Source organism: Cinclus cinclus, chromosome 4 (genome assembly GCF_963662255.1).
Source record: "Cinclus cinclus chromosome 4, bCinCin1.1, whole genome shotgun sequence".
Classification (NCBI taxonomy): Eukaryota; Metazoa; Chordata; class Aves; order Passeriformes; family Cinclidae; genus Cinclus; species Cinclus cinclus.
Window position 1 is genome coordinate 26,771,927 of NC_085049.1, and position 64,248 is coordinate 26,836,174.

The window sequence follows — 64,248 nt, forward strand, 5'->3', positions numbered from 1 at the left end:
TTTTTGAAACAAAATTATCTTGTTTTCCCAAAACTGTGGAAAAATCTTATGTGATCTTCTCCATCCTTCAAAACCTATTTGCATCAGCATTGTGCTGATCAAATCCTCTGCAGAATCAAACCATTTTTAATATGGAGTTCCTGGTTCCGTTAGGGTATGGACCCAAAATTCCTTGTTTAAGGTTTGTTTTTTTCACTCCACTGAAATAATTTTATGAAAATTCTGATTCAACCAGTAAACCAAAATGGATCAATGATTCACACAGACTCAGCAAACAGAACACTGAAAGCAACCTTCCTGTGAAACAGAGTGGGATGATTTTTTTCTTCCCTCCCCATGTAACCTCAAGTTAGCAGTTTCCTTAGAATTTCTTTAGGAAAGTGATACTGAACTGCTAGAAAGACATTTGAAGTCACTGCTAAAGAAGACATAGCAAAGTGTCAACAGTAATAGTTACACAAATGATGCTATATGGAAAACAAAACAAACCCAAAAACACCCTACCAAAAAATAAAAACCCAAACACAACAGATATAAAGATTTTAAAGGCAGAAAAGAATGAAAGCAAAGTTAAAACAAGCCTGTTGTGTATGAACTCACATTAAGCATCCTTTCAAAAAGTCCAAGAAACCAGCATCATGGGTGTTCAGCACTGTGCTTAGATCCTTGGAGTCTGGGCATCTCTTTTTCCCCTTGCTGTTGGTTATGGATTTAGGAAAACCTTTGGAATCTTAAAAAAAAGAGACATCCTCAAAAAATTACATTAAAAACCATCACTAAACACTGTAAAAGGTTGCATAAACAGTATCCATGTCCATCCCACTAACTCCAGTTTTGCCCTGTTGAATTGATAATGTGCCAGAATTCTGGCAAGCAGGATTGGTTACATCCTAGAGACCACATCCCACACTTTGTTGGTTTATTTGCTTTGAGCAACTTCCAAACCCAAATTATACAAAGAGAAATGAACAATGTAAATAAGTTCCCAGAGCCCACTGCATTTCTTTCAGCAACAATATTTTTAAGGAGCAACCTCTCTATCATTTTGGCAATGTGAGGCCTATAAGATGTGAAGAGCAGAGCTCTAGGTTTGTTTATAGCCTTATTTTATCCTCTTGCTTTTTCTCCATACCTCTTCCTGGAGGTATTTTTATCAGCTAGGAATTAGCTGAAGATCTCCAACCCTACTCTGTATCAGTGATATTAATTAGTGATTAACTACCAGGGAGGAATCCAGCAAGGACAAATAATCAGAAGAAATTACCAAAGAATGTTCTTCTCCTTGACGCAGCCTGGATAAAATCAGCTGGTGGAAGGCCCAATACCTTCACAGAAAATGAATTCATAGAATTACTCCTCATTTCATAAAGATACACAACAACCATCAGGTGAGATGTAGCATTTTGTCCTCCTTATGAAAGGAAACCGAATGTTGCAATTTACTGTGAAATGTCTGCAAAATATTTCCTCTTATTGTGGAGGGAATTAAGGGGTTCCTTAGCGCTGCCTGTACATGTCTTCATATCAAAAACAGCATGACCAGCAGAACCAGGGCAGTGATTATCCCTCTCTCCACAGCACTGGTGAGGCCACAGCTCAAATCCTGCATCCAGCTCCATGCCTGTCACTTCAGGAAGGACATTGAGGTGCTGGAGCATGTTCAGAGAAGGAAATGGAGCTGGGCAAAGGGCTCAAGCACCAGTCTGATGAGGGGAAGCTGAGGGAGCTGGTGGGACTCAGCCTGGAGGAAAAGAGGCTCAGGGGGGCCCTTCTGGCTCAAAGAACCATTTGGCTGCATTAAACCTCCCTCTGAAAGGCCAGGGCATAGCCAATCATATTTCATTATTGCTTGAGGATTCTCTTTTGTTCCTGGTGGTGCAGTTTATCAAACGGGTATGCAAACCAATCCCAAAAGTTACCTCCATGATGCAGGCAAGTTGGTCAGCTTCATTTTCCCCTGGAAACAGTGGGTAGCCTGTGTAAAGCTCTGCTATAATGCAGCCTAAGCTCCACATATCAACAGCCATAGCATAAGGATGACCAAGAATCACCTCAGGGGAGCGATAAAAGCGGCTCTGAACATAGGTGTACACTGGATCAAAAATTAGACAAGAAGCAAAATATCACAGTTGGTACTGAAATGTCAATTGCAGATTTCACAGAAAAGTGGCATCTATTCAGGAATCATAAATCTGTCTAGCCACAGACTGCTCACATAGGCTCTGGAAACATTTCCTAATCCCATCCGAAAAGTAATGGGTGATACACCTTCCACTCTTCTATTTAGCAACTGCTCTTCAACAACTTTCACTGAAGGAAATTGTTCTACTAATGCTGTGATTCAGTTTATCCATGGTCATTTTCCTATTTGAAGGTGGTCCATTTGCATCAATCAACAGTTCCTAAATTAAAAGCACAGTTCCCATTTCCCTCCCTGTGGTATTCATATAAAATGTACCGATTATAACCATCTCACAAAGAAAGGCTCTCTGGACCTGACAAACTTCTTGATATGTGAAATATCTGGATTATCCTCTTAAATTTGTTCCAGCTAATCACTCCTGAAAGTGCAATTCTTATTTTAACAGGAGTAGAGGAACTGATCAGGCTTGGGACAAAGGAAAAAAAGGTAAGATCTTACTTGTCTCTACCAGTGGCTGAACAGTTCACCAGGTTCTAAGTAGGGGCATAGGTCAATATATTAGCCCAAACCAAGAAATAGTTTTTTTCCATATTATTCAAAATTAAGAAAGCTTATTAAGAAAATTACATCAACTTGACTTTTCTGCAAACCTCTTTGGTCTTCATAGCAGCTTGATCCAAAATCAATAACTTTGACTGAACCTTGCCCATTGTGGTATAATAGTATGTTCTCCTAAAAAAGAAAAAAAAATCACAGGGAAAAGAGGGGTTTAGCAACATATTAAGTTAGTGAACATTTGGAAAAAAACAGAGTGGAAATCACATTTACACTTCTCTGCATAATGAGAGCTTCAAAATTCGACCTATTTTGGAATGCATTTGCTAACATGAGGAGGCAGCCAATAATGTGCAATTGTGCAAAGCAGAAGGGAGATTTGAAAAGGTACCCAGGCTGCATGTGAGCCAGTGAGCTCCCCAAAACCCAGGGCTGCTTATCTGGTAAAAGCCAAACTGCACCTGGCTTTGTGCTGTGCTGAATTAACCAGAACCATCCTTTTGTAAGCACAGAAAGCCCCTGGCCCATGAAGGAGCCACACTTCACAGTTCTTCCCTGCACTGCTTGCTCCAGACTCGGTGTCACCTCACCCCTCCCCACCTCTGTGATGCACAGGTCTCAAGGGAGGGATAAATGGACAAAGCAGGGTCCTTTGGATTCTCAGCTGGGTGCAGGTCAGTACAGCACTGAGTTCCTGCAATTCCAGCTGGAGAAGTGATCCTTAAACAGCCAACTCAGGGATATATACACTGATGAGCAAACATAGCCTTCAGCTCTCTTCTGCAGAGCTGAGTTTTAGCCTCATTAAAAGTCTGTCTAAATGAAGGATTTCCCTCTCCACTCCTCAGCAGACAGATGGTTACCTTTATCAACCAGTTTTACAGTGATTATATGTCAGAGCTTTGGAGCACTGAACACTTCCCAGGTGGATGCCAAATAATGATGAAGTGGTTTCCTGGGTAATTAGCTCATAAGGAAATGCTTCATGTGCCAGGAAGGAAAAGCTGCTACTGGTGAAAGCCAAGGCAAGGACTGACATCCACAACCCGGGTCTGGTAAGAGAAGCAGCATCCCCTCTCTGCAGCTTGATATCCCTTTGCGCTCATGGTAGGACTCTGTCTCTGATACTGAATCCTTCCCAATGCAAGGGAACTGATCGAAGCTGGAGAACCAGGATCAACTGGAAAACCAGACTTTGGAGGCAGTGATTACCTAGCATAAAGGCCAGAGAAACTCCCATATTCTACCTTGTGTTGAGAAATATCATAGGAGGTAGATGGGATAACAGACGTGAGTTTCAGGCAACATAAATTTATGAAACTGTACAATTGTTGAATGAGAATAAAATTGTCTTTTAGTTAACTCACTACATTTTCACTAATATGTTGCTCTATTTAAATACAGGCTACACTAATTGATGCTGCCAACGTCATTCCTTGTCAGTGGCTGCCTGGAAACAGATTTCCCATTGGGCTAATTGTTTTTTATTCAGATATTTGGGTTATCTTGCAAGACTCTCTTCTCACTGCAAATTGGTCTGGCAAAGATATTGGCAAGACAAAGGGTACAGACAGTATGTGACTTCTCAGAATTCTAAAATCAAGATATGTTTAGCAAAATGAGAACAGAATTTTATCCCTAGCATTTTTACCTGAGAACTTACATATTTCTTTATTGGTTCATTTGCCCCTTTGAAAATGAAATGAAGAGAAACTTTCACCTGAAGTGAAAATAGAATTAAAATACTTCAGAAATCTCAGAAAACTACAAAAATTTAAATATGGGGCTTAAGGAGAATGGAATTGTTTCACCCAGCATGAATGCTTAGCAGCTACATCAGATGGAATTGGATGATAGATGTGCCTCCAGAAACAGATGAACACTAAATACTGTTCCACATAATTCCTTTGCTATTTACTAGGCTACTTTTAGACTTAAAAGGATAACCTGAAACAGGCTGCCTTGTGAATACTCCTCGCATTACAATGTTCCTCATCTTGAAATATTTAATTTTACAAGTACTTTACTTTTTCTCTAAGCAAAAAGTCATTACCTGAATTTCATTCATATTTGCATATGTTTAGGCAACCAAAATCTTATTTAATGCTTTGTTGAATGAGCTGAATCAATGGTAATAATCAGTTGCCTGCAGCATGAACATAATCTGAAATAAATTACAGCTTCTGTACAAACATCATAATCAATAAAGAATAGGATAAGATCATTTACACTGTACAGAATACCAGGTGATGAAATGATTGTACTTACAGGCTTCAGATCACAGTGAATGATTCTTTCCTGGTAGAGCACTTGTAAACACCTCAGCACACACCGTGTGAAGTGGCGAATCAAAGACAGGCTGAAGCCTTGGAAATTGTTCTTTTTGATCAGCTCATACAAATTTATTCTGTGGGGGAGGAAGAAGCAGCAGACAGAGAGCAGATAAGAGATTGGGGAGTTTCTTTTTAAAGGCATGATTAGTTTCCAGTGCATTAAGAGCTTGTCTTCCCACATGGAGGATTCACGTAGAGGAAAATGACAGGGAGGAAATTTTCCTCTCTGAGAATGCTGCTCTGCATGTGATATGCACAAACATCTCCCAGATGTAAAGCAGATGTAAAACCAGTGAACTTGCTTGCTAAACTCTCTGCCGTTAAGCAGATGTGCTGATTTTCACCAAGAACAATAATAATTCAGGAATCAAAATAAATTTTCTTCTGTCTCCTTTTGCTGTTATTTCTCTTTGCTTTGGCATCTTGAGTAAATAATTTCTGTCTAAAGCTTTTTAACCAGCAGTAAGTATTTCTAGATACACCCCCCCACCCCACCCCCCCATCAATTCAGGTCTCATTTGGTTTTTATATCCCTCCTATGATCATCACATCTTAGCAACTTTCATTAGCCTGCCCAGTAACCTGGAGAAGAGAAGACTCTGGAAGATCTCATTGCAGCTTTCCAGTGCCCTAAGGGGCTTATAAAAAGGAGGGAGAGAGGTTTGTGATAGTGATAGGACAAGGGGCAATGATTTCAAACTGAAAAAGGAGTAGGTTTAGATTGGATATTAGGAATTAATTCTTCCCTGTGAGAGGTGTCCTCAGCACTAGCACAAGTCTGCAAGAACACGACCAACTGGAGTTTTCTGCTTTCCCCACTGGAGTGTCCACTGGTGGCAGGCACAGCCCATTCTTTTGGCATTAAAGTTGCCAAGACTTAAAGGAAATCAAAGGCTTTTCACAGTATTTTAAATGCAATGAAAATTTTACCAGACAAACATTTTTCTATGACAACCAGTCTTCAACTCCTCTGTAGAGCACTAAAGATAGTGGCTATCCCATTTCCCTGTGTTTCCATAGCAGCTTTCAGAAAATACTGGTCTGTGTCTTCACTGAAGTCACCTCTTACTCTGTGTGCCTGTAAGTGACAGACTCACATGCAGCAACACCAGGGATTTAGGTTTCTTTGGAATCAAGCTGTCCATATGATGCTGAATCTTCAGCAGGGCCTGTAGCACATGCAGCAATGGGGATTTTACTCTAAGGGCTGGGGAAGTGTGGGTAGCCTGGATTATTCCAGTATGATTCCCTAACTACAAAGAGGCTGATGGATAAAATGATTTGATTTCTCCAAAATTCTTCCAGAATTCCTCCTAAGATACCCTGCAGCAAAGATTCATAAAAAGCAAAATCCAGTTTTATTTGTAAACAATTTTATATTATTCATATTTATATGCCCTGAAGTTTACCAGTATTGATTTTACTCTTTTCCTTACAGGTCTTTCAGGGAAGAAGACTTCAATACCCAGCACGGAAAATAAGGGTTGGACTATGTCATTGCCCATGTGAAGTCTGAACGTGGCCTTTTTCAGTTCACCTTGGGTGATCAAAGGCTCAGTTATGCAGTCTGTATTTAGACAGTGTTCCTTTCTAGCTGCCAATTCTTCTGAAGAAGACACAAAAATTAAATCTTGTAAGGCACAAGATCTACAATTCTACTCAAGGTGTGTGTAAAGGAAAATGTACTTTACCCCAGCAGTTCAAAGGAGATACAGAAGTGATTGCGAAAGTAGAAGTATTCCTTCATGTGGATGATATTGTGTGTATCATCTTTGTCTTTCTTCAGGAGAGCATCAAGGATCTTCACTTCTACCAAAGCCTGGCTGTGAAATCTGAAATATCACATGACATGGAAATGGTGACATCAACTCAGGGTAGCATTTGTATTTCTGCAAATGCTACAAACACCACGAGCTCACTGTAAGATCATCAGGTGGGACAATTATTAAAATGTTTCATTCAACTCTGTTAACCACTGTAATTTTGATTTCTTATGGTTGATTTCTAGTCTAAATACACCGGCCTTACATAACACTTCAGGGTACCTAATTTGACTTGTCTGTAAAAACCTTTAAATAAGCATGCTTCCAGTGAGCATCCAGACTAAAATCTTGGTGCTCTCAAGTCTATAGGAATGCTTCACTTTCCTTGAACAGGGCCATGTTTCACACCTACCATAGTCAGACAGTGGGTTTTGATAAGCATCTTTACACTTAGTGTTCACTGAGGGGGAAAATGGAACAGCTGAACATCTGTTCCACTGACTCTGCTTCAAACTCACAAATTTGTAGCCAACCACTTAACAGGAACAGGTTGCTTAGGTCCACAGTGTAGAATTTTTCATGTTCAAGCAAGTGATGGGTGCCTTCCAGCATATTCTTGTGGTTTTGGAGCCTTGTGGGGATGCTCCCTGCTATCAGTTCTGCATGGCTGGTTACCTGGCTGTGTATTCACTGTTCAACAGATAGAGAGACCTCTGTGAGCCTGCAGAAACTCTGCTTGTTTTCCTAGACTGTCTCTCCTCTGGGCCCAGGCCAGCTCCTGTCATTCTCTTTCCTCATTCTGCCTTGACTGTGTTTAATGAATGTACAGGAGGTTTGATTTTGATTTGTTCACATTGACATAGTTTGCCTTCATATAACAGGGATGATTGCACTGGTTTAAAGTCAGCAGATATCTCACCTTTTCTTATTCCTTATTATTTTCAATGCCACTAACTCATTGGTTTTATGATCCAGGCATTTGGCCACCTGCCCAAATGACCCTTTCCCAATGACCTCCAAGACTTCATAGCGGTAAGCAATGTGGTCATGTAAAACCTTCAAAAGAACACAAAGAGTTCAGATCCAAAGAGTACAACAAAGACCAGGCTTCCTAGTTGCTCGTGTGTGTAAGTCTGCTGTCCATGACAGATGATGGGTTAGCTGCAGGTGAAGCCTACATCAAATAAGGGTAACCAGGAAAATCCCAAGTGATGCTTCCATAGCCCACCTACCTTGCATCAGCCCTGCATGACATGCAAAGTGAATTCTCCCCTGAGCTTTAAAAGGAATGTCTTCAGTATGTGAATATTTATCTTCTAGAAACAACATTTATCTCACAGACAACACTTAAGAGTTGGCATAAAACCACTACAAACGTACTGAGCTCAAAACGAATACCACAATTTTTCCACTTACCTTTAAGTAGGAACCATGCTCATCATCATAACAATTATTATTCTGGGTTTCAGGCAATCCTTCAATCTTTTTAGCTTCCAGGCCAAGAAACCAGAGCTCTGTATAATTGAAAATTTCTTTTTGCTCATAGACTGTTAACTGGTTTCTAAAATTTTTCAAGGCTTCTAAATCAGAAAACAAGAACATAAAACCAAACATCAATAAAATGTCAGAAACCTGATGGCAAAGTGATTCACAATGGAACACTTCACAGTAGAGCACACCACTTTGACCAGAATACTGAGAAAAGCCTTTAGAGTTCCCTTCCAACTAAGATTTCTCTGCTTCTACAATTTCATACAAATTTCTATGTATTTTTTTTCTGGCTTGCAGTATTAAGTTCAATAAAGCATTAATCAGCTGTCAGCAAGACTCTTAAGAGAGCTTAGGTAAAAATTGATTAATTGTGAGGGAAGTTATGTATATAGATGCTTTTGAAAATCCCATTTGTTGTCCATCTGCTTCCTCAGACTCCATAACTTACATGAGAAGTTACATTTTTATTGGTTTGATTGCCATATTTATAAAATGTCAGTAATGTCTAGTTAACCAAAGCTTTCAAGTACTCATTTTTCTGATAAAAATCATCAACCTCAGATACCTGAGGTTAGGAATTAAATGGAGCCCAAATCTGCTTTTCTCCTAGTTCTGATTCTTTTTGCATAGAATTTCAGCTGCTCTAACACCTCCACTCCCATCATTTAAATGTGGATATATATTCAGACAGGAGCATTATAAATCAATGTGTTGCATGCATGTGTGGGTGTTCTGTTAAACAGTGGCAGATCTTCATCCAGCAATGCAGGGATGGTATATAATTTCAAAGCAAAAGGCCACTACTTTTTTTTTCTTCCCTAGACTCCTTCTAGAAATAGATTAATCTGAAAGAAACTTTCTAGATCTGAGAACTCCCAAAGTGAAATTTTGCCCACATCAATAAAATGGGACACAGCCACAAGGAAGTGGGAAAGGGTTTTATCCCTTTAATGGAATATTGCAGTTACCTACCCCACCTAAGTCTTAGACAAATAGACATTGTTTTTAATACTGCATGTTTCTCTTCTATATTTGTGTTAGTCAAATCATTCTCCTATTAGGTACCTCCCCAAGCTGGCTAATTAGAAATCACTGAGTCCCATCCATATTGCTGTGCTCTGAATTGTTAGATATTTCAGCAGCCATTCAGCATGGCTCCTCTGGTCCCTGAGTGCTCTGAGTGTACACACTCCTCATCTGTGCGGGCAGCCTCCAGTCCTCCAGTCACTCCAGTCCTTTCAGTTTATCCAGGGATATTCTACCTGAAGCTGTCATAGGCAGTTTGACCCCGATGCTGGTGCTCTCCAGTTCAGATGGTTTTGTAGAGACTCTGGTATCACTCTCAGGAACACTGTCTGGAAGGTTAAATTGGGGAAAATTGCCTTGAGTTCCATTTTCCTGCCAAGCAGAAAAAAATAATTAATTAAAAACTGCTATATTCACAGAGAAAAAGCTGCAATATATTTATTTTGGATTAGTTGAGTAATCCCTATGTCAATTTTGTGCTGAGAGAGAACAAGCAAGCTTGGGCACTAGAATACCCTGCTCATTTAGACAGTAAATTCTCCCAAAAGAGCTAAAGACTGTTGGACCATGGAAACAAAAATCTCTGTAAATGAGAGATGGAAGTTAATCTTCCAGATTCATTCAGTATATGGACTCTCTAGAAATGCTATCTATACCAATGCTGGTCAACCTTGGAGGGCTGTGGAACAATTCCTCTTGGAAACCATACCAAACCAAGTGAAAAAAAGCAGGAAGTTTATTTTGAATAACCAGTATGGATATGCCAACAACTGGTGTCTGAATGACTTGGTTGTCTTCTCTGATGAAGTGATTGGCTTGGCCAGTGGGAGAAAAACAGTGAGTATCATGGACTTTGCCTTGAGCAGGGACTGTGACACTGGAGCCCAGTGAGTGGGAGATGGATTTGATAAATGGATCATAATATGAGCAGCCTGCTCCAAGTCTGCTCTGCTTGTAGTGAGAGGTTGGGCCAGATGTCCTTCAGAGGTCTCTTCCAACCTAAATGATTCCTTAATTTATTTATTTCTCATCCTTTGAGAAAGTCTTTGTAGAAGTGGGGCTGGATGGAGACAAAAGAAAGTTCAGTGTCTGTTAGTGTCAGAAGGGTACCAAAGCCATATTCCAAAACCAGCACATGGTTGCCAAGACAAGGACAACTCTGGTGATGGGATATGGACTAACAAGTGGGCAAGCTTGGTCCACCACGTCCCTGAAAGAATTCCTGTCTGACACCACTTCAGTACAAGTATCTTGGTGCTTGTGGGGTTTGAGTTAAGGATTTGTGCAAGTAAAAATGGGTTCTTTTCAAAATGAAACATCTTTCCTTACTTGTCTCCAATTCTGACACTTTTTCTCTCTTCCCCCACACTTACACATTTGTGACACTTTGCCACTAACACTCTCTGTAGTAGAGAGAGGCTGGTTCACCAGGCAAACAAGATGTCCAGGAGATTTATAACTCACCTGAAGAGAGGGGAGGACACTCTTCAAGCTCTTATTTGCTATTTGAGGCAGGCTGCTCTCAAAGGGGGGAGGGTTTGCAGTGTCTGCAGCCAGACCATGCTTCACTTGACCTTCCAGATGTGGGAGGGAAAGGACACCACGACTGACTCTCTAAATAGAAAGCAAAAGGAAATGTCACATAACAACCTAACAAGCAGTTCTGTGCAACACCTACGAACACTAGAGGGACTTAAATACTTGGAAAATGTGTGTGGTTCGCTTCTGACACCTAAAGGCAAAGGGGAAATGAGCAGATGCTAAGGCAGCTCCAGCTGTATTAACGGGCAGCAGGAGATTGTCTGGGCAATCCAGCACCATTAGGGAATGAGATTCCTCACAAGAACACTTCCATCCAGCATCAGAGCAACAACTGCTTCAGCTGCAAAGGGTGGCTGTGTTTGGAAAACCAGCAGCCATTCCAGGCAGCAGGACTCCTACAAGTGGGAAAATAAAGCCCACACAGGGTAATAAGTAGGCATGAAGTGTCCATGGTGGAAAATATCATCAGCTATTCCCAGTGGCAGAAGACAAACTGGGACTGGACTGCTGCCAAACACCAGGGGTGGACACCGGGGGAAGTCTTCCCTGCACTGGTTTCTCCATATTTCCTTCCGCCTCATTTCCTATGGAGATCAATTTGACTGGGCCTCTTTTCTGCACTCCTTATTAGTGAGGAAAAGGCAAGCTTTCATCAAAGTTTGCTTAAAAATAAATGCATATGTTAATTTAAATAATCCAGGATTACTAGCCCTTCCTAACTTCTCGCATTTATTATTTGAAAAACACTTACATCATTCATTAATTACAGTCAAGTAATTTAAGGGCATAGTTTTGTCAATGTCTTGTATGTCTTTTATCAATGTCTTCAATATCTCAGGTCAGACATGTCACACTCTTAACAGCAAAAACTCTTTCATGTAGGCTATTTCTTTGGTAAATAATAATATTAAAAACATCCTTGAAACAGATCAACTATGAACTGTGAAATGCAGAATAAGGTCCAGAGAGCTAAAGCTACAACGCACATAAACCTGTGAATTTTTTTCTCCTCAGGCAAGCTTTTGGCAACAAAGGTGAGGTTTGATATTTTCTCAGAAAGCAAAGGAGCAATGCTCTCAAGCCAATCAACTTCAATGAGTACATTTTTTTATTCCAATTCTGTGGAATAGCCTTTAAAACCTTAAAACTGGGATTCCAGTGGACTTTTCCCAAAAGCTTCAAGAAACAAAAGTGGTTTGGTAGAAAAAATGCCTCAAATGCTACTGAACACAGCAAAAACAAAATACTTGCAGGCATTTGGGACAGTCATACAGCCACAGGGGAAATGGAAGAGGACAGTGAATAGAGGACTTACCTCTGCCCATATTCATTTATTATAAGAGATCACTTAAGAAACAAGCATTCAGGTCTTTTTGAAACCAGCTGAAGAGTCACATACCTGATGGAAGACTCTGTTAGAGCCCAGATGATCCCTCTCTTGAACAGTCAGCTGAGACTGAGAAAAAGCATCCACATGGGAAGACTGCAAACATGAAGCTAGGCTTTAATAAAAATTATTCTGGAGAAAAAAAAAATTATAGAATCCCTGCATGGTTTCTGTGCTTCCCTTCTTTGTGGCAACATCTGTGCCAATATAGGATGTGAGAAAGGGCCACAAAAGCTGGTGAAAACACATTACACTCTGGCAATGCCTGTCTCAGTTGAGCAGTTGTTTTGTAGGCTGGGGCAGAGACAGTTTATTTTGTTATTATGCATCTCAGATGCCTGGTGTGCCCCTGTACTCAGCTAAGGAGAAGGGGGCCCTCTGCCATCCCTAAATATGTACTTGAAATCTGGTAATGAGTCTGCTTGGAAGGAGAGTTTTAAACTGCCTAACAAGGTAGATTGTGAGCCATACATTGCTAAAAGCAGCATGATTCAGCTTGTGGTAGATTTTATAAAAACAAAATCAGGATTTAAGTTTACTGAAATATAGAAAAATACCCATTGGCACCAATGGCAGATAGTATCAGCAATAAACAAAACAACAACAAAAATAAAAAAAACATGGGGAAAGTGCTAAGCAGCTCACCATTTTAAAGACTTTGCTGGTGCTTGCAGCAGTTTTTAAATTAACATGCTAAGTAGCATTGTACATTTCTGCCCAATAACAAACTGCAATGAAATGAAGAAATCTTTAGGATAATTTGGACCATGAAAATTTCTGTGGCTAAAGCAGATTGGAGCTCTGCTCTATAGGCTGGAGTGAACCACACTGGGTTTGGTCAGAAGGGCTCCTGAAAGAATCTGTCTGAGCCTGGAAGAAGCAGGGACAACTCAGATGAGATGCTGTGCCAATACACTGCAGATATCGATATACAGACATAGATATAGACAAAAAATATATATATAATAAATAGACAAATATATATATATATATATATAAATAAACATATACATATACATAAGCTGTAGTGGGTGAGGGATGCTTGCATGCAAACTGATCCACACATGCACTGTGACCTTGATATAGGCAGGGCACATTAGCATTGCTACAAACAGGGAGATCAAACTGAACATACCTTGACAGTGGCTCTGACACATCCTGCCCTGAACAGAATCACAAACTGATTTGGGTTGGAAGGGGCCTTAAAAACAAAGCAGTTCCAACCCCTGCCACGGGCAGGGACATCTTCCACTAGACCAGGGTGCTCAGAACCCCAGGCATCCACAGTCTCTCTTGGACAACCTGTGCCAGGGTCTCCCCACCCTCACAGGGAACAATTTCTTCCCAATATCCAATCTAACCCTGCTCTCTGTCAGTGTGAAGCCATTCCCCCTTGTCCAGTCACTCCAGGCCCTTGTCAAGAGTCTCTCTCCATCTTTCCTGCGGGCTCCCTTCAGGCACTGGAAGGCCACAATGAGGTCACCCCAAAGCCTTCTCTTCCCTTCCCAGGCTGAACAACTCCCTCAGCCTTTCCTCCCAGCAAAGCTGCTCCATCCCTCTGATCATCTTGACAGCCTCCTCTTGACTGACTCCACTCCAGAGGTTGTGGCATATCCATCCTTGCATATGCACTTAGATTAGAGACTCTAAAAGACTTTTCCAAACTAAATACAGAGATAAAACTCCGTGTACAGATCTACCTGACCACATGGAGGAAATGCTGCCCTTTGACACGTTCAACTGTCTCATCATCCAGGAAGACACAACTCAAGCTGGGCAGACCAGCTTGAGATAACTGTGCTCTGTGTGTGCTCTTCCTGTTCACAAAAGAACAAACAAACCCTTCTGCAAGGGCAAACTTCAGATTTAGGGCAAACTGAGAACAGCTGTGGCTTGAGATGAAGGGTCATGGGTGGCTGTGAAGCACAGCAGAATGGCTAGGAAAGGGTAAGTACTAAAACCTGTCTTTGCTGGACACAGTAATTCCAATCTTTGGAACTGGAGATCATGAAGCCAGGGTTAAGGGATGATATTCTGTAAATCCAAAGTATTCCCAGTACCAGCACAGCAAATGCCACAGAAAAGGGCGACTAGACTACTGCATCCTAAACAGGAGTGTCCTAGAGCACAACATACCCAGAGCACCAAATATCCTTGTATGAATGTCTTTAGATAATAATTCCATGGAAAACTCAGTGCCAGAGTATTTTTCCAGACAAACTACAGACAATCTTCTCATGTAATCTACATAGCTTGCATTTCAAGGGACAATCACATTTGTTATGAAGGTGAGTCTGGGATATATATTCAAAATGCTACTAATTATATCAGTCCAGTTCTTTACAACACTATTAATTTTAGTTCATGTTATACTTTTTCCTCACATTTCATCCATACTTCATTCCCAGAAAGCGATCATTTTCAGTTTCTGGAGCTGATGAAAATATTACATTTCATTTAAAGGCAGTTTCTTAACTGCTTCATGCTTTTCTAGCTACAAGTCAATACAAAACCAGGATTTATAGAGAAAAAGCTATCACTGAAAACCAAAGAAACAATGACTTCACGTACCTGTTCAGACTGCAGAATCTTCACTCCAAAGAGTGAGGCATTTTACTTCTTAACAATACTTTTCAAAAGGTAGGCAGTTATGCCTGTATTACTAAATATTTTTAAAGCAGATTTACCAACAGAGCATGAAAAAGTCATAAAACGTCTTTAAAACTGAGCAAGAGCTAAGGAAGAGGGAGAGTGAGCTCCAAGATGTGCTGCGGAATTTGCAATCCATTTAATTTCCATTCAGTCAGGAAAGATTAACAAGATTTTGAGGTTGACATTTCTCAGTGCAAAAGCAAAACCAGTCCATGCCTTTTATTAACCATGGAAATCTGTGATCCTCTTTGTCCCCCTTTCTCAAAACCTACTTACTAAGGCTTTAGTGCTCTTTAGACAATTTATTCAATAAAATGAGTAAGTGACCTTCTTAAAATTCCACCAAATGGGTAAATAACATACACTCTTATTTGCAGAAAAACTGATCTGTGCCTACACCAGTCCTGGTGGTGGCTGAATGGGGAACAGGTGGATTTACTGGACAATCCACACAGTGGCTTTATTTGATGATCTTGATCCAGATGACCCAGCAGAGATGCTCTAGCAACACCCTGCCCTATGAGCTCTGCAGCTGAGCTGTTGTGGCTGGGTTCATTCTGGCAGACACACTCCAAAAGAAAAACTGCAGCACCTGTTACTATTCCACTCCATTTCATTCCTGGTTTCCCTGCTCTTGTGGGACTCAGCCTTGTCCTAAAGCTCCAATGCTGCAATCCCAGACCATCATCTTCTGCTATTCCAGCCCTTCAAGTCCTGGATCACCTTGCTCATTCCAGTTACCACCAAAGAAAAAGAACAAGATTCTCATCCACCTCCCAACCCGCAGTCACAAAGTTTTAGGTTTACAGCATTCTGTAAAATCAGACCTCATGACACACTTCCCTAATTCTCAAAATATCAGAGTATTTTTTCAGTACCATGTTAACCATAGAAATCAGAAATGCATTAAAATTTTGGAAACTTTAAAATACACAGCTACATAAAATAAAGACCCCATTGTCTCCTCATTCACACAGGCATTCTCTTCTCCCTGTTCTAAAAACTGAATGAAGTCTGTAGAATACACGGAGAGAATACAACACAGATCCTAAATCACACAACACATTAAAAAGCCACAGCAAATACACTCTCTCACTCAAAATACTGTAGGAACACAAACATTTTCCCCACCTTGTCAACTATTTCTGTCAGCATTACTGCGAGAGATGTTAAGTGCAGGATAGGAGCTGTTTATTCCATTCAGAGAAGGCATTTCAGGAAGCCCACCTTCATCTAGTCAGAGCATAGCAGGAGCAGTTCCATGCACAGTGCCCTGAGCAGAAAAAAATGGATAATGCTTCTGCTTGGCTTCAGATTTAAATTTTTCTCCCGGAAATATGCCAGTGACTATTAGCTGCTCTAGTATTCTTTTGGTGGCCATCTGTTCCCTTTCTCAGCCTCCTTCTAGCCAAATATAATTTTCCATATTTATCATGGCAAGTCAGTAATAAGAAAGACAAATATAACAGGATTGGATGTTCTCCTTGTCATCCCAGTCTGTTCTTTCTCACTGAGCTCATGTGCTTGCGAAATAAAAAAAAAAACACTTTAACTTGGATTTTGTCAAAATTTGTCATAGAGACCTTGCTATACAGTGAACAAAATCTCTTCAACAAGACTGACAGACTGGAAAATGAAAATTAATTAATTCCTCAAGGCTTGGTTTCTCGTTGGGCATTACATATCAATTAATGAGGACCAAACTGTGGCACCTTGGTCTATGGCTCTTGAGGGCACTGGTGCAGAGGTTCTCTGCTCTGTGGGATAATGAGTGTGTGAATTATTTTGGTGTGGATAATGAGACAGAGCTTAGCTGGCCTCCTGTCTTTCCTCTTCCTCCTTGGGATGCTGTGCATGTGTGATGGGGCACTGATGGAGGCATCCCTACTCCCCAGATGTCTTAGGGGAATATCTAAAGCAAAAATACAGTGTTGTCTCCTCCTTCATACAGCCAAGGAATGGCATGTTCCCTGCTGGTCTGAAATCTGTCATCAACCCAGATGAGTTTGCCTTTCACTCAGAAACCAGGGTTTTCAAGGAGGAAATACATGCTCACCCACTGAAGGCTGCTGCTTTTAGAGATGCTGCTGGATTGGTCAAAGGACAAACCTTTGCACCCATGGTAGTCTCTACAAAACCTTTCCTGATATAATGCTGGGCTGAACCTTCCTAAAAAGCACATTGCTCCCACTTCCATCACTCCCACTTTTCCATTCATTCAAGCTTGGCAACTCTCTAAGCAACAAATCCTTCCCAGTATTATAAATCTCATGTGCAAGAGAAACTTCTCATTTTCTCACCAAATAACCACTCAGGCTGTCATGCCAGCAGGGGAGGCATGCAGATCATAGAATCCTAGATGGCTATGGCTGGAAGGGGACCTTAAATATCATCTCTTTCCAATGGGCAGGGACACCTTCCACTATTACAGGGTGCTCCAAGCCTTGTCCAGCCTGGCCCTGGACTCTAGCAGGGGTGGGGCAGTCACAGCTTCTCTGCACAACCTGCGCCAGGGCCTCAGCACCCTCACAAGACAAGAATTTCTTCCTCATATCCCTTCTAAACCCTCAGTGGGAATCCATTTCCCCCCTGTCCTGTCACTCCAGGCCCTTGTCAATAGTCTCTCCATTACCAGTCCCAGGTTAACCTCCACAGAAAGGAGTGAAATACAGATCTGCCCATGCACATGTTTTCACCTGCAAACTGGCAGAAACAGGTGGTACTCTTTCTTGAAGGGAAGTTCTTGCAAAGCTTTCAGGGCTTGGCAAGCAAGACAAAAATCCTTTTCCATCATGATCATGATCTTACCAGGTCCAGTGTCACAGGTGGGGCCAGCAATGGGATCCTCCCGCTCTTCTCTGGGCCAGATTGGCTTCACCTGGAATATTGCGTGTGGTTTTTGGGTGCCACAATGTAAGAAAGATCTAAAGCTGTTAGAGAGCATCTGAAGGAGGGACATGGAGATGCCAAAGAGTCTGGAGGTGAAGCCACATGAGGAGCAGCTGAAGACACTTGGTCTGTTCAGCTGGAGAAGAGCAGACTGAGGTCAGAGCTCACAGCAGTTCTGCAGCTTCCTCACGAGGGGAAGAGGAGGGGCAGGCTCTGATCTCTGCTCTGTGTGACCAGGGACAGGACCCAGGGAATGGCTGGAGATGGGTCAGGGCAGACATCAGGAAAAAGGTTCTTCCTCCAGAGGGTACTGAAGCACTGAACAGGCTTCCCAGGGAATGATCACAGCCCCAAGGCTGCCAGAGCTCCAAGAGTGTTTGGACAGTGCGCTCAGGGATGCACAGAGTGGGATTGTTGGGGTATCTGTGCAGAGTCAGGAGTTGGACTGGATGATCCTTGTGGGTCCCTTCCAACTCAGGATATTCTGTGATTCTATGATATATTTGCCTGTCAAATCTGTTGGGCTTTTTTTGTTTGACTTTTCAACATATCTAGACCTACGTTTCATCTGTGCACCTTATTCAATTTAAACCAGCTTATCTGGTTCACATCCAATTCCTGCTTCTCATGTGATTCCTCTTCAGTTTGTGAGTCCAGGAATAACCGTATTTTCTGTTCTTGGAATAGTCCTGAGAACAGATTGATGCATTAGAAAAATCAGTTGGAGCACTGATTTCTGGGCTGTCATTTCTTTGCCCAGTCTGTTTTCTAGAAACAATGATGTCGCTGAGGTCCTTTTGGTTTTATACAATCAAGAGAGCTGTTTGGAGAACCCACACGTCCCCAAATTCTACTTGAATTCAGTCAAGGACACTTACTCAGATGTTAGGAATTATCTCAAAACATTCTGGCAGTCATATCCTTAGCAACACAGTGCCTTAATGCCCTCCTATGTAAAATTGCATTCATGATCCTTATCCAGCTTTTGAGCACATTTAGAACAGCCTGTGTCATCCCTGTGCTGCCTGGAAGTGGAAGCTGGAGGTCAATCCAGGAGAACCAAAGCCTCTCAGTCCTTGTGTAGCTCATAATCACAGTTACTAAATACCTCCCCAAATCCTACTGACATTACACGTTCACCTGTGCATTCAGATACACTTCTTAAATAATGCCCTCTGAGGAGGAAAAGCAGGGAAAGCATTTCCCAGCTTCATCCCTTCAGAGGGGTTACACTGTATGAAATCAGTACCACAGCAACGAGTTAACCTCTCATAGTGATATTTCTCCAGAAAGTCACTTTAAACAAAAGCATCAAATGTCAGTTTTAAACTTAGAAACATACTTTTTTTATAATGTAGGACTTAGATTCCAGAATAATGCAGTTCACTGTATGTCTATAGAGCATATTTTTCCCTCTATAAAACCAGACCAGCTCTCTACAATATACATATATTTTTAATATAAAACAAAGTCTTTCACTTAAACCTAAAGGTCAAGCTGAAATCTTTTGCAGAACCCTAGGTACTCTAAGATTCTATAAATTAATTATTTGCTTACTACTTATGCAGAAACCTGTAAGATACCCCTGCAATTTAAAAATGTTAATGTCTTATCTTTGCTGCCAATAGTAATGATACTGCTTTCATTAAAAATTGCCATCATAAAATCATAGACTCAGAGTATCCCAAGCTTGAAGGGACCCACAAGGATCACTGAAGCTCCACACAGGACAGTCTCAAGAATCACACACCTTTATTCTGCTTCTCCAAAGAAAATTAAATTAAATAATAAAAAAATCATATGGAATTGATGGCAGATGGTACAATGCACAGAACTATCTTCTCTCTGTTTATTTTCAGTTCCTCACAACAAGTATGTCACAATATAATACAAACATCTGTATATTAAACAGTAACAAAAATGCCAACCATTATTACCTTAGGCTGGACTCTTTTATTTCTTCTCACTTGTAAACAAGAATTACTGAAGAAGCTGAAATCACAGCAGCTCTCACTGCTCCTTTCTTGCTTTTCCCATAATGACAAAGCTCCGTGTTTTGAATCTGTCTCCATTAAATTGTTCTCTTTGTGATTTAAACCTGACACTGCAGTTAATCTGATCCAACCTGTGCCCCTCTGTGAGTAAAAGCTTGAGCTGACTGATGATTTTTAGGGTGAGCTGGCTGGAATCAAGCCCCAGCTTGTTTTACCATGTTCCCCAGCAATGACACAAACCAAACTGAGCTGAACTGGAAAGCTGATGCTCTGTGAAATCTTTGAGGACTTTACACCAGCACAACATCTTTGTCAATTAGGCTCAGCAGCATTGCAAACCCATCCCTTGGGGTACCTCATTTGCTTTGCTTTCCTTCCTTCTATTTTTTAATTCTTTTTCAAAGACACGGGTGCAGCTTCAGCTCAACTGCTCTGAACATGAACTGTCTAATGAGGGTAAATCCAAGGGAATTCCCAGTGTTATTGAGAATCCCAGCAGTGTCCCTGAGCACCACATTCACAGCTCCCTCTCAGCACTCAGAACTCTTGACAACCTTGGAATGAGCGTTTCTAGGGAGTCCTGTCTCTGTTTACACCCTAATCCTCTATGGACTCCTTAGATATTCCATCAGCAAAATGCCTGCAGCTGGAACAGCCTCAGCTTGGGATATTAAAGGAATCCATCTTGGCTGTCTTTTATTCAAGTATTCCTGACAGACTCCATGGGGAAACATCTAATGCTTAGTCTCAATTTCTTATATTCCTTACTTTTCTTATGAGAATGAAAAAAGCAACTCATATTTTAAAAAACACAGACAATTTTAATAAAGTGAAAGAAATTTTCTTTTTAATAGAGGAGCCAATGCCAGCCTTAAAACAGTAAAGCCACTGTGGGTTTAGAATAAAAAAAACCCATAAAAGAAATCTTTAAATCAGATTTTTTTTCTTTTTTAATCATGATATCATAGATTCACCTGGGTTGGAAGGGACCTTAAACATCATCCAGTTCCAACCCCTCCACCATGGGCAGGGACACCTTCCACTATCCCAGGTTGCTCCAAGACCAATCCAGCCTGGCCTTGGACACTGCCAGGGACAGGGCAGCCACAGCTTCTCTGGGAAACCTGTGCCAGGGCCTCACCACCCTCACAGGGAACAATTTTTGCCTAACAGTCAATCTAAACCCGCTCCCTGTCAGTGTGAAGCCACTGCCCCTTGTCCTGTCACTCCAGGCCCTTATCAAGAGTCCCTCTTCATCTTTCCTGTTAGCTCCCTTCAGGTACTAGAAGGCCACAATGAGATCACCCCAAAGCTTTCTCCCCTCCCAGGTGAACAATGCCAATTCCCTCAGCTTTTTTCCACAGAAAGAAAACCAGTTTGACATGAAAGTGCCAGTAAACCATTTAATAGAAAAGGCATATGACAAATCAGAAGTGGATAAATACAGGAATGAACTTCAACTCTGTAAGTGAACTGCCTAATTGTTACCAGAAAAAGGAAAAAAAAAATCAACAACATAAACAATAACCAAAAAAAAAAAAGTTGTGGCTTTCCAACATTTTGAATTAGGTTCATGAACAAAATGACCTCTCTCCCCAAATGTTACTTTACTCATACCCTCAGTCATCACAGCAGCAATTACATGTTGCATAATTATGTTGAGATGGACTGGCATCATCACCAGTCCTTTATTAGAAAACTTTTCATGCCTTCTTCCAATGTACTTCTGACAACTCTGACTCCTTCCCTTATAGGCAGCCCCACACAGCACAGACTCCTTTTCTTACAGGCAGCTCCACACAGCTCTGACTCCTTCTCCCCTCTCTGCCTGACTCACTAAACCCCAGCCTGTCCCTTTCCCAGCCCCTAACCCTGTCTGTCCCTTGCACAGCCAGCAGATCACATCCCAAAAACAGGTCTTAAGCCCTAACTCAAACCCAAAGCAGTGGCCCGCTGACACACACTTTTCTAACACCCAATCTCATTGGGCAGGCACAGATGTTTCCACTCCTCAGCAATCAGTAACAGCCCTAATTCATCAGGAGAGATTGCCTTCTGCACTATCCTTTCAACTTCCCACAATTACATGGCTCCTACTAAAAAAAAAAAAAAATTAAGGACAGTTCTACCCATAGGTTTTTGAACAGAATTAAAAGCAGATCTATTGATTACACGGACATATGCAAAGACAGGATGCAACTCCCAGGCACATCCCTGTGCCTACATTTTCCTCTAGACCAGCTCTGAGTGTTCTGGATGGTTCTGTCTTCTTGCAAGGGTTGTATGTGAAGCCCAGGGATTTTGTTTAGGGAGGCTGGACGCCTTCTGCTGGAATCTACTTTTAGCCCTTGCAAGATGCCTACATTTAGCTGCACAGGCCAAAAGCCAGTTTTCAGGAATGCCGTAGGCACTTGGGCATATCAGGAATCCAGGTGCAGTGGCTCGCTGCTGTCCACTTCTTCCCACCCCCAACCAGGGGAGAAACCCCTGGGATTTAGGCTGCTGTCTGCATTTCACATGATGTGTACTCAGATTTGTCCTTAATAATGTGCTTGGCCTCCTTTTCTCCAGGCTAAACACCCCCAGCCACTCCTCACAGGACTCACTCTTTCTCAGTATCTACACATGCTAAATTTTAATACAATAATCTCAATATATTGACAATAAATGGGCCAAAAAGTCCATGCCTGGCACATGTGTATGGCTGTCATTAATTAAATGGTAGATTACAAGTATGTATTTTGCCTCACTTTGTCTTTGGGGAGGAGGAATTTGTCAGAAGCCATCCCCCAGTGGTGTTCAGGAAAAATATCTATTTATTAAAAGAGTCTTCCTATTACTTGTAGAAAATATTTTAATAGTACTCTGCTAATGTGCATTACAAATTCTCAGAATATTAGGGAGATTTCAAAGGAGAACTGTTTCATACACATTACTGTACAAAGAAAAACTAGAGTTAAAGTAGAGGATCTCAGGGAGTGGCTTGAAGTCCAAACAATTCTGTGATAGTGATATTGGAATCCCTCTCACCACACCAGCCCCGTATTTTCAGCTGTGTTACCACAGCCTTCTCTCACTCTTTGCACAACAACACTCACTTTACACCCTGTCTAAGACCTCCCTGCATGTTCAGCTAGAGTGCAAACTAATGTCATCATCAGGACAGTAATAAATCAGATCACATGTAAACAAATGCAGAATTTGCTCATAAATCCATTTTTTCCTTTGCACAGAAGAAATGAAACAGTATACAGTGGAGTTACTGCAGTATGTGCTGGATGCGTCTCAGGAATTATACGGATGAAAATTTGGGAGGTAGGCAGTGTTCCCACTTAGGAACAGGCTGTGATGTGTGGAGAACAGAATGCTTCCCATCAACTTCAATAACACATTTCCCCACTCTTTTGGGAGCAGCTGGAAAAATCTGCCTCCAAATTTCTTTGGCAAGGAAGATGAATCAAAGCAAATGAGGAACGGGAAAGGAGGAGCTGATCTCAGACAAGCTCTAAAGGGGACACAGCTCAGCATGGAATGTGTTCTCCCTTATCACTCGTTATTGTAACCTCACTGGGGCTAATGAAGGTACAGGGCACAAAGGTGATGGATGAGAAGAATGAGACTTTATTCCATACAGAACCCCCCGCCCAAATCAGAGGTGGAAAACACATCTCCTACTGGCCATGATTCTTCTTAAAATGATCACTTCCAAACTATTCAGTGCTACATTTCTCTCTTGCTGGTTTGAATGTTCCCAGGATCTTTGGCAGCCCTCCACATTTGCAGTTCCTCTGCAGGTAGCCTAACTGCAGCCAACTCTAGGTAAATATATCTCATCTGCCTTTGATTTATGGGCAAGATTCAGCCTTCCTAGAACAGGCTTTGTACAGGTGGAAGTAGAGGTGGAATGGGTGGGAGCACCAGAACCCATCCATGTGGCAGGAAAATGAGCTTAAAAGATTTTCACTTAATGATCTTACAAGCAAAACAGCTGGCCTGCCTTCCCAAAACCTGGCAGCAATTTCATGGTTACATCTCCACAGCCATGTGAACATGGCCAAAGGGAACATTTTTTACAAGGGAATTGAGCTTTACCTAAAATCACTCCAGGACTTTGAGATGTTATCAGAGATTATTTATGAGGGCATAGAGTGACAGGACAAGGGGGAAAAGGCTTAAAATTGAAAGCAGGTTCATCAAAATACTCAAAGAATCATGGAATGGTTTGGGTTGGAAGGGTCCTCAAAGCCCATCCAGTTCCACTTCCCTCCCATGGGCAAGGACACCTTCCACTGTCCCAGGTTCCTCCAAGCCTGGTCCAACCTGGCTTTGGACACTTCCAGGGATGGGGTAGCCATAGCTTCTCTGAGAAACCTGTGCCAGGGCCTTACCACTCTCACAGGGACAGTGATTCCACAACATTCCTGTGTAGCCCATTCCAATGTCCAATCATCCTTCCTGTGAAAAAATTCTTCCTGAAAACTGGCCAATTGCTGCCTATTTTCAATACAGGGAAGCACCATAGCATTCTATGTTCCTGGGGAGTTCAATTTATGCCTCCATATTCTTGGGTCTATGCAGCTCTCCTAACTTTGTTGTCCTGAATGCATCCCTTTTCCTGTCTTAGATATGCTGGGGAAGATCATGGAATCCCAGAAAAAAAGGTTAGGCTGGAAGGGACCACAGAGGGTCATCTTGCTCCGGCAAGGCCATGCCAGAGCACAGAACTCTGTCCAGACAATTCTGGAATATCACCAGTGAGAAGACCCCACACCCTCTCTGGACAATCTGTTCAGTCCTTGGTCACTGTGCAGGACAGAAGTTCTGCCTCCTGTCCAGGTGGAGCCCCCTGGGCTCAGTCCCTGCCTGTGGCTCTGGTGCCCTCAGCCTTTCCCTGTCACAGATGTTCCAGGCCCTAAATCATCCCTGCAGCCTCTGCTGGCCCCAGTCCAGGAGCTCCCTGTCCCTCCAGTGCTGATGATCCCAGGGCTGGACACAGCTCTCCAGATACACCAGTCAGGGCTGAGTAAGATTTGCCCATTCTTACATTTTTGACTTACAGGCAACTCTGTTCCTATGAAATTGTGACAAAGACTCTGAAGCAGATGAACCCCACTCACAAATTGCATCAACATGACTTTTACCCAGGGAGGGGGTAACTTATGCTAGAGAAAAATTATAGCAAACATCTGGAAAAGAACTGTATGTTAAAGCTTATAATTGAATTAGATAATGCAAGAAATACCTACTAACATTATAAGTCACTGATCTGTGAAAATGTATTAGAGCAAGGCTGTGTTGTTGGTAATACTTCAAAAAAGTTAAGATACTTAAGGCTTATTAAATTACATTTTGTTTTCCTGTTCTTAGTATTTTGCTCACACTTGTCATCTGACCCTTTGATATGCAAACACTTGGCAAATACAAGTGATAGCCACATAGTTCTACTGCACTGGAATGATAACTTGATGTTATTATGCCCTCTAATGTTGACTTTCCTACACAGTTACAAACTTTCAACATTCCAAAGAACATGCACCTATTTACTAACCTTTATGCTGGGATGGGATACACAAGGTATTTCTGAAAGAACTGCCTGATTATAACTTTTTAGAATCTTCAGCTTAATGAACCCTGCAAAGATAATAAAATTAAAGCAAGATTTACACAGATTTGCTGGAAATAAAAAAAAAAAGTGTAACACCCAAGTAAATCTCTCATCTGTTCAAGGAGGCAAATAGAATCTGTCATCTTTGGTTCCACGAGATGGTCTAACACCAAGCTGATAAATATCATCTGGATTTCAATCAATTCTATTTCTCATGATTTCTTTGTATACTGGAGTATTTTAAGTTTCCCCAAGGGCTGTCAGCATGAAAAAGAATTTGGTGAAGGAATTGAGATCCCTGAGAATTAAATAGAGATTTAATACACTAATAACCATGTAGATTCTTTTACACTCAGTTAAATCCTTCCATACTCTTATTCAGTTGAGGCCAGGAAAAAAATAATCTTTAACTTTTGAGTTACATTCAAAAACAATTAAAAAAAAAGAGGGGGAAAATACAAAATACAAGAGAAAGAAATTCCAGTTTTTTAATATCCAGAATGTACAAGAATAACTCGTGCTCCAAGCCCTCATTTAAATGTACAGAAGTGTTGTAAATATTGGCGGTGTGAGAACAGATTGAGCAGAGCAGAAACAGCTTTGACCCAAAAAAATAAAACTAAAAAATAAAAAATAAAATAATTTAAAAAAATAAAAATCTCTTTCTTTTTTCTTCACAGCTTTTTGTCTTCCTCACAAGAGAACAATGTCATACCTGAGTGGAAACAGACCAATAATTCTTCGTGAGCAGCAGGACAAAGTCTTTTAAATACAAAGAGCAGGGTTTTGTACAGAGGGTCACCAGAAGTGGTAGCATCCTACTTTCATCTTTGTGGTTTGCACTGACACCCTTTGAGTCTGTTGGGTTAACGAAAGTTGTGACAACGAAAGTGATCTGACCTGAAAGGCAGAATAAATTTATCTGCTTCAAACAAATTACACCCAACCCCTCTGTAGACAATTAAAGAGCAACTTATGGAATTCCTGATGCAACTGATCTCATGAAATGGCATTTGTGTTTCCATTAGATAACTAATGGGAAAATACTTGTTTCTGTTAATAAATCCCATGTCTCCGAATAAGCCTTAACATACATTTTTATTATTTAGCAACTTTAAAGATACAGATTTTAATATTAACAGAATATCTGAGAATAACCAATACAGACTTGGGAAATGAAGGTTTTAAACCTTTGGAATTACAGAAGGAAATAATCACACACTTAAAAGAGTTTCTGAATCAAAACTAAATGCTGTTTTCTTCAGAAATAATGAACAATGATTTTTGCCTTATGATAACCTGATTGATAATGCATCAAGAGCAAACAACCAATCTAAGAAATCAGTGAAACCATTAGCACAAGGCTTTGCAAAGGCAAAGATTACAATTGATGGACGAGATATCATTCAGAGGGACCTGGACAGACTCCAGAAATGGCCCACGGGAATCTCATGGGGTTTAAAAAGACCATGTGCTGGTGTTGCACCTGGTTTAGGACAACCCCCGGGATCAATCCAGGCTGGGGATGAGCAGAAGGAGCAGCCCTGGCAGAAGGACTTGGGGGTGCTGTGGGTGAGAGCTGGCCCTGCCCCAGCCCAGAATCCCCCTGTTCTGGGCTGCACCCAAAGCCCCAGGGCAGCAGGGGAGGGGGGATTCTGCCCCTCTGCCCCTCTCTGCTGAAACCCCCATGCAGGGCTGCATCCAGCTCTGGGATCCCAGCACAGGAAGGACAGGGAGCTGCTGGAGCCAGCCCAGAGCAGGGACACCAAGGGATCAGAGGGATGGAGCAGCTCTGCTGGGAGGAAAGGCTGAGGGAATTGGGATTGTTCAGCCTGGACAGGAGAAGGCTTTGGGGTGACCTCACTGTGACTTTCCAGTGCCTGAAGGGAGCCCACAGGAAAGATGGAGAGAGACTCTTGATAAGGACCTGGAGTGACAGGACAAGGGGGAATGGCTTTATATTGACAGAGAGGAGGTTTAGATTGGATACTGGGAAGAAATTGTTCCCTGTGAGGGTCGTAAAGTCCTGGCACAGGGTGCCCAGAGAAGCTGTGGCTGCCCCATCCCTGGAAGAGTCCCAGGCCAGGCTGGATGGGGCTCTGAGCAGCCTGGGATAATGGAAGGTGTCCCTGCCCATGGTGGGGGGTTGGAACTGGATGATCTTTAAGATCCCTTCCAATCCAGCTATTCCATGATTCCATGATATTCCTTTGTTAATGCAACTCCCTGTGACATGAGTAATATGGGGAGTAATGGATCTACTGCCATCCATTGTAATCAACAGGCTTAGATAGGACATTACTGACACTGTGGATTAGTAAAAGCTCAGTTTCATTAATCAGTAATAATCACTTCACTGCTTTATGAAACTCTCTACCTTAGCATGGTATCATGATCCTCAATGAAGCCCCAGGAGCTCCAAGGAAATTCCTCATTATCTGACCCTGACTAATGCTGCTGACTTCCAGTAAGAGCATACACAGGCAAAAATATCTGCCAGACTGAAACCAACTCTTAAAGTGACCTTCAAAATTAAGAAATTTGAGGAATACAGTTAGATAATATAAAGTATTTTATTTTAGGGGTTTTTTTTAAATATAACATTCTAAAAAACATTTTCCTATCATCCATACTGCCATAGTGCTGTCTAGACTATGTTAATGCCAAGAGTTTAGGTACTAAAGAATTAAAATTATCACAAACCAATATCTCTGAATATAATACATCAAAAAGCTTGTGGCTCAGATGTCACTTTGATTAAATCATGTTATTATTCAGTAGCACTTAAAGATGCCTAGCTATTTGCAGAATAAAAACTCATCCTAACATCAGACACATCCGTAACAAGAGTCCTCCAAAATGGGTGATTCCAGGATGCTGCCCACCCTCTCTTTATCAGCAAAACCCATTCCACAGTCTTTTCCTGTATGGCTTTTTGTCACTGACCATTTAACTGCTGGTGGCACTGGGATGGAGAGGTTTGACTCTTGCCAGTCTGGAGAGGCCGAGTCTAAGGCAGTGAGTAGGTGACTTAACAGGAACACATTTCACAGAGGCTTTACTGCTTCCTGATGGAGCTGGAGATGATTTTAAAAGAAGGTATTAGAAGTTTACAGGGGGAAAAATATCATATGACAGTTGCCTTCTAATAGTTTTCCTAGCAGATCAAACGAAGCAATTTGAAGAGAGTGGAAAAAGGTCCAAACCAGAGGCATGTGAAAATCAATCACCAGGGATTCCCCTCTCTGGGAGCCAGTGCAGCAGGAATGGTGCACAGGTTAATTACCCAGCCACACACTGCAGCAACACTGGGCAACTGTTCCCAGGGTCCTGGGCATTTTCAGGAATTCTACAGAGAAACACTTAATGCAACTCCAACGGGGAAACAAGGACTTGAGAGAAAGAAGCCAATAAGAAAGAACCATGTACACATAAGAGTAAATATGAAGAAAAATCAAAGAATCTGGATCAGCAGCAGCATGCTCAAACATCTTGAGAAAATAAAGCTTTTAAGCATTTACTTTCTAAGAGTAGCTAAAATACTCGAGGATTTTGTTAATATTCTTTGTTTAGAATAGGTAATAATTTAGCACATACCAGAAATAAAGAAAGCTCTAACTAAGAGAGAAATAGACATGAAAGGATATTTTCATTAAGGTATGATCCACAGTTTGGAAAACATTTGATAAGCCCCATGCAGATAAAGGAGTTAAGGATAATGCTGTAGAAGGAGAATAGATACAGCTTTTCTTCCTTTCTCACTTGTTTTAAATGTCCATATAAAATCTTTACAAAATGTATATAAAGGGCAGGCATTTTCCTGGAATAGTTTATTTTTTGTTTGCTTTTAGGAGAGATTGCTAAAAGCTTAAGTCAACTCATACGTTTCTATAGCTGCAGCCTCACCCATACCTGGTGGTGTCCATTTAGGCTTTTTGTCTGTGACAGGACTTGATGCATGCAGAGGCCTCCCAGCTGCTTCTGAGGGACTGGACATCACCTTCTGCCTTGGTTCAGAGTTGTGTTCTGCTATCCAGGAAGGAGAAACTCTAGGTGATGCTAGGATAGAAAAAAAAATAATTTAGAAAGATGTTCCCTAGCAGAAGAAATCATCACTTCAGATGACAGACCACTACATAGCAGAAATAAAGAGGATTATGCTAGACTGTCCCATCTTGAAGCAGTAAACATTTACACAGACACATTGCCTGTTAGGGAATGACAGAGACATGGATGCAGCTTGCTCTTTCAAAAGATGACAGTCACAGGAAGGAAAGAAGGGAGGCTACTTGCTTTTTAAAATTAGCTTAAACAAAGCAAATGATGAAAGCTCCAACACCTGATACTACTCCAGAGTCACTGTTTTGACACAAACCCCAGAAAACAACTGGGAAAATGAACAGAGGATCTTTGAAGAGATGAAACTTTCCCAGAGAAGGAGGCAGAAGGAATTTCTCCTGACATACAAATGCAGAGAAGCAGTGACAATTTGCTGTTTTGGGAGTGAATAAGCTCCAGTGTGTGAATTTAGTGTGAAAGTGCAAATGAGATATCTCAAGTATGAGGGGATAATGCTTCAGTAAGGGAGGAGTAAGGAAAAATGCAGTCAAAGCAGCACGAATTCCACTAAAAATCCAAACTAAATGTAAAGCATCACATCCATAGCACATCGAAGGAAAGGGTTTTGGTGGAGAAGAACTTACTGGGGACAGACTCTGGCTCAGAATCAGGAGCCTGGGCTCTGTCATCACTGTCAGCTACCACTGACTTGTGATGTGCTGGAGCTTTGGTTGCTGCTGGCATTTGCCTCCCATCACCATTAGGTGCATCATCATTCATAACCTGATTAAGACCTACAAAACACAAAGTGGTTCAATCAGCATAAATTCACAGTAAATCTATTATCTTCCTCTAAAGTAATTTGGTATTTGAGTTCACAGAATTCATTTTGGTGATATGAAGTTATAATATTCAGAAATACATCACATTTGTTTTCATGTGCTTCTCATTTTATTTTCTTATTGTCAAATTTATCAACATTTATATGTAATCAGGCTAACAAAAAGAAGACCAAAAATCCACCAATCCACAGGTTTGATCATTTTAAGACTGGGACCAAATTTTTCATGAAAGGATAGACACATCCTTCAACCTTTATTTAAGATAAAGACACTTTTTTCCACACCAACAACAACAAAACAAACGAACAAAAAAAAAATCCAATGGAAACAAAGAAGAGATAAACTACTTAAATGCTTTTTGTGAAAATACTGTGAGAGCTACTTACCTAAACGTTCACTGCCTACGCTGCAGTTGGAAAAAGGGGATCTCCTCTGTGTATTTTCTGATTCAATATTCTTACCTGTTTTAAGATCCAGGGGAAAAAAATTAAATATTATTATAATATTAATATTATAAATATTAAAAACACATTATAAAAAGTAAAAATATTAAGAAAATAAAACAGATTAAGTTTTTACCTGTCTCTAGACCTAGTACATATTTGGAAGATGATATAGAAGAGTTACTTCTCTCACAGAAAATAAACCCAAGAACATAAGAAAACAGGCAACACCTAGAAACTCCCTTGTCATGACATCTTGAAATTCAATATTATTTTCAATCTACCAGAGTGTAAAACAAATTGCCAGGTTTAAATTCACACCATATAAATGAAAAGTACTGCATGGAACTGTAAAGTAACCTTGTTCTTCTGAATTTTGCACCTCTTGGGGATTTTCAGATTTTTCTTTGACAGATAAGGCTAAGGCAACTTCCAAATCTCTTTTATAAAGTTTGTCATCCAAGGATAACCTGGGGAGAAAATGCCAACGTGTTAAATAAAACAACCACAAGAGTGTTACAGAAAATACTTCTGGCACAATGAACTCTAAAATACTTGTGAAGAGATAATGTTCCCATAAGTATTTATAGCATATTGTGTCAAACATATTAAATTTTGAACTCATTTAGACAAAACATACATATTTTTAAAGCACAATGTACTTTAAAGCATTATGACTGCAAAACAGTGTATATGTACATACATATATATATATATGAACTATGAACTGGCATTACTACAGGGAAAAAAATGATTGCCTTTGCTTGAAATGCCACACCAAAATGTAATATTTAAACACAATTCTAACTAACTAATAAAAATTATATCTCTTTTTCATTTACATTGACTTTGTATCTTCCCTTAAATACATTTTTCTGGAAAATATCAAACTCACCTTTATATTTCTCTGGTTTCAGAGTCCCTAAGAAACTTCAAATTTTTAGAGCTATTTAAAGGTGCATCAATAAGGCTCAAAATCTTTATTACAGTCATGTATTAGTTGTTTGTTCTCAGCTGCTTAAAACTCTAGGGGAAAAGAAACCATACCCAAATATTCTTGTTGAAATCCAGTTTTACACAGAGCTGACCACATTTCTTACCTCTTACTTAATGTCTGTGTCTGTGATGGAGATGCTTCTTTGGGCCTTTTTGTTTTCTCTTTTTTCTCCTTCTTTACTTCCTTGAGCTGTGTTCTGGATTTTTTGCTTGAAGGTGCAAAGTCTTCATCTGTTGGAAAACAGCAACAAGCTTTCATGAGTTCTCCTATATTCTGAAATTTCATTGCACACTGAAAATACATCAAGATAACCTTTTCTGGAAATTAATCCTATTTTAAAAGAACACAACAACTGTAACTACAATATCTTCAAATGTATTTAAAATGAAAATTTATCAGACCCCCTTTTACATATGCAAGGCAAGGATTTCAAATTCTTGATGTACAAGAACATCCCACTTACCATCATCTTCCAAATCCCCAAACTGAGAATAATCAACAACTTTTTTGTTCCTGTGGGGAAAAAAAATAAACTATTAATTCTTTCTGACTGCATATCTTGATTTGGTAACACTTTGGGATAAATCATGTTTTACAAGGAAAAAAAACAGCAACTGTTCAGGTGGACAGAATCATGGATTATCCATGAGTTGGAAGGGCCCCACAAGGATCATCCAGTCCAGCTCCTGGCCCTGCACAGGACACCCCAACAGCCCTAACCTGTGCATCCCTCAGTGTGCTGTACCAACAGGACCTCTGGCAGCCTTGAGGCCATGACCATTCCCTGTTCCAGTGCTCCACTATCCTCTGGGGGAAGAACCTTTTTGTGGGAAGATAGGTTCTAAGGATAGTGCAGAAGGCAATCTTTCCTAAAGAATTACAGCTGTACTGATTACCGAGGTGTGGAAAAAGCCTTGCCTGCCCAGTAGGGATGGGTGATATGAAAGTGTGGGCTAGCTGGCTATTAGTTATAGCTAGAGACTGGGAGTCTGCTGGCTGTGAAGTGGTAAGGGACACATGGTTGTGCAAGGGACAGACAAGGTAAGATGTTGTGTGAGAGACAGAAGGGGTTTTGTGGCTGGGTAAGGAACAGGCTGGGGTTTAGCCAGTCATGCAGAAGGAAACTTGCAGAGAGGAGAAAAGGAGTCAGTACTGCGTGGAGCTGCCTATGAGGGGAGGAGTCAGCCTGAGAGAAGGCATGTAGAGCTTTTAATAAAGGACTGATGATGGTGTCAGTCCAGTTCATCTTGACATAATTTCTACATCTTTTCCTGATATCCAACTTAATTGTCCCCTGGCAAAGCTCCAGCCATTCCTTAGGTCCCATCCCTGGACAGAGAGAACAGAGTTAAACCTACAAGCATTGCAACTGTATGCAATGGCTTATTAGGAATAGCTTGTAGAGTTTTACAAAGACTTCACTCTCTGGACAATCTGTTCAGTCCTTGGTTACTGCACAGGACAGAAGTTCTGCCTCCTGTCCAGGTGGAACCCCCTGGGCTCAGTCCCTGCCCGTGGCTCTGGTGCCATTGCTGGGCCCCCCGGAGCAGAGCCTGGGCCCTGCTCGGAGCCCTCCCTGCACACAGGGACACCCAGGGATGAGGGTCCCTCTCAGCTGGGGCTCCTCTCCAGGCTGGACAGCCCCAGCTCCCTCAGCCTTTCCCTGTCACAGATGCTCCAGGCCCTAAATCATCCCTGCAGCTTCTGCTGGCCCCAGTCCAGGAGCTCCCTGTCCTTCCTGTCCTGAGGAGCCCAGGACTGGAAACAGCTCTCCAGATGTTCTTCCCAGGGCTGGGCAGAGGAGCAGGATCATTCCCTGACCTGCAGGCACTGCTCTCCCCAGTGCACCCCAGGATTCCATTTGCCTTCTTGTCCCTCAGGGCCCTGCTGGCTCATGGAGAGCCTGTTATCCACCAGGACCCCCACGTTCTTCTCAGCAGAGTTGCTGGCCAGCAGCTGCATGGAGCTATTCCTCCTCAGGTGCAGAATACTGCATTTGCCTTTGTTGAATTTTAGACACTCCACCCCTGGCCATGTTTGCAACATGTTCAGGTCCCTCTGAATGGCTGCATAGTGCTATGGGGCATCAGCCACTCCTCCCGGCTTTGTCATCTGTGAACTGCTGAGGAGAGGTAGACTCCCTCGTCCAAACCACGGATGAGCAATTTAAACAACACTGGGCCCAGTATCATATCCCCTGCAGGGCTGCATCCAGCTCTGGGATCCCAGCACAGGAAGGACAGGGAGCTGCTGGAGCCAGCCCAGAGCAGGGACACCATGGGATCAGAGGGATGGAGCAGCTCTGCTGGGAGGAAAGGCTGAGGGAATTGGGATTGTTAAGCCTGGACAGGAGAAGGCTTTGGGGTGACCTCACTGTGACTTTCCAGTGCCTGAAGGGAGCCCACAGGAAAGATGGAGAGAGACTCTTGATAAGGACCTGGAGTGACAGGACAAGGGGGAATGGCTTTATATTGACAGAAAGGAGGTTCAGATTGGATATTGGGAAGAAATTGTTCCCTGTGAGGGTGGTGAGGCCGTGTCACAGATTTCCCAGAGAAACTGTGGCTGCCTGTGGATCCCTGGCAGTGTCCAAGGCCAGGCTGGATGGGGCTCAGAGCAACCTGGGATCATGGCAGGTGTCTCTGCTCATAGCAGGGGGCTGGAACTGGAGGGCTTTTAAGGTCCCTTCCAACCTAAACCAGTCTCCGACAGAACCCCGGGGGACACCACTAATGCCAGGCCTCCAACACGGCCCCGCGCCACTGACCGCGACCGCTCGCCCGAAAGGGAAAGGGGCCACCCTGGAATCCCCCGGAGGCCCCGAGGGGATCGGGGGATTCCCTCGTCCCGCAGCCCCGGCACACGCACCTCCTGGCCGGCCGCGCCATCCCCGCCGCCGCTCGGCGCGCTCGCCGCAGGAGCAGCGCCGAATGTGCCGCTGCGGACGCGCAGCTGCGATGACGGGACGGGGAAGGCGGGACATCCCGGCTCCCCGTTCCCAGCGGCCCGGTTAACCCGCGGCTGCCCGCCCGGAGCCAGGTGAGCCGAGCCGGGACGGGACGGGTACAGCAGGGAGGTTCCCGGTGCCCGCGGGCGCTGCCGCTTCCAGCGGAGGGAGTGCGGACACCGGGAGCTCCGCGGCGGGGAGGGCGGACGGGGCCCCGCAGGCCGTGTCCTGCCGGCTTTGAGCCTGCGATTGCGGGAGCGGGAGGTCCTCTCCGGAACAGAGGGCTTGTCCCCCGCTCCCTCTCCATCAGCTTCCTCCCCACCTCCTCGCTCCATCGGGGAGCAGAAAGAGCGTGGTCGGGCTTGTGTTTCCCAGGCTTTCCCTTTGAATCCCACTCCCGGAGAGGCCGTGACATCGCCTCCCATTGATATTGGTTGTCCTGAGATGTTTGTTTTTGAAGCGGGCTTGTTTCGTCCGTGTCTAACACGTATGTTTGTTCACAGAAAAAAACTCACCCAAAAAGAATCCCCCTAAACCCGTGAATTATGCTGTAGATTTTCTTTATTGTTTTTTCTTCTCCTCGGGGTGTGGTTTTTAGCACTGTGGAAGGCTAAAGCGATGCGTCCAGTTTTGCAGGTGCAAAACAGAGGGATGTGAATGAACAGAGGAATCCTGTGGAGGGCAAAAATACCAGCACAACTGTGCCAACCTGTATTTTCACTCTGTACACAGCCCCCTTGCATCTCTTTTGGTTTATTTTTGATGCAGGTTACAGAAAGACAAAATCAGCTCTTTCTAAAAATCGTTTCACACATCTGCTCCCCCACTCACCAGGGCTTGCACCTGCAGAAAGGAGGAAATAAAATCTCTACGCACTCTGCAGGGTTTCAGCTTTTGAGGCATCCGTGAAGGAAGTCAGGGTGTTTCAGTCAGTTTCTCTATTTATCAGGATTCCCATCTGCCCCAGATCTGCTTTTAAGTCAGGAGATTTACACTGTAAGTTTTAAGAGTGATTACCCAAATTTATATATTGACACACTCAAATACATTTTAGAAGCATTTGATATTTTGGAAACTGGTATTTATGCTTCAGTTCCAGATGCATGTATTTGGAAGTCAGAACTGAGCGTCTATGAAAATGTGAAGGTTGAGTATTTTTGGCTGTTAATTCTTAGCAAAGCCATGGCTTTTCATTATAATTTTTGACTTCTAAGTTTACAAAAATGTAATTCTTGTAACTTTCATTTCTATTGCAGGAAACAAACTCAAGAGGATGAAGCCTAATAAAGGAAAGACTTTAACTAGAGAGAGAGACTATGTGTACAAATTCAGGGCTGGAAATGAAGATTTGGTGCTTACTGTGCCTCTCAAATTCCCTGTGCAAGAGAATATCAGTCATTTGCATGGACGTCTCATGGTTCTGCACAACCTGCCATGCTTTATAGAAAATGGTATGAATTGATTTATTAAACGAATCTCATGTGTCCTTGTCACATTGTCTCAAGTGTCTTACAGCTTGCCCTAAGAAACCAAAAGAAAGGTGTTTTACTGGAACAGTGTTTACAAAATTGGTTTTTGAACAGCAAAGCATCAGAAAATTGCTGTCAGTGCTAGCAAGGAAAAGGTTTTCAGGTGAAAAGCTTTACTTACAGGTTTCCTGGGTGATTACTGATGTGTTCTGTTGATGGACCATTTTCTTTTTGTCGTAATAGACCTGAAGCAATCTCTTAGTGAATTTGTAGAAGAGGAAACTATAAAAGATTATGACAGAGAAGCTGAAGTGGCTCTGGAAGCAGTGAAATCAGGAAAAGTAGATATCAACCACCTAGCAGATACTTGGGCTAAAGCTTATAAAGAGGTAAGATTAAGCCTGGAAAGTTAACATTCAAGGCTTGCTTTGTGAGAGTACGTGTGTGTGTGTGCAATCACAGTTGTGATGATGAAGTATTGCACTAAAATTTACTGCAATTCTTGGAGGTTTTTATTTTTATCTGACAGTGAGCATCAAGTCTTCATCCTACAAGTTCTTAGTCAGGTTTTTCTTGAATTGAATAGAGTGAAATGATAGAAAATGGAAATGCAAATGGTTTGTTCATTTAACAGTTGATACTCAAAACAAAAATTAGGTATAAGGCTTATAGTGCCTTAGAATTAAAGCAAGAGGTAATGAAGTGACACTCCCACCCTAAATCTCAGTATCATCAATTAAGGCTAGAAGAAAGTGTACAGCTGAGAGAGACTTTTTTTGTTCATTTTTTGAGTTCATATGACTAGTTCACATTTTTTAGAAAGGATGAGGTTTTAGCTGGAATAATGTCTCCAGTTTCACATGAAATCTTAATAGTGGAGTGCAAAAGAACTGGAGGAGTCCTATTAAAGAGAAAAAGAATGACAAACCTGCATTATTTGAGGACGTTTATAGGAATTGAATTTGCTTCTCATAAAATATAGAAAAATGTGAAAATTTACATAAAAAGCTTGCAAAACTGGCTTTCTTGGGCCACTCTTTGTTCAATAAAAATAGCTTTTCTTAAATCAGTGTTGCTGTTCAAATTCTTAGTGACATTAGAGGTTAGTTATCCTTACTAGCAAAGCATTTCTGTTTGCACAGCTGGTGTTTTGGACATTATCTGAAATTAATCAGGTACAAGTATTATTCTGGCTATTGCTATTGCTATTCTTTCCAAGCTGGTGTTGTGTGAAAATTCTACTCGCTGTCGTCTAATCCTTAATGATTCTGACTTTGGTTGCTTTGAAAGAGAAAGAATGGGAGAGAAGAAAATTGAAAGCTAAAGTAGAATGCAGAAATCTTAAATTAGGGAATATAATTTATGTATGGTAAAGGCTGTTTGTGGGCCCCCATGGTTTTGCCTCACAATTATAAGGGATCATTCTATGTCCTAAGAGGTATCTTATCCTTTAAAATCTTACATTTTCTTTAGACAACATTAGAACATGCCAAACCTGAAGAAACCAGCTGGGATGAAGATTTTGCAGATGTTTATCATGATCTGATCCATTCTCCAGCTTCTGAAATGCTGTTAAACCTGGAACACAATTATTTTGTTAGCATTTCAGAATTAATAAGTGAAAGGGATGTGGAACTGAAAAAACTACGTGAAAGGTATTACTTTTTTTTATTATTTAGATTTTCTTTTCTTATTAAATAGGGGTGCCTGCCACTGGGTGTGTAATCTCCTAGGATAAGGTGTGTAGCTTGTATTTGTCTGTGTAAACCCAAAGTCATACGACACTTGGCTGGCACAAGAGTATGTAGCAAGGGGGAATGGCTTCAAACTGAAAAGAGTGGAAATTCAGATTGTATATTAGGAAAAAAAATATTTGCTCAGGGTGTGTTGAGACCCTGGCACAGGTTTCCCAGACAAACTGTGGCTGCCTCATCCCTGGAAGTGTCCAAGGCCAGGCTGGTTGGGGCTCTGAGCAACCTGGTCTGGTGGAAGGTGTCCCTGCTCATGGCAGGGGTTGGAATGAAATGAACATTCATGTCCTTTCCAGCCCAACCCATTCCATGATTCTATGATGTCATTAGGATCAGCTACCTTATATTACTTTGGCCTTCTATTATTTTCAGTGACTTAGGAGAACATAAGTTCTGATTTTCAGAAATTGTTGAGTTTTGAGTTCTGGAATAATTTTGCATAGCTGCTGGTGACTCCTGTATCTGCAAGAGGGAACATGTTGAACGTGGATTTTTCTTTTTGTGCCAGAGTAATTTCAGTAGGTCTGGTTTAGCATTCTGATGGCAATATTCCTCTGTAGCTGTGTGTGTTTAAACCCACATTAGACAGTGCATAATCAGTTCATACTATGGTTTCCTCTGGACTGAATTGTACATATTTCTAGTTTGGGGGTCAATGTTGCCAGTAAGATGTTAGCAAATATTTTTGCTGCTCATTGCCTCTTCTCAAGCCTGCATACAGAAGAAAGAACAGTGTTGTTGTAGAGCTCAGGTGTGACATAGCTGTGTATTGACTCTGCTGGAATTTATATTTCTGTTGGAATTTCACATCCCTATGTTGGGGGCAGCTGAGACCCTCCCAGATGAGGGTAAGTGGTGTTCTGTTTACACAGAAGCTGACTTGAATCTCTGATCTTTAACTCCAGTTTGTTTTGTGGATTTTCATTGCTACATCTGTGACTGTTAATTCTGTCAGTAACAAGCAATCAAATTTGTTGTTGTGTCACAGCAAAGGGTGTTCTGCTACCAGTCTTCTGAAATCTGTGTTTGCTTCTCTTTCAGGCAAGGAGCTGAAATGGATAAGGTGATGCAGGAGCTTGGGAAGTCACTGACTGACCAGGATGTGAATTCCTTAGCAGCTCAGCATTTTGAGTCTCAGCAGGTAACTAGAATATATCATGCACATAATCACCTTAAAAAGAACACCAACACCACTTAAATTATCACTGCTCTCCTGTCAGGATTTGGAGAACAAATGGACCAATGAATTAAAACAGACTACTGCTATCCAGAAGCAGGAATATCAGGAGTGGGTGATAAAGCTTCATCAGGACCTAAAGAATCCCAACAACAGCTCAGTCAGGTATTTAATTCCTCTGTGATGCTTAATTCCAGCTGAAGTAGTTCAAAGTATTTGCACTGACAAATCTTTTAAATAGGATACTACAGTCCTTTTTATTATGATATGATAATATCTATAAATAATTTACATAGGATAATCAAAGCACTTCAAAGGCAAATAGACCATAATAAATAAATATGTATAATTTCAGGAGTTTCTTCATTGTGTGATATTCCAACCTCTCTGTACCAGAAAGTGTTGTAATGCACTAAAGTACAACTTGACATGAGTAGAATTTCCTCCTATTTTGCCTTTTTTTTCCGATGTCTGTCTTTAACACTGTTTCACAAGACTTTCTGTTACCACCTAAGCATGTTCTGGAGAATAATGGTACCTTTTAAAAATGGCAACAATGGTTTGAATTAACAAGCTTCTCTTCTTTTTTCTATGTGTATGTCACTGGACAGCTAAAAAATTGAATTTTTTAGTGTGAATGCTTGTGGAGAGAATTTAATTATTAGCTTTCCTCTGAGGAAATGGCAGGGAAATCAGAATTTGTAAATTGGGTTGGGATCCTTATTCCTTATCATTAGTACATTGCTACTTGGCAGTTGAAATCAGTAGAATTGCTTCCAAGTTTATAAAAAGGTATTTGGAGGTGAGACACTCTGAAAACAAAGAAACTTCTCATTAATGCAGAAACAAATTGGAGAGATGCTGATGTTTTTTCATGTATTAGGAACAGTATTTGTTGTGTCACTACCAGACAGTTGAATTTAGGGAAAAAGTTAAAACTGATATCTGAAATGTTTCCTTGTAGTTTGAACACTGTGGAGCATTTGATAAGGTGTTTTTTAATCTCCCATTTTGTGTGGGAAGAAGAAAAGAAGTGCTTTATTTAAAAACTTCATAAATAAGGTTTTGGATGCTGTAAGTAGGCTGAGGAGGATTCTTTTTGTTTTCTTTGTATTCCTACATTCTTACTATGTTATAACTAGGTATTGTGACTTATTTTTATTTCTCAGTCTTGGAATGCTTTACAAATGGGCCAAGTAATGTAAATCTAACAGTGGAGTCTCCTCTTCCTGCTGCTAGGAAGGTAAAGGTGAAACCTCACAAGTGGAGCTCATGCTCATAGATTTGGTCTCCTGGTTTCCACACACCAGCTGATTTGGGATAACTTTCCCAAAGTTGTTGGTCTTGAAGAAAAATTAGGATGGACTTTTTCCTATGTTTCTCATTATTTTAGTGATGAAATTAAAGTTCAGCCCAGCCAGCTGAGGGAATCTGTGGAAGGAAATGGGAGAATCTATGAAGAGCAAAGGCTGCTAGAAGAAAGCTTTACTATTCACTTAGGTAAGTGGAGTAAACCAAATAACAGCTGGTAATAAATAATGTATCCAAGGCTATTTAACTCTCAAGGTGTTATAATCCATAGTTTGTAATTGTTTTGTTTGTTCTTTACATGTGTAAGAGAACAGCATAAACTGTATCAAGCAATGTCTGAAACAGGTGGATATCTTAATGGAAAACATTTTAGAAGCAAATATTCATCCATTTTGGTTGACTCATGTAAAGAAGCACAGCAACATCAAAGCATATTGCCTAAAAATGATGCTTTGACTTGTCTTACATTTGGTAGAAAAATGTGTTTATGAAATTCACTTCCCACGATCAGTTGACAGCAGAATAGATACTTGCAATTTGTATTTTTGTTTGTGCAGTAGAGTTTTCTTGTGCTGTTTTGACCATGTTGTGTTGTGCTAGAGTGGTTTAGATCACTTAAAAAATCACCATCAAAGGCATCAGCTAAAGCAGGTGCAATACAGATTTGCAAAAGAGTGAAAACGTTCAAAGGCAAGGTTCACTCTGTTACTAAATAGATAAAACACAGAGGAAAAATTTATTATAACTAGATCTGAAATTATTTAGGCAGAGGCGGGCAGCAACAATCCTCCCAGTATCACAAGCTCTGAGAGGCATCTCTGTCAGAGGGAGATATTGGTGCAACCTGCTGTGGTGCAGGAGAGCTCCTCAGGACCACTGTCCATAGGGTCATAATATGATTGCCTTGAATAATTTGGAAAATGTTCATCCTCAGGTTGAATTGTTGGAATTTCCAAAACTCCAGCAATGGTGCTGTTCCCCTTGGGCCATGGGTCAGGTAGGGGACGTTTCCAGGCTGTTAGGGGCTGACTGATGATCCCTTCCCCTCAATGCAGCTCCCACTTCAGCAATGTAGCCATTCCTGGGATGGCCAAGGGATGCCTCAGCCCCCCAGCTCATTGCACAAATGCTAAGGCCTAGCAGGAATTCCCGAGCTTGTTCCTGGTTCTGGGGAGAATGGTGAAGGATACACCACCACACATCAGTATTTCATCCCTAGCTCTGCAGTATTTCTCAGGAAGAATTTCTTTCACAGAAAGGGTTGGAAGGGGGCTGGACTGGGAAGTTGGGAATCCCCATCCCTGGAGGTGTCCAAGGAATGCCTTGACGAGGCACTCAGTGCTCTGGACTGGTGGCAAGGTGGGGATTGGTCACAGGTGAGACTTGATTTTGGAAGTCTTTTTCCAACCTTAATAATTTTGTTATTCTGCAGTGGGAACAGGCTAGTTTCAGGCATGGACAAGCATCACTTGGTGAAAACATTGTTTTTGTTGCTACTTTGAAAATTGCTGATGTGTCTGTAAAACTGGATGTGTGGCTAAGAACTTCGTCTGGGTGTTACTGGTTACAGCTCCCTTACAGATCTTTAGGAAAGCACTTTGTGCCCTTGCATTTCAATCCCAGTCTTCAATTTAGTCTTCCACTGGGATTAAGCCACATGTGCTCTGTGCAGGAGCTCAGTTGAAGACCATGCACAACCTGAGGCTGCTGAGAGCTGATATGTTGGATTTCTGCAAACACAAGCGCAATCACCGCAGTGGAGTCAAGCTGCACAGGCTTCAGACTGCAATGTCCCTCTACTCAACTTCCCTCTGTGGCCTGGTATTACTGGTGGATAACAGGATCAGCTCATACAGTGGAATCAAAAGAGGTGAGCCATCTCATGGGAGGTATCATGGCAGGGAAAATGAATAAAATAATAAATGAGGATAAAATCTTGCTGTCTTCTCTCACAGAAAAATATTCTGTGATACATAGGATGGGGGATAGTGTTGTGCTGTTATCTCTCTTCTCTACATTTTGTGTCTGAGCAAGAAGCAGTATTGAAGAAGACCCTTCAGTATTGATTTAGACAAATTTATTTTAGGAATTTCTAACTTTTTAATAGCAGATTATCACACTGAAACCGATTTGCAAAAATTAAAAATAAATATGCCCAGATTTTAAAGTGATAAGTAAATATATCAAAATACCGTGTACTTCTGATACTGTGAATTCCATTAAAAATTAACAATAGGAATATGATTTCCCTACTCCTGGAAGGCTTGATTAATAGCTGTTTTTAGGTCCCTGGGTAAGCACTATGATGGTGTTTTCTATCAAGGTTAACCAGTGAAACTTCTGTTTATTTCTCTCTGACTTTCCCACATCCATATTGAAGTTTAATAGCAAAATACTCACACTTGGAGTGTCTTTTTTTTTTTTTACTATTACTTGTCATGATTCCTGCATGCTGTAAGAAAAAATGCACTGTACTGGTTGGTATTTCCTGGAAACAGTTGGAACCAGGTTTGTAGCAAGGAGAGGGAAGTGTACCAGGAAAAACTGCAGTTGCATTTGTTGATGGTTTCCAAGTTGTTTAATTGTAACAGTATTATTTTGCACTTGTACTTATTTGCAGGTAGTTTAACCATTTAAATGATTAACAAAAGAAGAAGATCTGGTTTTGTGCTAAATTTTAGCTGATGAGAGAAGGCGGGCATTTAAATAATGCCATTAAACACAAAATTGCCTCTTCTAGCCCCAACTAGATCCTGCAGCCACAGTAGAGGGGAAAGTATGGGACCATGTCAGAATATGTCAAATATAATCCTCAATAAATTTGCAAGAGGAGTCCAGTAGAGCTTTATCTGCTTTTGGAGAGTTTGCCTTTATAGCTGTATTTACTTGATGAGTAGAGTAGAATTGCATAATGTTACTGAGCACAACCCCAGGATGTGCATTTCAATCTTATTTTTTTCCTAGATTTCGCAACCGTTTGCCAAGAATGCACGGATTTCCATTTTCCTGGAATCCAAGAACAACTTGAAATTGTCCAGAAGGTTGTACTTAAGGCCAGAGCACAGCGTAGCAGCAAGACAAAAAGACACCATGGTCAGTTACAACCAAAATTACCCTCCTTGAAATAGAACAGTGGTCAGCTGGATGTTTGTGGGTAGGGTAGAGTTGATGCCACTCTTCTGCAGTTATCTGTAAAATGGAGTGTTTGGGTTCATCAGGAAACTGCATGAAATTCACAGAGAGAATGTAATGGTTGGGTAGTCTTTGCTGCTCCTTTAAAATGAATCAACATATAAAAGTACTTCGCATGCTGTTAAAGTGTGACATCAGGCCATTCTCCTTTCCTAAACTGCCTGCAGCAGCACAAATTTAATCTGTCTTTTCGGTTTTATTGCCATTTACATTTAAATCTTTAAAGATTGCAGAAAACGAGTTTGCAACTTTTCCCCCTTCTTTTAAAGTGAATGCTGAAAACCAAATGACAAATTGCCTAAAGGTGTATTTAGCTTTTTAGTGCTGACCAAAGCGTTGGGAATGGTTTTCCTTGTTGTGTTTGCAAATGGCTGAGAAATGCTCTGACCACATAGTGTTTAGGCAGTGCGATTGTACATCATGGAACTTTGTTTTTGCTGCAGAGAGCTACTTAGGTGATTTAAATGCATCAGGAACATGAACAAATATAAGTACAAAGAAAAACAAGTTCCCTTGAGAACCTGCGTATTGCTGCATCTGAAGGGAAATGGTGAAGAGGCTGCTTTGATGCTGCTGATTTATGTAAATCTCTTAGGAACAAATTTGTTATAATTTATTACATTATTAAAAGGGTAGTAGCAAGATACTATATGGTTGTGTGGGCAATTTCCAAAGTTTCATTTTGTATTTGAAAATTTTGTGTTTGCTTTTGTCTAAATGAAGAAATGTCAAAGGGTGGTAAATAAGGGCAGTGATTTGAGGTAGGATTCAGTTTGGGGTGTGTTGAAGACAGCAGAAACAATTCTACCCATCCCCCTTGCATTTTGGAGACTTTGTAATAACTCCATGGTCAAAATTCAGGCCAGATATCAATACATGAACCTTTTCATGCCCAAGTGTAATTAATAGAGGATATGATTAATATTTGTTCCATGTGTTCATCCACAGAAAACAGAATCAATGGGAATGAAGATAAATTAAAGAATATTGAACGAAACCAGTCGAACATTTTGCCGGGTGAGTTGTGTGGCATTGACCCCCTCTTCCTGAAGCAAATTGTTTCATATGTCCACATTTTTAGCTCTAAACTCAGAGCATAAATTATAAACCAAACCCAACTGACCTCAATCAGAGGAGAAGGATGTTCCTGTGGCTGAGGCAGAGAACTGGGTGTCAGGACATCTGGTTTCTATTCCCAGCTTTGCCACTTCATCACATGGCATGGGGCAAATCACTTCTCTTCGCCTAAAATTTCCTTTTGGAATTTGAGGGTGAAAAAAAAATCTGAGCATCTTGGGGAAAAGGTGAAACTTCAATACTAGTAGCTAATTTTATTTTTGAAAATGGCTATATGTATATCACTTCTGTGGTACAGAAAAGCATTTTTGAGTGGATTTTTTAACTTGGAGAAATCTGTCTCTCAGGGAAAGTATCTTCTGTGTATATTGCGATGTTTAGTAAGGAAAGCTGCTGTGGAATTTGAAGATGAGTATGTGGTTGGATGAGGGAGGAATTAAGTCCATACAACCCATGGTTGAGTGAGGGCTTAGTAAAATTAATTTCATTACTGTCTTATAAATATTGTTAGTGGGAGTGGATTATAAATCAATTTGGACCAGATAAATTCAGGTGTGTCTTGCAGCAGTGACCTGTTACTGCTCATAGATGGTCACTGCTGGGGATTCCTGTCTCCTTAGCAGTCATCCCAGGAGTATGGGCCCATTCTGCAGTTGTTCCAGTTCAAAAAAAGAATCTTAACTTCAGTTGCCAGTGTGAATATGTTTGAAGAAAGATGTTTATTTGTTGACTGAAAGAGTCATTGCACACCTGCTTTTCCCTTGACTGTACTGTGGACTTTAGATCTTCAGTGCAAGGGAATGATGGAGGGACCTGGATTTCACTGCCTCTCACCTTTGATAAATGAATACCAAGTCTAAAAATACCCCCTACAAGATGTCTTGGTTACTTTTTTCAAACAACTCTGTAACTCACCTTCCCACTATTCTCAATTATTTTGAATTCTAATGGTCACTGATTGCTTTGTGTTCCTGTGCCATATCTCAGTTGTTACATAACCCTCTATCTTTTTCCACCAGCTCTGTGCATCCCTTATTTGACCCCATCCTTTTTTGGCCTTTCCGCCTCCCACATCTGTCTGCAATTCTGTGCTTGCATTGTGTATTTTGAGTATTGCACCTCCTCTGGGTTTGTTTTTCTGTTTCGTGCTATATAGAGATCATATCCTGTACTGGCACTGTTATGGTTTATTACACCATGTGGCTATGATGCCAGTGGAACCCATCAAAGCAGTGGAAAGAGTGTGGGATGGATGTAAAATAGTGACAGTCCAAGAGATTTTAGATCTAATGTGTATGTCCTCATCTCTGCTGTATATTTGTATTTGCCTCTTATCTTTTTTACATTGCCGAACAATTGGGTTTCAGTACAGATTACTACCATGATTTCTTACCTTTCTGGTCTGCCTTATTGTGCAGGAGAGTTCTACATCACACGGCACTCAAACCTCTCAGAAATCCACGTTGCCTTTCACCTGTGTGTGGATGACAACGTCAGGTCTGTGAACGTAACCGCTCGGGACCCGGCCATCATGGGGCTCAGGAACATCCTCAAGGTCTGCTGCACACACGACATCACCACCATCAGCATTCCTCTCCTGCTGGTGCATGAAATGTCAGAAGTAAGTAAAGTATCCTTGGATTTTTCAATGGGTGTTTCCTGCTGATTTAGACCAAATGGGTTTTTCTCACTCACAGGCTTCTGCCACACCACGTGACACTTGTATCTACATGGTGACCCAAGTTAAGGAGCTAGACCAATTAAAAACATTTGAATCACTTGAAGTTTTTATTCCCATCCCTCCTTTTGGAGAATTCACTTCCTGGATCCAGCTCTCTGTAGTTGTACAATTATTAATAAAAGATGGGACTACACAACTGGAAGCTCTTGCTTAGAAACTCTACCATCAGAGTAGCTATCATTAGCTGTAAAACTTTAAAGCTAAGTTTTGGGAGCAGCAGAACTGGCAAAGCTTGGCTGAGAATTCTATAAATCTAAACATCACCTTTTACTTTCTGTAAATCTTGTACTACGTCAGCCCTACACAGGAGCAACCAAATTTCACCTTCACTTTGAACTATCTCCTGCTTCACTGCCTCGTGTCTGTCCCTGTTTCTTTAAGTCCCTTCAAAAACTGGCTGGGCAAGGGCCAGCAAATGGCTGATGTTCTTTGTGTTCTTAGTTATTGTGCTGAATTTTGTATTTTCTTCTGTAGTGGGACTGATGTAGGTAGGGCTTGTCTCTCAATCAGCTGTAACGCTTCTCAGTGCACATAAATTTAAAGCTATTGGCAGCCTCTTTTCTCTGTCACACCTGGCTCACAGAGAAGAAGAGGGGTGGGAAGGCAGGGAAAGAAGTGATGGGCAGGGAGTACAGCCATATGCTGCATATCCTGAAGAGCTGGAAAGTCTGTAAGCCTAAAGAAATGAGAAAAAGAAGATAATTCTGCCATCCATGCAAGGATGTCTGCAATAATTGCAGTCTGTTGGAGGGTTTTTTTAAATAACCCTTTGATTTTTCACTTATAAATTCAGTATTGCCTTTCCTTTGTGGAAAGTGACTGACTCAGCAAGATAAATGCTCACTAGTGGGTTACTTTAACAGTGACTGGTTTTATAACAGAAGTTGACTGGAACACAGAGTAGAAGTGACCCTGTTTTGCAGAATCAGGGTCTATTATCATGAAATGCAAGCAATGAGAAAGGTAAAAACACCCAAAAATTAAGCTTCTGAAGTATGTATTTCTATATATAAAAGTAGACTTTTAGGAACAGATGGGATTATTTCTGACTTTCTTTAGAAATTCTTTTGAAATAAGACCTCTTTTGGGGCACAAATGCAAGTAATCACCTCGCAGGACAGCAGCCTGAGTCACTCATGGGACCCAGATGCTGGGTTTCCGAAATTTATTAAATATATTGACCTTAATCAAGGAGCCACCTGATGATATTCTGGTTTTGTTTCCCTTAAACCTTGTTAGTTTTTGCTTCTGTTTGCATATCTGTATTTTAAACTACAAATAAAGCACATAACCAAGTGCTCAACGTGCCTTCAGATGTGTGAAACTGAAGATGTATGAATCTTCTTGTCTAGTGCTGGATTCTTAAAAGGTCCTGGTAAAACAATTTACCTTTTGTATTAAGCTGTAAGTGTTTGCAGAGTAACAGAAGGTAAGCTGGATGCTAAGTGTGTGTTTAGGCACAACTGCTTTGTGTGACTTGCATTAGCAGCTTGCTTATTACAGTGCTTGGCAGCTGGCTGACCTGATTTGAAACACACAAATCTGTAATTCCTTGTTGAGGGAAAAGTGAATAATGACAGGTTTCTGAAAGTTGCCCTTGAACTCGGTGCCTTTGACAGCCGTGCTTCTGACTCTGCATTTACCACCTACAGAAGAACATTTTTGTGAGGTGGTTAACCAGGAGCCCAGCTGCAGAGATGTTTCCATGCTTCCCTGGGACAAGCATTCATTAGCAGCGTGCTCTGTGCTTTTCCCAGAGGTTTTCTCCTAATGCAGATGGAGGAGTGATGTTTATAATCTCACAGAAGTAATCACAGTTTCACAGACTGCTTTGGGTTGGAAGGAACCTTAAAACTCGTCCTGTCCCATTACCTGCCATGGGCAGGGACACCATCCACTATCCCAGGTTGCTCCAAGCCCCATGCAATATTCTTTTCCTGAAATATTTCCAAGAATGGAGCAACCTGTGCTATGGCCTCACCAGCTCACAGGCAAGAATTTCTTCCTTATATCCAATCTAAACCTGCTCTCTGTCAGTTTGACTGTATTGATCTCAGTGAAGCCTTTAGATGTCATTATGGTTTCTATGAGAAAAAAAATCAAGAATTCTGTTTTCCTTTGTTTTTCTTATGGCAAAAATAACCAAGACAGATCTCTCTGGTCTGATCATTAAGGTAAATGAATGAGAGAAACTAGATTTGATACCTGAGAAAGGCAAAAGCAGGCAAGTTTGATTTCAGGTGAGGTGTTACTGTTTGATCACTGGAATCTGCTATAAACTGGGGAGTGAAATGGCTCTAACAGCAAGGCATTGCTAAAAATGCCAGAGCTGGCACCCTCCCTTGGTAGTTTCAACATTGCTGTTGTCCACACAGCAACAGTGACAAAAAAAAAAAGACTATTCAGTGATCTCAGTCTAGTTGTCTCTATTACCATAATTTAAGACAAAATTGTTTTTAAAAGAAGTATAAATGGAAGGAGTGTAAGCTGTGTAACAAATATTTATGAACATGGTTTATGTCCATAGAGAGGTGTATTAACCTCAAATGTTTCTCATCTGAGTTTCCTGCCTTTAAATTTATATCTGCTCATCCAATGTTTAGGATTTGCATAACTGCAGTGTGAGTAAAACACCTTGCTAATTCTTTGAAATTTGGTTTGGAATATTTTTCTCATATGATGTATGTGGTCTTTACTGTTTTAATTACCTGATTATGATATCAGGTAATTATATTACCTGATTATGACATTAGGCCCAGGCCCTAAGCAGCCCCATGTAGTAAGCCTGTCGCAAGTTAAACAAAAATAAAATCAAAAGGGTTGCAGCCTATCTTTCTAATCAATTAAGCTCGACTCCCCTTCCCCCCATTATTTTTTCCTAAATTAGTAGAAGAAATCTTAATTTGACAAAATGATTGCATCCTGGAAAGGGTTGAAATGTCTCTGCCAGTGAAAAACACTCAAAGTTCCAGGTGTTTGGTTTTTTTTAACTTTCTTGAATGCTATTATCCAAAACTCCCTCTAGGAAGTTTACTCTTTGCTTTTTTGCTTTAAGTCCTTCTCTGTATTTTGAATTGGTGCTTAGCTGATCCTCCATCATTTCCACAGCAGAGAACTCCTGGTAACCTGGTGAATTCATGAGAACTTAGGTTTTTGAAGACGGATTAGATTTGAACTACTACGTCCTTTTCAGTTCTTGTGGCTTGCATGGAGCAACACTGTTACTTCTCTGAATGCTCACAAAATTTAACTTCTCTGTTCCTCTAAATAGTCCAAGGAATTGTGTCATATCCTGCTGTGTTGATCAGTCCTCATAAGGCTCAGTTCCCATCACTGATTGCTCAATGTGCTCCTGAGAGAGAACTTTTCTTAGTCACTTGTTTTTTACTAGGCCAAAGCAGTGATGAAAACCAACAATAACCCTTACTTGTGACAGAAAGCTCACATGAGCATGATAAGCACCAACTGTTGCTTCCAGAATGCTTAAAAATTAAAAATTGAAATGCAACCACAAAAAAAGTACAAACCCAAACTTGTCCAGCACTGTTCTGTCTGATTAATGTGTATACCCTAAAAGCAGCACATAGGGGTGCAGTGATTTACATAATGAAAGCTTTATGAAAAGCTATTTCAAACTTACCTGTTTTTAAAATGCAGTGTATTTTGGGGGGAATGGCAGGAGATCCTCCCACCTAAGGGGGAACTTTGGCTTTCAGTAGTTGTTTAATCAAGCCACACATTCAGCGTATCAGTTGTGTTATCACTGGGCATTCTTAGCTCACCTTGCTGCTCAAATATCTTTCTTTAATCCTGAAATCAAGCTTTCCAATAAGAACAGATTGCACTGTGTGTTGGACACTGCAAAATAGACACTGGCTTTAGTGAGTAGAAAACTACATAAAGCTTAAGAATGATAAATTGGTTTCCATGTCTATATTCCTGTATTCAGAGTAAAAAGTGCTCATCTTCATGTTGAAGAGTAGAGCAGAAACAAACAGATATTGTTTTCTTCTTTCTGAGAAGTGTTTGCAGTGAGTCATTCTGTCTGATAGCATTATATCATCATGGTGTAATTGGCTTCATAGCATACAGCCAGAAAATGTTCCATGAACTTTAAACTTAAATTATTCTGCCCAGTGCTTGTAGCCATCTCTTAAACCAGTGTGGTTTTCATGTCATGTTTTGCTATTTAACTTTAGGTAAGGATTTTCTGGCTGTTATCTGAAACTCCTTCATCAGATGAAGATGAATTTTGTTTGTTCTCACTCTTACCATAAATGCATCTTAAGGAAGAAGGGCTTCTTCCAGTTCCAGTATTAGACAGAAGGTTTTACTGAAGGTTGTGGGCATGCCAAGAAGCCTTAAACAAAATCAAGAACAGATAGGAGTCATCACTGTATTATTAAGATGTGATCAGGAGCCTGCCTTTGATTTGCTGAAGTGTGAACCCAACAATTATCAGTTGAATATTAGACTTTTTCTGGAGCTTCACAGGGGCATTGAACTGCCCAGTTTCCAGTGGGTTTAACAGCATTTTTATTCAGCATCTCAGCTTAAAAATGTGTAATATTGTTCTGACACTGGGTCTCCTAGCAATAAGGAGTGGTGGCATTTTTACAGTCACCTGTAAGGTGACTATAAGGTCACCTGCCTAGAATGTTCTGAGAACTAGGTCCCAAATGTTGCTTGAAAATTATGTTCTAGGGCAAAAAATGTATCGCTTTTAACAATTTCCCTACTACTCTTACTGGTTAGATCTGTGGGGCACTGAGGCTTTTTATTTCTTCATTTTAGGAGATGACCATTCCGTGGTGTTTGAAGAGGGCAGAGCTTGTGTTCAAGTGTGTCAAAGGTATGGGAGCGGAGCTCCAATGGGATGTGGGGGGCCAGTCCAGAGCAGGGACATGAACTCATTGAAGGGCTGGAGCAGCTCTGCTGTGAAGAAAGGCTGAGGGAATTTGGATTGTTCAGCCTGGAGAGAAGGTTTTGGGGTGACTTGAATGTGGATATCTAGTGCCTGAAGGGAGCCCACAGGAAAGATGCAGAGACTCTTGACAAGGGCTTGGAGTGTCAGGACAAGGGGGAATGGCTTCACACTGACAGAGAGCAAGTTTAGGTTGGATTTTAGGAAAAAAATAGTCCTCATGACTCAGCATAGTTTTCTCTTTCCAAATGGTGTTTTTTCTGCATTTTTGTCACTTTAAACCACCTGCTTGAGGAACCTCTTCCTATAGTAATTGACATTAGTAATTCTCAATGGATATGTCATTTATGTAATCCATTTCTATTAAACAAGTATTTTTCTGAGCATCCTTATTTGCCATGAGAGGATTCCTGTGGCCTTTGGTAGTTCATCACTTGAACAATAAATGAGTGCTGAGATTTTTTCCTGTAGAATCATCATAAAATTGTATGATTGTTTGTGTTGGAAGGCACCTTAATGATTCCAACCCCCTGCCATGGGCAGGGACACCTTCCACTATCCTGGGTTGCTCAGAGCCCCATCCAGCCTGGCCTGGAACACTTCCAGGGATGGGGCAGCCGCAGCTCCCCTGGCAACCTGTGCCAGGGCCTCACCACCCTCACAGGGAACAATTTCTTCCCAGTATCCAATCTAAACCTCCTCTCTGTCAGTGTGAAGCCATTGTCCCTTGTCCTGTCACTCCAGGCCCTCGTCAAGAGTCTCTCTCCATCTTTCCTGTGGGCTCCCTTCAGGCACTGGAAGGCCACAGTGAGGTCAGCCCTGTTTCTCAGTGAAAGGAAGCCATGGAAAGAATTCTTGACACACTGTTTGGAGAAACCTTCACTTCTGCTGTGTACCACTGTGCTGCACAGTAGGACTGATTATTCTGTCCTCAGTGTAGGTATTCTGCAGAACTCCTCATTAGATTTTTGAAGTTTCATTCAGGTTGCCCAGTTCTGATTTAAAGGCACTTGGGCTTCCCTAATTAAGGCAGTTCAAACCCTACTTGAGTGTGGAAACTCCCTCACTGCCTGCTCATGCTGTAACTGCTGGGGAGTATTTCACAGGTAATCCAGAGAGTGCCAATGCTGTTTTTTTAGGTTTCATGATGGAAATGGCCTCGTGGGATGGAGGAATTTCTCGGACTGTACAATTCCTGGTACCACAGGTAGGTGAAACCAAAATCATATCCAACCTAGGAGACTGTTGGTAAAAAGTTGTGTCAGCAGATCTAGTTGTGATTTTTTTGCTGTTGCCTGCCCCTTTTGAGTGAGTTTAAATTAATCGATCTGGTTTTGTATCCTTGCCTGTAGAAGAGGACTAAGGGTGGGTTTATGTTTTTGAATACCCAGTAGTATTTTCTGAGAGGATGCTAAAATTTCAAACTGGGAAGTTCACCTTTACAAATGTTGACTGCATCACCTTTCAAACAGACTTTTTTGCTCTTAATTCCTCTTATGGGCTAACCTTGCGTTACATAACTTGAGTTGTTTATTAGTCATATGGTCTAGCAATGTGGAAAGCTGCAATGCAGAAAGTTCAGTTATGCTTCCACAAAAACATTAATTACTCCAGGTATTTGACGTTAGTTCTAATTTAGATTCTGTAATTACTTAATTTGGAGTTCTAGCTGATCTTCAGAAACAGGAAGATATCCAAAGATGGCCAGCACAAGGTTTGTTCTAAAAAGCAATAGAGTTATGTTAGGAAAGGAGTAACATGTATTTCTTGACAAAGTAGAAAGCTGCTGAGCAAGGTGGAAGCCACAAATGAACTCCAAAGTTGAATCTAGTCCTGAAATGCAGAGGGCAGGAGTCCTGTAGACAACAAGCAGCACTGTCCTGCTTATGTTTGGCAGAAATAATCAATGCCTGGAACAAGAAATTTACTGGAAATGGATATGTGGATATGTCACATAAATATACAGCCAGTATTTTTTAGGTCAATCTTTTAACAGTATTCAGTAGAATTATAACAGTTTGAAAATTATTTTTGTCTTTTGAACAGCAGCAATTCTCTTAAATAGAAACCAAGTTGAGAGAGATTTAATTCTTCCAAGCTACAAAAAGTCAAAGCTTAATTTTTTTTTTTCCCAGACAATTTCTGAGGAAATGTTTTACCAGCTGAGTAACATGCTGCCACAGATCTTCAGAGTATCCTCCACACTGACTCTGACCTCCAAGCACTGATTTCTGTTGGGCACTGACCTGTATCCTGTTGGCAGAGGATGAGACTAAGGAGATTCTGGACTAGGATGTTTCTTTCCTGTGGACTGATAACTCCAAAGTGGCATTTGTTGCAATTTCAAGAATCATGTTGTAATAAAAGATAAATGTCTGTACTTGGCTGGTAGCAGCTGAATTTTGCCTCTTGCTTTGTTTCAGCACAGGATTGATGATTAATTCATTGCATTTATCTGACAGACATTCAGTATAACTGTATGAAATCTACAGGAATATATAGGTGATTCTCATACATAGGTAGTAGCAATAAGAGCTTATGCTAGGAATGGGGTCTTCTGACTTCTACAAACATTTTCTGAATTTTCTCAATGACTTCTAAAATAATGTGGAGCACATCAGGTGTTTCCTTGGAATAACCAATGGAATTTGCCATAGTGACCATGGAATAAAATATTACTGCCTCATTTTACTGTTGCAGAAAAGAAAGACTTGAATTAAAGATTTACCCTGTTGCATTTTGTAGATCATGGAAGTGTTTAAAAAAAAACTAATCTACACTTGTAGCAATAATTAGAAATTTCAAAGTATTATTTCTTCCTTTTTTTTTTTTTTTTACTGTTTGCTTTTTGCTTTATTTCCAGACTTCACATTGGCAAGTTTATCATATGAACAACTTTATAGGAACACTAAAGTGTTCTGGACCCTGTTAAACAGATAAAATCTGCTGCTTATGAATTATTAACATTTTATGACTAATCAGAAGTGCCAGGGAGACAGCTCAAGATGCAGCTATGAAATTTCTTGGGACAAACTTGAGTCCAGTCAAAAAAAACCCAACCAACCCCCCCCCCCCCCCATCTCCCCCCCATCTCAGTGATGAGGGAGAAGGGGGACACTAGGTGCTGCTTTTCCCCCCATCATGGACAATCTTGGAACTCAGCTGTAGAACCAGGAGCTGAAAGCAGCCCTTCCATGGCCACAGGGAAAGTTCTGTCTAGAACTGGGATTCTTGGGATTGCCAGAACCACTGGGCTCACAGCAAAGCAGCTGTGGAGGTGAGGGTTACAGGTGGTGGGATTTCCAAATCCACAGTTCTGCTGTGCAGGAATCATGGGGATCCTGGCAGGCCTGGCTTTGAATAAGAAACATTTTCCTCTCTAGTGCTGAAATTCTGCATTGGAAACTGGAGAACCTGGAAGCTAAATCCCAAATTATTTTCTGTCTCCATCATGATTTTTTTGAATGTTATTTAGCTTAATTAATGCAAAGACTGAAAAAAATCCATTTTGGAAAAGCTACATAATTAAAAATTCTCATGGAGAACCAAAGGAATATTTACCATTTCATGATGATTATAAAGTCACGGTGTGATTAACAGACTCAGCTTAGTATTTTTATCAAGTCTTGCATGCTGCAGGAAGCCATGTTAGTGACCCAGCAAACATCTCTTGCTGAGCTGTCAAATACTTTCTTTTCCTATGCCAGCAGCTTCTAAAGAAGAATCATGCAAGTAATGTGACCTAATTTGGTGTTCTAGAAAAGAAGGATGTAAATTCCTCTAGAAGGAGCTGGATTAATTCTGTTAACAGCTCATTTTACATTGCTGGCCTTAAACTGAAATCAAACTCTGGTCCCAGAAAAGCAAGTGCTCTGACACTATTCTGTCTGGGGAAGGTGTGGTGGCAGAGCTATTGCTTTTTAGAAGTTTTAAGGTTTACCTGTGTATGAAAAAGAGCTGTGTTGCCTACTTATATTAGTTTATATTTTCTTTCAGTCAGTAAATCTACCAACAAGGAACACCAACAATTCTTGGGCAAATACCTTGCTTATACTTCTAGACTCTTTCGTAATAAAAATTATGCCTGGTATTTTTGCCAAAGCATGAAGACTCCATTTAATTTAGTAGCACTTGGGTGAAACTGCCACTAATTTCTAGGAAAATAACTCAGCTTTTTGCCTTTTGTTTTTGAAATGTTTGTTTTCAGTCCTCAGCAGACTGCATCTAAACTTGTCATCAGAAGAACCAGTTGGTCTTTGATACTGGAATGAACAAACAATATCTTGTGCTGAGGTTTTGGAAAGTCAAAGTCGAAGGAATAGTATGGGAAAACTATTAATTCTGCTTGCTTAAGTATGACCCTTTGTTAATGCTGAATAAGCCTGCCAAAGGCAATCCTTGTCTGGAAGATCCATGACAGAGCATTTAATATTCCCATTTTTCATACCCGTTCTCAAGGAAGTGGTGCTAACAGCAGATTTTTAGCTGTCTTTGGAAAAACGCAGAATATAGAGATGGGCTGACCTAAGCTGTACTTTCTGTTTGGTCTGTGCTTGGAAGCTGTAGAATAGAGGCTGCAGCTTATGGTGTAAAGCCATCTTAGAAATTCTGTTTCAGTCATGAAAAGCTGTTCAAGATTAAGAGGAAAATGACTTAATGGGCATGAGGTGTTCTATTTGTATGTGCAGTGCAGATCCCTTGGAAGCGTGACAGTATTTAATGCCGTGAAAATGTCGTGTAAAATTACACGCATGGCTTGAATCAAATAAAAAATTCTTGCCATGGGGAGAGGTGAGGAGCAAATGCCATTGTTTAGGTTTTTTATCTTGCTTATGGTGACCATTGTAAACTGCAGGTGCCCTTTACAAAGTCTGAACTGAGGTTATTGCAAGGAACTGCAATAACCAAGAGTCTGGATTTGTCAAGGATATAACTTAGTGCCCTTCGCCTCTTGTCACCAGCTCTGCAACCTGTCTCTGTTTGCTTCTGTGGGAACTGGTGACAAACAGGAGGGGAAGAATGCAGGCAGTTACATACATGTACAGACCTTGTCCTGCCAGGTGCCTCTACCCTGCTGCAATGCCAGAAGTGTGTCACTGTTAGAAGGTGGCACTGCCTGGACAGGTGGGAATTGTACCCGAGGCCTTTTCTTCTGAATAGTTCACTCCGGACAGCAAAATCTTAATCATGAAAGAGTTATTTTATAACTTCTTCTGTTGTATGAGTTGTGAAGGAAGCCACAGAAGGTGATTATGGACAACCATTTGGGTCCAGGCAGATGTGCTTCATCTCCAGTTGGCTTAATAAATTGATTGATTTAAAATCTGCAGCAAGGATGACCCCATGGAGAAAACCTCTACATTCCTTCGAGAGGTACCTTCCATGAAAGACCAAGTCTTGGGGGAAGAAATCCTTAAGTTAAATTAATTCAGGTTTAGATGAAGGGTAAAGAGAGTCATATTCTCCAAGGTACTATCAGATCTTTCCTAATGGGCATTGGCTGACTCTTAATAGTGCCAAGATGAGAGCATCTTTGAGATCCAGTGGTTTCAACAGGAGTTCAAGGCCCATGGCCCCTGGGCAGGAACATATCAGGTACATACCAATTTAGGAGTATCTTGAACTGGGGAGTTACCAGAGTTGAAGCTGGTTTGGTTGTCTCCCAAAAGTCTTATTTTAAGCTCCTTAAACTGAACCATAACAGCTCCTGCCTGGCATAAATTATAATCCTCCAAATGTTCTTTACTCTCTCATGCAAGTCATTTATAGTGACTGTTTCAACTCTGTTCCAAAGAGCAGTTTTATATCCCAGCAGAAATAGCCTGACCCCACAAACAGGGGCTGCTTCCTTCCGCCACTCCTTGTGTATGCAGTACCCAAGTTATCGGAGTGCTCTGTGCCTATTCCCACAGCGGAAGTCCTGGCCAGCCAAGCCTCCCTTTTTGAGAAATGAATCTCTCGCTCCTCTCACCAGTCAAAGATGGAAATTGGCAGGAGATTGGCTCCAAGCTTGACCAGCTACACAAAAGGATGTGCATGCTTCTGTTGAGTAGTTGTTTGGAAATCGCTGCCTGACCACCAGTTGTTATCTTGGATGTGTTTTTAGCCATTTTGGGCAGTTCTCCCTGCCCATTGGAAGTGGTTCTTTCTTTCAAGCAGTCCATAAATCATGAGCAGTAAGTTATGCAAACTGATGTTGCTACATGCAAAATGGCACATGCCACATTTATATCTTACTTTTGCTTACAGTGGGAAATATTTTGCTGCAAGAGGACAACAACATTTTCTAGTTTTCTTTTCCCCATGATTATTTTACAGCAGGTAGGTATTTATGGATGAGGACAATCATCCCTTTTGCCTGGGTATGAGACCCAGCAGGTGAGTCAGCACCTCCTAATGGCTGAGAAGTGGTGACCCCTAGGGGTCTGTAATGGGACCAAGTAATTTTTGATGTCTTCATCAATTACATGGACAGTGGGATTGATTGCACACTCAGCAAGTTTGCAGATGGCACCAAGCTGAGGGTGTAGTAACACACCTGAAGGACAGGATGACATTCAGAGGGACCTGGACAAGCTTGAGAAGTGGCCCAGCTCTGGGGGCTCAGCACAGGAAGGACATGGAGCTGCTGGAGCCAGTGTAGAGGAGGGACACCAAGGAGATCAGAGGCTGCCCAGAGAGGTGGAGGATGCCCCAACTCTGGAAACATTCAAGGTCAGGCTGGGCAGGGCTCTGAGCAACCTGATCTGTTGAAGTTCTCCCTGCTCATTGCTGGGGGGTTGGGCTATGTGGCCTTTAAAGGTCACTTCCAGCCCAAATGATTTTATGATTCCATGAAAAAGGCATCAAGAATTTGGAAGGGCAGGCTCTGTACAATACATGGTGGAGCCATGTCTTTTTTGTATTTTCTTCTTTTTACTCGTGATGCTGTCACAAGTAGCTCTTTAGAGAAACATTATGCCCACTAATAACTGGCATGCTGGATCACCTACTTCTGCCTAATCCATCTTAATTTTTATAGTGGAATCATACACAGCCAGACCTGCCAGACACTTGAAGAAACAAAGCATGGAAAACATAAAGCAGTCAAAGAGAGGTAAGGATGGGCCAAGCTGTAGTGGCATAAGAGCCTTTAACATCCTTTTTGTGTTAGGAAGGTTTAATATAAAGTACAGCAACCCAGGACCTATTAATGTGCACTCCTTTGGCCAGTCCTTAAACTGGCTCCTTGAGGTGGTGATTATTGTGTCATAAGCACCATTAAATTTCACAACGTTATTTCCATGAGAGGTTATTACACATTAAATTACAACATTCCCATGCATCCAGGCTTCTTGTAACAGTAGGAGAAATGGTGGGCTGGAGAAGACAGCTGGGTTTGCACGTGGTCTATGTCAGTTTACTTAAGCAGAACCATTTTACTGCTGCTGGAGGAATGCAGCAAAAGGTCAATGCTGAAACTCCACTAAAGTAAGCTGAGCACACATTCCATCTGCCAACATATGCTCACTTCTTACTTGATCAAAAAAGAAATTTCAGAGCTCTGCTGCATGCTTGCCTTGACCCTGCTCCACACCGCCTGTCCAGTGGGCATGAGACAAACCATTCTCTAATCCTGCGTGGAATACGCATTCTGCTGAAAGGATGCTTGGAATAGCTGCACAGCAGCAGCAGCGTAATCCTAAACTGGGCCCGTGCACAGGGAGAAGTGCAGGACATCATGGAGAGGGATGTCAGGAGAACTGTTACATGAATGCATGAAATGTATGAGTTAATTTCCTAGTCCTGTACACCCATCACAACCTGACCCTGTCCAAATGAGACTCATTTTCACAGGGGAAAAATAAACTCAACATTGTCATTCAGTTCTTGCATTTTCTTTGCCTGTCGTCTTCAAATGTTTCATCTTCTGGTGTCTGCCTGATCTGGTCAGTGTCAGAGTAGGAATTCTGTACTAACAACATGCACAAGGAGCTGCACCAACTTAACTGGGCTGTTAAAAATTGCAGAAGCGAAGCTCTTGTAGCTACAAGAACTTTTGGCTGATTTAGAACATGCCCTCATAACATCACTTGATAAAAATAAGACTTGGGCTTTTTAATAGAACAAATTACTTAGGTTTTATATTTAACCATGGTCACTGTTAAAGCTATAACTGGTTTTCAGAATATTTTAGGAATCTGATCTTGATCTTCCATATGTTAAAAACCATCACAACAAATACCTTACACTGCGGTTCCTGACAAAGAAATAACAATGTGGCTGCAGCCTTAAACACAAAAAGTTTGCACTGGACTCAGATTTGCTACAGTTCAGAGTGACTACTAGAAATTATCATTTCAAGGCAAAGAAGGAAATGTCCTTGAACCAGAGAAACTCACAAACCTGCACAATTTTTTGTAGAGAGAGTACTGATGTTCTAGTTACTCGCAACCAGCTCTTCAACAGATCCCAGACTCCGCTGGGAAAAATGGCACCAGTGTTGAGGTCTCCTTGATGCACTGAAAGCAGAGGATATTTTGACACTGAGAGGCGAGCTCCTTTCTGAAAACAGGACTTGCAGTCTTTAAAAATAATATGGAACAATGATGGTAATCAACCAGATTAGAACTGCATTTACTCGTCTCACATTGTCTTTGGGCTGTGCCTTGGGGGGAAGATTCAAGTCCATTTAAGTGTATTGTATAGTCATGGATTATGAGGAAACATATAAAAATGCACAGAAAAACATAAGTGTAAAAAGATGAGGCTAAAGAATGAGATCTTTGCTGGCAGAAACCAAGTCAGTTTTTTACATGTTGTATTTTACTGTTGTATTTTACTGTTGTATTTTACTATGTGTGATGACCACATAGAACCAAATCACAACAAACAATAATTTGGCGAGTGGAAACAATATCCTGCATGAATGTGGGAGGCATCTGAGGAAGAATCCATCACTACTCTCAGATAAGTAAGTTTACTTTCCATAACCTGCAAGCCTACAGTTGACAACAATAAATTGTAGGAAAAGTTGATACAATGAGGGTAGGGCTGGCATGCACCTAGCCCCTGAAAAGCTGGAATTTGCAGGATTCTTTTGCAGCCTGGCATTAAGAAATGCAGAGCCTTGACCCTGGGAATACATTATTCCTGGCAATAACCCTGGCTGGGCACTGATTGATTGGAGAGTATCTTTCCTTTGAGAAGAGGCTGGGGATCATGGTGCAGAGAGCTGAACCCAAATTCGTAGTTGCGGTGAGGCAGTACAGCCACAGACTGGGATGTATTAGCCCAAAGGTGGCCAGGAAGTAAAGGGGTGAGGGAAGGGATTATTTCCCATCACTGGCACATCTGGTGTGCTATGATTAGTTTAGGGCATCCTAGCACAGGAGAGAAGTCAATAGATTGGAGGAAGTCTAGTAGAGAACTCCAAGGATGCACAGGGAGCATGTGGAAGGTGTTCAAGGAGAGGCTGAAGGTGTTCTCAGCAGCTTCTGAAGGATCAAGAGACTGCTAAGCTGTTTGGAGCATTTTTGACCGAAGGGAAAAAAGCTTATTTTTGCCTTGGAAAGATGCCTTATGAATAAGGTCCTGGCTATCATCAGGGAAGTAATTCTGTCATCTTTCTGTGAAGAATTCAGAACACTGTGTCATAAATGCATTCCTTCTTCAAGCACAGAAGATGCCAACAGTGTGCAATACTAACAGATCTCTGCAGGAACTGTGCAGGTCTCATAGAATGAACAGAGTGCAGAAGTGCAGAGTGGCAGAAGAAGAAAGGTGGAGATGTCAAAACCATGATCCTTTCTGTGGAAATTAAATGACAAATCACAACTTGAATGATGAATTAAACAAAAAACAACAACGACAACAACAAAAAACAAACCTTGAAAAACCCAGGAAAAACCCAGGACTGCACAAAAGGTTTCAGAATTCTCTTTTGAAATATGAGAGAGGATCCAGACCAATGGATGAAGAATTGACATGCAAGAGAAAGTTCTCAACTGAGCTAGTGGTGCACAACACAAGTAAGGCACAATTACCTGGCAAATGACAGAAATTGCCTTTAACCTTCTGTGGTCATTACATTATTTAATCTGAATAGTTCTAGGGTCAGGAATCACACAGAGGTCAACTGGGCCACTGGACAGAATCTCAACACTGACAACAATAAAAACAAGGGGCTTTTTGGCTTTCCTACTCAAAATGTTACTTAAATGCGGCATTTAGCATCCCTGTTCCTGCAGTGTCCCTGTTCCTGCTGTAATGAGAAAACTGTGCATGAAACAAACAAACCAAATTAAACATGTCCCTTGTCATTCATCTCTTCTAATAAATAACACCAGGCAGATCCCTGTGGGGGTGGTGGCTGTCACTTCTGTTTTCTTCAGCTTGGCCTTTTACCCTTGGACTGCCTGTCCTTGCAGAGTGGGAACAGCTGAGGAGGTGATGAGAGAAGCAGTGTGGGCTGGTGGGCACAATACCAGGTGGGAAGCCACAGGTTCACCGTGGAGTCACCACTCTGACAGTCTGACAGTCATTCCCATTTCTGTGGGACATGGAGATGGAGACCTGGCCAGCTCAAGAGACAAAGATGAGCATATTTGACTATGTCTGTGATTGATGTACCTTCTGCAGAGAATGAGTTCTGCATGAATAAGCAGTAAATCAAGATCTTTTTCCAAGCAAGCTAGCATCCTCCTAGTCCTAAATCCTCCAGAGTATCCTGGGGGAGTAGATCCATTCTCCCACTTCCTTCCAAAAACAAAATAGCAGGAAGCTGTTCTGTGATTTGTGTTTGCCTGTAAGAAATTGGCATGTGAAATCTCAGTGAGAGATTACCCTGTAGAGAAATGGGAAGATAATTATTTGAGATGACTCTAAGTTATTAAATTTACATACTCTCCTGTCCAGGTGTGTCTGAGTGGCCTAAGCAGGACCTCTGTGTGTGTGACAAAATAGAGATTCCCTGTCTTGGCTCCCTCATGACTCGTGATGACAAACCATGTTTGAGCAGGTCTTGTACATGCTTTAGGAGTCAGCAGCTGCAATAAGGGGATAGTTTTGGGTCAGAAGTTTGCTTGCTTCAGCCTCCAAGAGCTCATCAGCTGCCAAGGCTCTTAGGTAAGGTTGCTGCCTGCTGTGCTGTTTATTCATTTTGGGGATCAGTGTGACAATAAATCTGCCTCCCTGTTGGGTAATGGGAAGAGAAATAACAAATATAGTGTGCTACAACCCTTTTTGTCACCCTCCTGCTACCAGAGCTCAGGTCTGCTGATTAATCATCTATTCTGTGGTCCTATGCAAAATAGCCTTGATGCCAACAACACCCTCTTCAGTGCTACCAGTTCTACAGTTCGGTGGGGTCCTTGGGTGTCACTACAGTCCTGCAACCCTTGCTCTGTTATTTTTTTTTCTGCTGCTTTCAGATTGTGATTCATATTTCATTCATAACAGTCCTGGTATCTGTATTACAAATCTCTCCATGCTGGCCAACACACCCCATTAACCTAAAGATAATCAGATGGGGCTCCATGGTCATACTTGGCCTTACAGATTTTTATACAACTTTCCCAGCCTGCAACACCTGCCCTGCCACAAAAGGCAGATTTATCATCTTGAAATCTTCCTTCTCCACCGTCCTCCACCAGCTTGGGTCTTCGCAGGCAAGGTGAACAATTTTAGTCCATCTTTCTGTGTTTGAATGAGGAATTGCTCTTTACAGGCCTTAAAATAGGGAGACACTTTTAACAGATTTGAAAATGGAACTTAGGACCGTAAGTCATCACACATTTTTTGAAAGACGTGCTCTGCATCCATATCATGTTACTGCTCAGCTGCAGGACTTAGACGATTTGAAAGTGGATCTGAACTACTGTGCTCCAAAGCACAGAGGTTATTTTAATATTGTGCTGAAATACTGACAATGAAAACTCGTTGCTTAAGTTAGGCAGTGAGCACTGTCACCCCAGGTCATAAGAGTTTGAGTAAGCAGAGTTTGATTGCTGAAGTAAATTTTTACCATTTTGGAGTTCACAGGTTTTTTTTTTACTGCAAATACTGTTGGTGTCTCCCTTCTAAATTTCACTGGGCACGTGAAGCCAGGACAACATGCTACCTGAAAATCAGAAGGTTACAGAGTGTTTTCTGAAAACAGGCACTTCATGGGCCAAGAGGATAAGTTTAAGCACAATTACACGTATTTTAGAGCAAACAGGGCTTGCCTAATTGAATCAGAAGCTCAAGAATTTACATGGCTGTTCAGAGGGTAATACACAGAAACTCAGCAACCTGCTGACCACAGATCCAGGTGGAGAATGGTTCAAGACTCATTTCAACTCTGATGCAGAATTGCTGAGAGGTACAAGATTGCAGAATGCTCTTCATCTTCTAGCTCAACACACTTGGTCTGGGGCCAGACATCAGGACTTCTGGTCTTAAGAGAACCAGGTGTTCCAGTGAAGTCACAAATTTTAGTTTAAACCAAATTTGGTTTGGTTTACAGATCAGGCAAGAAAAGTACTGATTTTTTGCAATCAAGTAATCTGTGCACCCTTTCCATACAGAATGCTATCAGATGAACTTGCTCAGCAGGAAACTGCTGGAGCAAGGCTGTATTCTGGATCACCACAGCCCTCAGCAGTCAGTTTCCAGCTGGACTGACTAAAAGACAAAGCAACGCATCCCATAGACTTGTCAGAAATTATCCTTGCTTGTTTGTTTGTTTTGTCTGACCATTTGGTTTTACTTCTAGGATCAAAGGTACTCAGATGAGACATGGTGCATCCCACAAAGTGTTCCTTTAGCATGTGCCATCAGGACACCTTGGAAGGAATCTGCACTGGCAGATGTGCCAGCAAAATTTAGAGGAGCTTGTTTAGCCCATGGTTTGTCTTTACTATGAGAAACCTGATGAATGAAACATAAAGATGCAAAGGTGATTAAAACTGAGAGTG

The 64,248-nt window shown here is 41.3% G+C and overlaps 3 protein-coding genes across 4 annotated transcripts in view; 1 reads left to right on the forward strand and 2 right to left on the reverse strand.

Moving 5' to 3' along the window:
* The window catches only part of DYRK4 (dual specificity tyrosine phosphorylation regulated kinase 4), a 16,960-nt gene extending 913 nt beyond the window's left edge, over nucleotides 1–16,047 (reverse strand). The window contains exons 1-12 of the mRNA XM_062490957.1: nucleotides 16,024–16,047; nucleotides 12,253–12,336; nucleotides 10,776–10,925; nucleotides 9,548–9,683; nucleotides 8,211–8,374; nucleotides 7,714–7,850; nucleotides 6,723–6,863; nucleotides 4,967–5,105; nucleotides 2,794–2,875; nucleotides 1,920–2,092; nucleotides 1,265–1,325; nucleotides 601–730 (exon numbers count right to left, since the gene is read on the reverse strand). Coding sequence (XP_062346941.1) covers nucleotides 601–730; nucleotides 1,265–1,325; nucleotides 1,920–2,092; nucleotides 2,794–2,875; nucleotides 4,967–5,105; nucleotides 6,723–6,863; nucleotides 7,714–7,850; nucleotides 8,211–8,374; nucleotides 9,548–9,683; nucleotides 10,776–10,925; nucleotides 12,253–12,336; nucleotides 16,024–16,047 — 1,421 coding nt within the window. The remainder of the gene's footprint in view (nucleotides 1–600; nucleotides 731–1,264; nucleotides 1,326–1,919; nucleotides 2,093–2,793; nucleotides 2,876–4,966; nucleotides 5,106–6,722; nucleotides 6,864–7,713; nucleotides 7,851–8,210; nucleotides 8,375–9,547; nucleotides 9,684–10,775; nucleotides 10,926–12,252; nucleotides 12,337–16,023) is intronic.
* An 11,942-nt stretch (nucleotides 16,048–27,989) lies between these two features.
* RAD51AP1 (RAD51 associated protein 1) lies at nucleotides 27,990–34,636 on the reverse strand. The gene is made up of 8 exons (XM_062490958.1): nucleotides 34,590–34,636; nucleotides 32,185–32,234; nucleotides 31,825–31,951; nucleotides 31,085–31,194; nucleotides 30,668–30,742; nucleotides 30,084–30,233; nucleotides 29,293–29,439; nucleotides 27,990–28,457 (listed from the first exon to the last, which is right to left on the reverse strand). The coding sequence occupies exons 1-8, from the start codon at nucleotides 34,607–34,609 to the stop codon at nucleotides 28,330–28,332; spliced, it is 807 nt and encodes a 268-aa protein (XP_062346942.1). The 5' UTR covers nucleotides 34,610–34,636; the 3' UTR covers nucleotides 27,990–28,329.
* A 1,305-nt stretch (nucleotides 34,637–35,941) lies between these two features.
* FERRY3 (FERRY endosomal RAB5 effector complex subunit 3) lies at nucleotides 35,942–53,544 on the forward strand. Of its 2 annotated transcripts, XM_062490959.1 has the most exons (13): nucleotides 35,942–36,119; nucleotides 36,381–36,526; nucleotides 37,611–37,792; nucleotides 38,930–39,029; nucleotides 39,109–39,230; nucleotides 40,459–40,565; nucleotides 42,049–42,246; nucleotides 43,341–43,469; nucleotides 44,517–44,585; nucleotides 46,064–46,266; nucleotides 51,181–51,238; nucleotides 52,450–52,517; nucleotides 53,446–53,544. In XM_062490959.1, exons 1-13 carry the CDS (start codon nucleotides 35,942–35,944, stop codon nucleotides 53,536–53,538), a joined length of 1,653 nt encoding a protein of 550 aa, XP_062346943.1. In that variant the 3' UTR covers nucleotides 53,539–53,544. The 2 variants fall into 2 exon arrangements, with proteins under 2 accessions (XP_062346943.1, XP_062346945.1); XM_062490961.1 differs by lacking the exon at nucleotides 43,341–43,469.
* The last annotated feature ends 10,704 nt before the right edge of the window (nucleotides 53,545–64,248 follow it).

Coding starts and splice junctions, on each gene's coding strand:
- RAD51AP1 (XM_062490958.1), bottom strand. CDS start 34,609: ATGGCGCGGCCGGCCAGGAG. Junction 30,743..31,084: donor GCAAAATTCAGAAGAACAAG/GTTACTTTACAG, acceptor ATCTTAAAACAG/GTAAGAATATTGAATCAGAA. Junction 28,458..29,292: donor GCCTAAATGGACACCACCAG/GTATGGGTGAGG, acceptor AATCATCTCCAG/CTCCATCAGGAAGCAGTAAA.
- FERRY3 (XM_062490959.1), top strand. CDS start 35,942: ATGAAGCCTAATAAAGGAAAGACTTTAACTAGAGAGAGAGACTATGTG. Junction 36,120..36,380: donor GCCATGCTTTATAGAAAATG/GTATGAATTGAT, acceptor TTGTCGTAATAG/ACCTGAAGCAATCTCTTAGT. Junction 44,586..46,063: donor CCAGTCGAACATTTTGCCGG/GTGAGTTGTGTG, acceptor CTTATTGTGCAG/GAGAGTTCTACATCACACGG.